The 72,089-nt window shown below is 41.7% G+C and overlaps 2 protein-coding genes across 6 annotated transcripts; one reads left to right on the top strand and one right to left on the bottom strand.

The window, feature by feature from the left end:
- Positions 1-19,436: 19,436 nt before the first annotated feature.
- On the bottom strand, positions 19,437-48,610 carry LOC147864232 (Transducin family protein / WD-40 repeat family protein). The gene is made up of 20 exons (XM_087320004.1): positions 47,045-48,610; positions 42,907-43,393; positions 42,700-42,787; positions 42,431-42,612; positions 36,983-37,119; positions 36,172-36,238; positions 35,845-36,034; positions 35,624-35,741; positions 35,442-35,517; positions 35,175-35,357; positions 34,535-34,695; positions 22,519-22,630; positions 22,244-22,434; positions 21,868-22,174; positions 21,664-21,788; positions 21,441-21,585; positions 21,247-21,339; positions 21,062-21,135; positions 20,354-20,407; positions 19,437-20,270 (listed from the first exon to the last, which is right to left on the bottom strand). The coding sequence occupies exons 1-20, from the start codon at positions 48,073-48,075 to the stop codon at positions 19,955-19,957; spliced, it is 4,137 nt and encodes a 1,378-aa protein (XP_087176130.1). The 5' UTR covers positions 48,076-48,610; the 3' UTR covers positions 19,437-19,954.
- Positions 48,611-57,658: 9,048 nt separating this feature from the next.
- On the top strand, positions 57,659-68,597 carry LOC147864231 (nicotinate phosphoribosyltransferase 2-like). 5 transcript variants are annotated; one of them, XM_087320000.1, is made up of 15 exons: positions 57,659-57,867; positions 59,554-59,698; positions 59,781-59,900; positions 59,976-60,110; positions 60,184-60,245; positions 61,839-61,914; positions 61,998-62,099; positions 62,187-62,303; positions 63,250-63,308; positions 63,580-63,754; positions 63,962-64,096; positions 64,170-64,268; positions 67,813-67,921; positions 68,007-68,113; positions 68,268-68,597. In XM_087320000.1, the coding sequence occupies exons 1-15, from the start codon at positions 57,698-57,700 to the stop codon at positions 68,343-68,345; spliced, it is 1,689 nt and encodes a 562-aa protein (XP_087176126.1). In that variant the 5' UTR covers positions 57,659-57,697; the 3' UTR covers positions 68,346-68,597. The 5 variants fall into 5 exon arrangements, with proteins under 5 accessions (XP_087176126.1, XP_087176125.1, XP_087176128.1 ...); XM_087319999.1 differs by having other exon boundaries at positions 57,661-57,867; positions 68,001-68,113; XM_087320002.1 differs by having other exon boundaries at positions 57,756-57,867; positions 59,610-59,698; positions 68,001-68,113.
- The last annotated feature ends 3,492 nt before the right edge of the window (positions 68,598-72,089 follow it).

Raw genomic sequence — 72,089 nt, 5'->3', positions numbered from 1 at the left:
TGCGTTGTTTGCTGATAAGAACCGACAACAGATCCATACACATTTCCGCAAATTGCACTCATTACCCCACAAAGGGCCCGGTTGAAAGAACTCTGTTGGCCTTCGAGCTCGTCCAGATCTCCTGGGTGCTGAGATAAGTCGTTCGGATTCTTTGATCAACTCAGTTGGGCGATCTGTATTTGTTGAACCATTTGTGTTAGGAGTCTTATTAGGTGACCTGCCCCAAGTCGGTATTTTGGTGGTGTCATGTTGTCCTCCCCTAGGGACTTTCTCGACTTGATTATGTTTCCTACTCGCATCTTGTTGATATTGCCTGCTTCGACTCTTGTCGAATCGGCTCTGTCGTTGATGGCTTTGTCTTCGAGTTCGACTAATGGACTTCCTACCGATTCGGAGTCGGTAGGTATGTTGTTTGCTTGTTCGAGTTCGACTGTTTGTCGAATCTCCGAGTTGGCCCGGTGGGTCGGTCCTTCTACGACGTCTTTGTCGCCCTGGAAGGATACCTTTTTACCAACAGTTTTCTATTGGTTCCACTGAGAGAAGATAAAGTCTTCATTGAAGACTACGTCACTACTCCGGATTAGTTTCCGGTTCTCAGGGTCCCATAGCCTATAGCCAAATTCCCCATTGGTTCCATAACCGAGAAATATGCATTTCGTTGCATGGGGTGCCAGATTTGTCCTTTTATCCCTAGGGATGAACGCGTAGGCTTCGCATCCGAATATACAGAGCCTATCGTAGGTCGGTTGTTTGCCTGACCATAGTGCATGTGGCACTACGAGCCTAATTGCTCTTGACAACGCTAGATTTATCAAGTATACTGTTGTCTACAATGCTTCTGCCTAGAATTCCAACTTCATTCCGGCTTGCTGAAGCATTGTCGTCACCCTCTCGTGGATTTGTTCTGTTGATCCGTTCTGCCACTCCATTTTGCATTAGTGTGTAGGGAACGGTTTTTTGATGTCAGATCCCTTTGTTCGACATGTATTGTTTGAAGGCTCTGGAGGTGTAGTCACCTCCGTTGTCGGATCTGAGTGTCTTCACTCTGTGTCCCAACCGGTTCTCCACTTTAGATATCCACCGAGTGAAGACCTCGAGTGCTTCATCTTTGGACCTGATCAAGTAGGCCCAAACCTTCCGTGTACATTCATCTACAAAGGTGATGAAGTACCGGGAACTTCCTAGTGATCTCTCTGGCATGGGCCCACATATATCTGTGTGCACGAGCTCTAGGGGTTGTCGTACCGTCTCGTAGTGGAGAGTGTGCGGACTTTGGGTCTGTTTCCCATATTGACAGTGCTGACAGAAGTCCGTCTTTGCTTGGAGTTTCGGGATGTAGCCTACCGCCAGCAGCCGATCAAGTCCGGCTTCAAACATGTGACCGAGTCGGTCATGCCATAAGTTTGGATCGGTCTTTTCAGCTACCTTCACGGCCCCTTCGGGATTGATCGCCATTAATGGGTATAGGTTGTTGTACTTGTGCCCGCCTCCTATCTTCAAGTTTCCTCGGTTCATCATCCATACTAACTCACTTAGAGTCGTTTTGTACCCGTTTTCGGCTAACATTCCGATGGAGACCAGACTCCTTTTCAGATTAGGTACAGCCGAACTCGGTGCAGGGTTATTGTGTTGCCATATGGAAATCGGATGGGAACCTCTCCAGTCCTTGCAATTCTGCACTCTTGCCTGTTGCCTAGATGGAATGTGTTGCTGGCGTCAGATAAATAGTCCAAAAACCATTCAATGTTGGGGATCACATGGAATGTGGCACCGGAATCCAGTAGCCACGTGTGTGCATCATGTACATTGTAGAGGACTTCTCCGATCACTGAATTCTATAAGGAGAGAACTTCTCCTGATCGAGTGTCAGCAACGTTGATTTGATTGCCGACTGAGAGTGGTCCGAGTTGGGTCTTCCTCGATTCCGCTCAGATCGCCAACCACTATCTTTCCTCTTGATTGACCAACAGTCGGAAACTTTTTTGCAGTGTGTGCAAAATTCGCCTGATCGGCCTGTTCTCGACTTCGACCGATGTCGGTCAAACGACTTGGTCGAGTGATGGGTTTCTACCAATTCATCGATGGTAAGTCCCATCGATTTTCTCTAAATGTCCTTGGTGAGGACTTGACCGATTGTCTCATCCATATTTAGGATCGGTTAACTATTGGCGTATGTCATGCAGAATACCTCCCAATTCGCCGGCAAGCTCGATAAGAGGGCAAGGGCTTTCACATCTTCTTCGAAATTGATCCCTTGTGAGCAGAGTTCTGACAACACCCATTTGAAGGTGTTGATGTGGGAGGTAGCCGGATCGGTTTCTCTCATCTTTATGTTAAAAAGTTATTTGATCAAAATCAGTTTCGAAGATGAGGACTTCTTCTCATAAACGGCTTGTAACTTTTCCCATAGTGAGAACGTTGTCGTCTCTTTTGCCATGTTCAAGTAGACGTTTTCAGCTAGATGCATTCAGATGGTGGAGTGTGCAATTTCCTCCATCGATTTCCACTCTTCGGATGTCATTGAAGCAGGTCTTTCGCTGTGTTGAATAGCTTCAACTTGTCTTCTGATGATGAGAACATCCTGCATCATCTCCTTCCAAAGTGCACAATTTTTGCCATCGAACTTTTTGATTTCAACTCCTGTTCCGGATGTTGAAACCATATTCTTCTATGAAAAGTGAGATTTTTACTGACCTCGTCTTTTTCTTTTGAGCTTCTTTTGTGTTCTATTGCCGCCGAACAACAAGGTTGCTCTAATACCAGTTGTGGAAAGTTGGTAGGTGTGTGTGTATGCAGAAGCGTATTAGAACCTGTTTGTTGAACGGAAAACAACACAGAAAGGGAGAAAGGTAGAGACTTACATAGAAACGAGCTTTAATGGAAAACTTTATTAAGTTTTCTCTCTCTCTCTCACTCAGAGACTTGATACAATTTGTTTCATTCGCCTTTACAACGTTAGGTTATTGATTATATACTAAGCCCTAACTATGTGGACGAGTTCACACTCGGACGGATACACGTTGGAAGGAGTCGGCCTTTTATGCCAACAGTGTACATGGTACAACCACCCGGTTTCAAGTCAGGCACACACCCGCAAACGGTTTGCCGACTCAAGAAGCACCTCTACGGCCTCAAGCAACCACCTAGAGCTTGACATTCAAAGATCACACAGTATCTTCATCGATTTAACGCCTCGAAAGGAGAACTTTTTATCATAATATATGTGGATGACTTGGTCATTGGAGTAGAATACATTGTCGATATCAATCATATCAAAAAGCTTCTCTCTAGTCGATTTGAAATGAAAGATATGAAGGAGCTCCATTACTTTCTAGGTATAGAAGTAATTCATGTTGAATATGGGTTCGGCCACAACCGATTACCAAGCATAAACGAGAAAGACAGAAAAAACTAAAATAACGTAAGATGATGCATGAACACAGAGACACAAGGTATTAAAGTGGAAACCCTGAAATGGGAAAAAACACAGTAGCCCACAGACTTTGAACAATATCACTATATCGAGAGGAAAACAATAAGAGACTCTGAGGCAACAACCTCAAGTTCTTCTTTGTCTACAGACGGTTACAGAGTTACAACTCTCTCACTCTAGTTATAAAGGCAACCACACACAATAACATTTTACAATAAAGATTTTTTTCATAACTACTTGCCCTAACTATATTTACACTCATATACATATATGACTATTTACAAATATAGCTCAGTTGGATTCGGCCGATTTGGCTATTAGCCGAAATCGATTATCGATCGGTTATGGGTTAGTCAATTTTTCCGCCTCGCCCGAGTTACCTATCCACTCCATCTGATCCGGCTCGTGCTCTTCCCATTCGGATGGACCTGTTTCCCAAAAAACTCCCCCTTCACTCCGGTATGGGGTACTTCACTACTCAAACACTTTTTCGGCATGCATTCAACTTCTCTGCTAGTATCACCTTCGTCAGCATATCCGATATGTAGTCATTCGTGTGGATCTTCACTAAAGCAAACTCGTTTTTTTCCACTCGCTCCCGGAGCCAATGGTATCTCCTCTGGATGGGCTTGGTCCTCGAGTGGTAGGCGGCATTCTTCGCAAGGTGGATGGCACTTTGGTTGTTGCAGTAGAGTCAGAATTCCTCATATCGAATGCTTACTAGCTTCTACAACAACCATGTACTCGGCTTCCATGGTTGACAACGCCATGGCCTTTTGCAACCTCAATTGCCACAAGTCGTATTTGCATCAACTGACATGTCTGAATCCGTGAAACCATCCAACATGGGGTTTTTTGAGCTAAATTGAAGACACACACTGCAGGTGCCTTTCAGATATCGAAATATCCATTTTATCGCAGCCCAATGCTCTTTTTCGGGATTACTCATAAATCGAATAATGACTCTAACTGATGAGAATAGCACGGAATATTGCTCGGCCACAACCGAGTCTTGAATCACTTCAATGAGAATGAAACACAGAAATGGGAAGTAGAGAGTACACAAAGGAAATACACAGGATGTTTACGTGGAAAACCCAAATAGGGAAAAACCACGGGAGCTGACGGACTCCAAACTATCATTATATGAGAAAGGTACAATCAGAGACTCAGAGGCAAGGACCTCGAGCTCTGTATCTTCACCAGCCAGTGGTTACAACAGAGTATCGTTCTGTATCTCTCTCTCTCGATCGCTCTCTGTACAACAGTTATGCACATACAACAATATGACCACAACATTCAAAGTGATTGCCCTAAGTCATATTTATACTTATATGAACTTTGGACTATTTACAAATATAGCCTCAATAGGCTTACTCAAAACATATTTACAAATATGTCTTCACTTCCGGTTCTCACCGGGTCCATCCGATCCGGTTTCCGGATCTCTTCCGGTTCTCACCGGGTCCTCTTCATTCATAACCGGATCCCATCCAGAGGGACTGATTTCCCAACAATCTCCCCCAGGGATGTCTCGTTAGCCCGATCCGCTTTCACCACGCGTTCAGCTTGTCGGTCGTCAACACCTTGGTCAACATATCCAACCCGTTCTCCTCCGGGTGGATCTTCGTCAACACGAACTCTTGATCTTTTACTCTCTCATGGATCCAATGGTACCTCCGCTGGATATGTTTCATCCAGGAATCGTAGGCCGCATTCTTTGCAAAGTGGATGACACTTTGACTGTCGCAGTAGAGTCAGTATTCCTCATGTTGGATCCCTAGCTCTCCGATGAAGTCCTTCATCCAGAATATCTCCTTGCCGGCTTCCACAACTGCCATGTACTCCGCCTCCGTGGTTGACAATGCAACCGTCTTCTGCAACCTTGATTCCCATGAAACAACTCCCCTTGCATAAGTCATGACATATCCAGATGTAGACCGGCTAGTATCTGCATCAGCCAACATATCCGAATCTGTCAATCCATCAAGTTGGGGATTACCGGAGCCGAACTGGAGGCACATACTTGAGGTGCCTTTCAAATACCGGAGTAACCACTTGACCGCGTTCCAATGTTGTCTTTCGGGATTGCTCATGAACCGGCTTACCACTCCGACTACATATACGATATCCGGTCGGGTACATACCATTGCGTACATCAAGCTTACGACGGTCGACGCATATGGTATCTTCATCATATCCGTCTTCTCCGCCTTTGTCCTCAGACTTTGTTTTCCGGATAGCTTGCAGTTTGACAGAAGTGTCGATCGTACCGGCTTCACCTCCGACATGTTGAATCGTTGAAGCACCTTTGTCACGTACTTCTCCTGTGACAACCACAACAGCTTCTTCGACCGGTCATGGATGATGTGCATTCCCAATATCTGTCTTACCGGACCCAAGTCTTTCATTGAGAAGTTCTGGTTCAGAGCCTTCTTCAGCATCCAAATCTTGCCTTGGTCTCGTCCGACGATCAACATATCATCCACTTATGGGAGGAGTATCAGGAAATCTCCTCCGTCAAATTTTTTCACAAACACGCAATGATCGTCCTGCGTCTTCTGGTACCCTTAGTCAGTCATGAAGGAGTCAAACTTCCGATACCATTGTCGGGGAGCTTGCTTCAATCTGTATAGGTTCTTCTTCAACCGGCACACCAGGTGCTCCTTCCCTTTCCTCTCAAATCCTTCCAGTTGCTGCATGTAGATTTCTTCTTCGAGGTCGCCATGTAGGAATGTCTTCTTGATGTCCAGTTGCTCTACCTCGAGGTCCATGCTTGCCGCTATGCCCAATACCGTCCGGATGGATGTCATCTTTACTACCGGGGTAAAGATCTCATCGAAATCCACTCCTTTCTTCAGTTGGAAGACCTTCACCATGATTCAGCCCTTATACCTTGGTGGATTTCCGGCATCTCTCGGTTTGAGTTTGTACACCCGCTTGTTCCGGAGTGCTCTCTTCCCTATCAGCAACTCCGCCAGTTCATATGTGTGGTTCTCATGTAGGGAATCCATCTCGTCCTACATGGCACTCAACCACTTGCGGTTGTGGGTGTCTCTCTTTGCTTCTTCGAAGCTTTCCAGCTCCCCCTCATCAGTTAACAAAAAAAGCTTTGCATCCGGAAATCTTTGGGGGGCTCTTCTCTCTCGGAGAGGATATCTCTATCCTTGGTTTCTCACTACTAGTTCCTCCATTTGTTCCTCATCTGAATCTGATACGGGATCTTGTCTGTATTCGGTGTCTTCTTCTTCTTCGTTCGATTCGGTTTCTTGTCCGTATCCGGCTAGTTCGTCAAGTGTCATCCGGTTACCGGCTAACATCCGGTTTTCAACCGGGTATATCCTTGTGTCCTCAGGCTGGTTTTCATTGGATGATCCGGAGTTCATCACCTTCTTCTCCGACTCCCAGTCGGCAATGGTCCTGTCTTCTATGAAGACTATGTCCCGACTCTGGAACACCTTCTTGTTGACCAGATCCCACACCCGGTAACCGAACTCATCATCGCCATATCCAAGGAATATGCATGGTCGGAACTTCCGATACATCTTTGTTCTCTTGTCCATCGCCACATGCACGTAAGCGAGACATCCGAACACCTTTACATGCCGGTAGGACACGTCCTTACCGGTCCATACTCTTTGCGGTGTGTCTCTGTCCAAGGGTACTGAGGGTGATTTGTTTATCACATAGGTCGCCGTCGTCAGCGCCTCAGCCCAAAATGTCTTGGGTAACTTGGCATGTGCAACCATGCTCCGGAATCTCTCCATTATGGTTTGTTTCATCATTTCGGCTAGCCCGTTTAGTTCCGGCCTCTTCAGCACGGTAAATTCGAGCCGGATTCCCTTCAACCGGCACTACTCCTCGAACTGGCCCCGGTATTTTCCTCCGTTGTCCACTCAAACCGGCTTCAGCTTCCGGCCGGTTTCTCTTTCCACTCTCGCGTGGAGCTCCTTGAAGACGGGTAATACTTGATCCGTCGTCTTCAGTGGTGAGACCCACAACTTTCAGATGTGGTCATCTATGAACGTCATGAAGTACTATGATCCGGCATGTGACTTCGTGTCCACTTGACACGTCGGCATGCACAAGCTCCAGTGGTGTATTCCGTCTCATCGGTGGTCTTGACCAGAAAGAGGTTTGGTTTTGCTTGCCGGCGAAGCAATCGGTGCACTTCTCAAGTTGCATGTCCTTCACCGAAGTGAGGTTGTCTTCGGCAAGCCTCTTCATCCCCTTCTCACTCATGTGACACAGTCTTTTGTGCCACAACTCACCGGCAGTGTCGAATGCGACGTTCAATTCTTCCCGGCATATCGGGGCATGCATCAAGTACAGTGTGTTGACCTTCCAGGCTTGAGCCACTATTAGGCTCCCTTTGCTGAACTTCATAACTCCGTTCCAGATGCTACCCGTGTAGCCTTCATCATCCAGCCGACCAACTGATATCAGGTTCAGTCGAACCTCCGGAACATGTCAGACATCCTTCAGCAGCAACTTGCATCTGGTTGATGTCGTCAACAACACATCTCATGTGCCAATAATTTGGCATGTACCTTCATTCCCCATCCGGACACAACCATGATCACCGACTGTGTAGGCTGAGAAGCATTTCCAGACCTATGACAGGTGGAACGATGCTCTGTGTTGGGAACAAGGCCGTCAATGCGGAAGATCAAATACCATTCGATTAGGGTTGAATACCTGCGTATGACAGTTTCCAAGATCGCGCACAGAGAGAGAGAGAGAGACACACACACACACACAAAGAGTCTTTTCTTATTCCATAAGACAATAATACAACCAACCTTACAAAAAGGTTACAAGGTCACTTTATATAGGGACTGACTTAGGGCAACTACCATTTATGCTAATTACACAAATGGCCCAAACTTGATCTATACAAAGAGATAGTGTGAATACGTCCATTATACACTTGTATTCGACACTCCCCCGTAATGGGCGTATACATGGGTTATCTAAGATTACAGGTATAAACCTAGGTTCTCAGACATATCAGTTTTGTTCGAGTCGGCAGGGTCCGAAGGCAGAAGACCGGACTGGTCGGGTCGGAAGAGTTGAAGCCGATCATTAAGGAACTGATGTCGGTTGTCGGAAACCATCCTGCGCTGTGTCTGGCTCTAGCCGGACTGGTTCGTCGTTACGCCCATCTGATGCCGAAGGGACCGAAAGCGGTCTGCCGAAAGACACTTGGTCATTCCATCTGCGACATTGTCGGTTGTGGATATTTTCTCTAGACCGATTTTCCCTGAAATGACGCAGTCCCGAACAAAGTGATATCGAACGTTGATATGTTTGGAGGCGTTGTGGTGAACCGGATTTTTCGACAAGGCAACAGCACCTTGACTGTCGCTATAGACAACTGGGGCCGAGTCATGGTCGACTTGTCGAAACGTGTGCGCCAGCCGGCCGAGCCACAAAGCTTCTTTTGCAGCGTCGGACGCAGCTACATATTCTGCTTCGGTCGTTGAGGTCGCTGTGCACTCCTGAAGTTTCGACTTCCACGAGATTGCTCCATTGCCGAATTTGAAGCAGTATCCAGTTGTTGATTTCCGACTGTCTATACAGCCGGCGAAGTCCGAGTCGGTGTAACCGACTACGCCTGCGGTTGAGTTCGGACTGAAAAGAATGCCGTGGTCTTTTGTGCCAGCCAGATATTTGAACACATGCTTGACTGCGTTCCAATGCGATCGGCCGGGATTGTGCATAAATCTGCTAACGACTCCTACGGCATGAGAAATATCAGGCCGTGTCGCGACCATCAGGTACATAAGGGAGCCGACTGCTGGTGCATACGGTACCGACTTCATATCTTCCCCCTCCGGACCGGATGTCGGGCAGTCTCGCTGAGAGAGCCGAAGATTCATGGGGAGCGGGGTTGAAGCAGATTTGGCTGATTGCATGTTGAAGCGTTCCAAGACACGTCTGATATAGTCGGTCTGAGACAAAAAAAGATGTCGTTTATCGCGATGCCGACTAATCTTCATGCCGAGTATGTGTCGAGCCGGACCGAGGTCCTTCATGGCAAACTTCAACCGCAGTTGCCGAATGAGATCGGCAAGTTCGCCCGCGTGGCGTCCAGAAATTAGCATGTCGTCCACGTAAATGATGAGGAAGATGGGTGATCCATCTTGAGCTATGTTGGTAAAAAGACAATGGTCCTCATCGCTTTTTGAGAAGCCGATCGATTGGATGAAGTCATCGAACTTCTTGTACCATTGTCGCGGTGCCTGTTTGAGGCCGTATAGACTCTTCCTGAGTCGGCAGACTAGATGTTCTTGGCCAGTTGCCACGAAGCCTTTTGGCTGCTCCATATAAATTTCCTCTTCAAGATCACCATGGAGGAAGGCTGTTTTGACATCTAGCTGAATCAGCTCCAGGTTGTCGGCTGCCACTACGCCGAGTAGAAAACGAAGGGTTGTCATTTTCACCACTGGTGAAAAAATCTCGTCGAAGTCGACGCCATATTCTTGTCGGAAGCCCTTCGCAACTAATCTGGCCTTGTACTTTGGGGTGGTCGAATCAGACGTCTCTTTTAGTCGATAAACCCACTTGCAAGGAAGAGCACGTCGATTCTTAGGTAGTTCGACCAGATCCCAAGTCTTGTTTGCCCGAATGGAGTGCATTTCCGACTCCATCGCCAGATGCCAGGTGGCTGAATCGACAGATGTCGATGCTTCTTCGTAAGACGTCGGTTCGCCGGCGTCGGTGAAGAAAATTCCAGGAGAATACCTCTCCGGTGGTTGCGACAGTCTCTCGGATCGTCGAGGTATGATTGGACTGGTCGCATCGGGTATCGAGGTCGGATGGTCCGAAAGCAAATCATTCGGCTGTACCGAGTCAGAGTTGTCCGAGTCGGTAGTGTAAGGTTCAGCTACCCGTGAAGCTGACCGTGTGTTAAGAGCGGGGCCTTCTTGAAGGGTCGGCACATCGGAAAATGTTACCCTTCGGACTTCGATCGGTTTTTCGACTGATGGATTCATAGCCGACTCGTTGAACACAACGTCCGAACTTCGAACGATTTGTCTGCGTTCGGGGTCCCAGAGTCAGTATCCCATTTCGCCGTCTGATCCATATCCAAGAAAAATGCATTTCCTGGACCGAGGTGCAAGTTTTCGGCGATCATCTTTCGGAATAAGGGCGTACGCCTCGCATCCGAAGATCCTCAGCTTGTCGTAATTCGGCTTACTGCCGATCCATAGTTCCTGAGGAATTTGAAGTCCTAGAGGTCTGCTTGGCGACATATTGATTATGTGTACTGCCGTGAGTAGAGCCTCTGCCCAGAAGCCATCCGACAGTCCGGAGTGTTGGAGCATGGAAACTATCCGTTCTTGGATTGTCCGATTCATGCGTTCTGCAATCCCGTTTTGCTCCGGACTGTGTGGTGCCGTAAATTCACGTCGGATGCCGCGTTGTTGGCAGAATTTGACGAATTCTTTTGATTTGAACTCTCCCCCATTGTCGGTCCGAAAGCATTTCAGTTTTCGGTCAGTTTGATTTTCTACCATAGCGAGCCAATCGGAGAAGATCGAGAAGACACGATCTTTGGTGCGAATTGGTTAAGCCCACACCTTGCGAGTCGAATCGTCAATAAAAATGACGAAGTAAGAGGCACCGCCGAGAGACTGATGCGGCATTGGGCCACAGACGTCCGAGTGGACTAAATCGAGAGGTCTCGTTTCTCTTGGTGCTGATGTCGGGTGTGATGCGGCTGCTTGTTTGCCATACTGGCAATGTTCGCAGAATTGATGGTTCGAGAAGGAGAGTTTAGGGATGTATCCGGCTCTAGATAGGTGCGTAATGCCGGCCTTGCTGAGGTGTCCTAATCTTCTGTGCCATAGTGATGACACAGGTATATCCACCAAAAACAAGTTACCCTCTCTGAGCGTAACATGTAACGGATACAGTGAGTGTATCTTGGGTCCTCTAGCAAGCAGGAGGTTCCCCCTGTGGAGTGTCCACCCTCCCGAAGAAAAACCGGCACGAATGCCGTCTTCATCTAGTTGTCCGACTGAGATCAATGGCCTTGAGAGCTCGGGTACATGTCGGACATTGTGAAGTACAAGTGTAGAGCCACCTGCAAGGTTGAGCTCTACTGTGCCGATTCCAATGATGTCACAGTGTTGCGAGTTGCCGACTCGAACTGAGTCGGAGTGACGGATCGTATATTGCCGAAATTGGGATCGATGAGGAGTCACGTGAAATGACGCGCCCGAATCTAAGAGCCATGTGCTCGATTCTTCAGTCGTGAGCAGAACTTCTAATCCGACTGGATTTTCGATTGATAGTATATTCGGGTCGTTTGGTAGTACATCGGCTGAGAAGCTGACGTAATTGATCTCCTCATGCCGGCCACTCTTCTTGTCTGATTTCTGAGACTTGTCGTTCTTGTTCTTGAGTGCGCGGCAGTCGGCTTTGATGTGTCCGGGTTTCTTGCAATAGTTGCAGATTCGATTATCCCGTGACTGGCTCCGTCTTCGCTGATTGTTCGGCTACCGTGAGGAATCTCTTCCTCGTATGTTCGATCGGTCTATCGAACCTTGTACTACATAAGCGTCGTCTGTTGAGTCTTTGGCGAAAGACTTTCTCCGAGCTGCTTCGGTCAGGATTGCGCTCGTGACTTCGGAGTATTTAACAGCCGTGGTTGACGCGTTGCACACGGTTGTGACGAAAGTTTCCCATGATGAGGGAAGGCTGGTCATGAGTATCATTGCTCTGAGTTCATCCTCGATTGCCGTCCCCTGAGATGAGATTTGGGAGCTTATGCTTTCGTACTCATTGAGATGTGCTTGAACCGAATTGGATTCTTTCATCCGCAAGTTGTAGAGGCGCCGGATCAGAAACATCTTTGTTGCAGCGACCTTCTTTTCGTAAGTGTCCGACAGTGTTTTCCACAGTTCGAATGCTGTCGTACACGATTGCACCGTAAAGTATACCGATTCCGATAGGTGCATCCGAATCGTGGCGCAGACGATTCTGTCCAGCTTCTGCCACTCAATTGGTTTGTATCCTTCTGGAGGTTCTTCATTTTCGATGGGATCGATTTGCCCCTTGACTATGAGATAGTCCTGCATTTGCTCCTTCCAGAAGTTGAAGTTCGATCCATCGAACTTTCGTAGACTCATTTCTAACGAGCCGGATGTGGATGCCATCAAATTTGGTTTCGGTTGACGAAGCTCAGTTCGGAGTCGACTATGAACCTCGTTGGAGTGCAGCCGATTGGCTCACCCGATATCGTTCTAGTCGGATTTGAACCCGAGTCGGTTCGGCTTCGGATATATGTATTGTTGAACTTGCTCGAATTGACTCCGGTATCTTGAGGGACAGAACCGACTGGTCTTCCCGAATGTTGCCGAGTCGGAGTGAGCCCGGTTCGCTTCCGAATATATATGCCAAATATCGATTATTGAAACCAATTGTCTGGACCGATTCTGCTTCGGGTGACTACAGCGACGAGAGAGACGGATCCAACTGATCCTCCCGAATGTCGATCAGCCAGATGAAGCACGAATTGGGGTTGTTGTCTTGAGACCGATCTGCACCGAGTGGTTACAATGAGCGGCGAGCAGCGTTTGATGACCTCTTCGGATGCCGTTTAACCGAGTGGAGCACGATCGTGTCAGTGTTGCACAAGGGGATTTCACCTCGAGCGGTTACGATCACAGGGAACAGAGTACAGCCGGTTGGCTTACTCCAAGCGAAGATGATCTAACGCGATGAGATGCAAGCCTCGTTTTTCTTCTTCTCTCTTCTTCGAATGACGTAGGAAACCGAATGCTGTGCAGGCTGAGACGACGGCCGACGGCGGATTGAAGGACCGAATACTGTGCAGGCTCTGATACCAGATGTTGGGAACAAGGCCGTCAATGCGGAAGATCAAATACCATTCGATTAGGGTTGAATACCTGCGTATGACAGTTTCCAAGATCGCGCACAGAGAGAGAGAGAGAGAGACACACACACACACACAAAGAGTCTTTTCTTATTCCATAAGACAATAATACAACCAACCTTACAAAAAGGTTACAAGGTCACTTTATATAGGGACCGACTTAGGGCAACTACCATTTATGCTAATTACACAAATGGCCCAAACTTGATCTATACAAAGAGATAGTGTGAATACGTCCATTATACACTTGTATTCGACACTCTGGAATCGACAACCCATGTTGTCTTATCGCCGACAAGGTTTAACTCATTCTCTTCAATAATGACCATCAGTTTCTTCTTCACTTGTCGTGATCGCCGACGTTCCTTTTCGATCCGGTCCGAACCATTTCGATCTGAATTCTTCTTCGAATCGGTAGTGTCGGTTTCTTTCTCTTTCTAGAAATGCCGACAGTTCTTCTAGAAGTGCCCCGGCTTCCCACAATAGAAGCAAGTAGGCCTCCCCCTTGACTTCGACCTCGTCCCCGATTAGTCCCGGTTTTGGGAACTCCGATACCGTCCTCTTCCCCGATTGTGGTCATCTTCTGTGACTAAGGCCTTCACTCCCGGTCCTACCAACGAGCTTCTTCATCTAGCAAGCTTGATTTTACCCTTGCTAGGGAAAACTGCTTTCCTTCCGGCCTGGCATTGCCCAACGTGACAACTAACGTCTCCCAGCTGTCCGGGAGGGAACCAAGCAGGAGTAATGTGAATACCTCATCGGCGAGAGGTACTTCCAACGAGGTTGCCTGGTGAATCAGTCCCTAGAAGGAATGCATGTGCTCTATCATACTTGAGTCGTCCTGGTACCGGAGCCTCACTAACTTCCGGAATACCAAAACCCGATTAACAGCATTCTTGTTCTGGAACATGATGTCGATCTTCTCCTAGAGTTCATGAGCCTTGCTCTCTTCATTAAAGTTGTTGTACAGGCTCATGTCGATGAAGCGCCAGATATATGCCATAGTCTTCATGTGCATCACCTCCCACACCATGGCGTCGATCTTGTCCGGTCTCTTGTCCCGAACTGAACCGACAACCAAAGGTCTTTAACCACCAGCATATCCCTCATCTTTGACTTCCACACTGAGTAGTTGGAGCCGGTGAGCTTGAACATGCCGCCGAACGATTCTTCCATTTCATGTGTTGTTCGCTCTAATACTAGTTTGATGAGAATAGCATGGAATATTGCTCGGCCATAACCGAGTCTTGAATCACTTCAATGAGAATGAAACACAGAAATGGGAAGTAGAGAGTACACAAAGGAAATACACAGGATGTTTACGTGGAAAACCCAAATAGGGAAAAACCACGGGAGCTGACGGACTCCAAACTATCATTATATGAGAAAGGTACAATCAGAGACTCAGAGGCAATGACCTCGAGCTCTGTATCTTCGCCAGCCGGCGGTTACAACAAAGTATCACTCTGTTTCTCTCTCTCTCTCTCTCTCTCTCTCTCTCTCTCTCTCTCTCTCTCTCTCTCTCTCTCTCTCTCTCTCTCTCTCTCTCTCTCTCTCTCTCTCTCTCTCTCTCTCTCTCTCTGTCAATCGCTCTCTGTACAGCAGTTATGCACATACAACAATATGACCACAACATTCAAAGTGATTGCCCTAAGTCATATTTATACTTATATGAACTTTGGGCTATTTACAAATATAGCCTCAATAGGCTTACTCAAAACATATTTACAAATATGTCTTCACTTCCGGTTCTCACAGGGTCCATTCGATCCGGTTTCCAGATCTCTTCCGGTTCTCATCGGGTCCTCTTCATTCATAACCGGATCCTATCTAGAGGGACCGATTTCCCAACATCTAACTACATATGCGATGTCTGGCTTGGTGCAGACCATTGTGTACATCAAGCTTCCTACGGTTAAGGCATACGATACTTTGTTCATCTCATCTTTCTCCTTCTCCGATTTCGGACATTGGCCTCCGTTCAACTTGCAGTTTGTCAGCAGTGTCAAGCCGATCGGCCTTGCGCCTTGCATGTTGAATCTCTGGAGCACCTTCGTCACATATTTCTCCTGTGACAATCACAACAACTTATTTGTCCGATCGCGAACAATGTACATCCCAGAATATGCTTTGCCGAACCCATATCCTTCATAAGAAAATATTTGTTCAAAGCCTTTTTCAAGCTTTCGATTTTCTTTAGGTCTTCTCCGACAATTAGCATGTCATCAACATACAATAGGAGGATGAGAAAGTCTCCTCCATCATATTTCTTCAGAAAGACACAGATATTGGCTTGTGTCTTGTTGAAACTGTGATCCACCATGAAGGATTTGAATTTCGGTACCATTGTCGGGGTGCTTGCTTCAACCCGTACAATCTTTTCTTCAACCGGCAAACCAGGTTCTCCTTTCTTTTCTCCACGAATCCCTCTGGTTGGTGCATGTAGATTTCTTCATCTAAATCTCCATGCAAAAAGGAAGTCTTGACATCAAACTGCTCAACTTCCAAATCCATGATGGTTGTTATGCTCAACATTGTTCGTATCAATGTCATCTTTACTACCAAGGAAAATATTTCGTCGAAATCCGAACCCTTCTTCTACTCTAAACCTTTCACAACAATTCAAGCTTTGTATCTAGGTGGATTCCACCTTTCTCCTGGCTTCAATTTGTATTACCCACTTGTTACGGAATGCCTTGTTTCCTTTCGGCAACTCGGTCAATTCGTACATGTGGTCAACTAGACGAGGAGCACGAGCAAGGCGTGAAGACGCCAAGAGGAGCCGGAAGCAAGAACTAACGGATGTTGACATAGGGAACCGACCGCAAGCTGAGCTTGAGGGGGAGTGTTGAGTGGACAAGCTCAACATGGGCCGGTCGGATGGACAAGCCGCAAGCTGAGTCCGATACGATCCGTCCAGATAGGCTCACTTAGGCTAAGTTCAACATGGGCCGGTCGGCTAGACAAGCCGCAAGCCGGATCCGATACGATACGTCCGGATAACCCTAAGTTCCGGATAGGGTTCCAGACCAGATGCCAGATCGGCCAAACAACCTGGATGCCAGATCTAGATGGTAGACTGGATGATGGAACAACTAAGTAAGTCGATTTGGAACGTCACTAGCCCATAGGCCTATTCTAGTAAATAGGCCTAATATAGGTGAGTTAGTGTCACATCCTCTTCCAAGAGCATTGAAGTACTTGCCATTACTTCATGTCAGCCTTGTCAAAGGGCTTCTAAAAAAGTGCTTTGTGACTCGTGAGCACATTTGTATGTACTTAGTCGTTCTATAATAGAAGTTGTTGTCTACTTTCTCGGTCTCTCTCTCTCTCTCCTACTCTGTGTATTCGTAATTGTATGTTTTCTGTTGTTTGACAGAGCCGGCTGTGTTCACACACAACGCTTTTGCACATAATATTTTAAAGTATGTAACCAAAGTAGTCCTTTTACGGGGGAGTTTGTTGGGCTTAAAGTCTCACTCTTCCCATATTGTATCTCTAGTGTAAACACACAATTTACCTAACTATTTAAGTAGGTAACGGATCTTGTAAAGTGAGTTCAATGGTTAATGTAAAGTTGTATCTCTTTGAGCACAACTGTCTCTCTCTCTCTATGTAACTGTAGACTTCATCTTGTTCATCTCTGTCTATTTTGTAACAGTGCACAAATCTTCTCTCCTGTTGCTTCTTGTAGTTTGCTTAACTCAATAACAGATCCTACTCGCTTCCCTGCAACTAGTTGGCTCACCAACAGACATAGCCGGCTAAGACAACCTTATTGTCTTCATGTGTGTCTTATTCTAGTTAATATTAAAGGTTCTATTAAGTTTTAATTAACCTACTATTAATGTTGTCAATGAGAGAGAGGGATAGATAGATGTATTGATTTTATTATCATCTTCGAAGGTCAAATATAACCTACAAGACCAAAAATATAACATTTTCATAGAGTACTTTGTGAAAGTGTGTACCAACTCTCGATATTCAAGAACTAACGGGTGTCGCAATCAAGAGTGCACATCGTGATTGTGAGAGAAATTTTTGCAAAGATTGGTTTTGGTCAAAGATGTGTGGAAGGCATAGACATATGTGATTGAAAGCAAAGCATTGTATCAAAATGCGATACTCAAATTCCCAAACTTGTGTAGGGGCAAAGTGTGGATAGTCGATTACTCTCATTACATCTGTCCCAATGCATTGTCTTACATCATAGTAAGTGTGAGCTAAGTTGCATGGAAGTTATGGTTCAGATGGCAGATAATGAATGGGCTCTAACAAGTATTGTGTGCAGTTTCTCCATTCAACAAGTAAACTTGAATCTACAATGTACATCACATTATTTGAATATCAAATATGAATATTTTACATGAGTTGTTCGCCACAAGATTAGATGAAAAGTGTTGGAGAGGACAAAGAACATAAGACATTATTCTAAATTGTAATCTTGACTCCATTGTTTTTAGGACAGAATGAGAAATTCTAGCAAAAGTTCACATCATATCATGTAGTTCCACTCATCCTAAATAATCCTACAAAATGCGAAACTTCTTCTTAATCAAGAATGAAGATGATTATTTACTACTATTCATCAAGGACAAAATATTTCTTACTTTAATAAATTGGATGCTTTGGAGACTATAAACATGCTTTCAACCATTATAAAGGCCAACCATTAAAAACTTTATGATCCTCGTAATTGTTAATAACTATGAGGTGATTGTAGGAGTGATGTTAGATATTAAAATAGTCAAAATCTCCAAGAATATATTGCACTATTTATGAGCAAGTTGAACTAATGGATTGATTTTCCAGTTGGTATTCATTCTTATTCTAGGGAATAATAACATCCCCCAATAATTTTACCATGTCATAAGACACTCCCCAATCCAAATGGAACCACATGAAAGTCCACAATGCAAGTTTGTGGAGAATGAGTCATTACTCCCATTGTGCCTACCCCTTATGGTTTGATGAGTCTAATCTCAAGCAACAATGAATTATCATTTTGTTCAGACAATTCATGTGCCAACTCAAGTCCTTGAGATTTCAAGGGCTAAAAGTAAGAACTTGATAAAATGTTCTTCATGATATTTCATGCTGATTTTGGCACTCCTAATGAATAGGAAACCCTAACATGGAACATGTAGAACCTATACACCAAAGTGTGATGTGAAGAGGAGCGCACATATGTTACCTAGGATAGTCATCAAAGAAAACGGAACACATTTAAAGAAAGTAAATATTGCCTCAATCTACATTATTCACACTAGTAAAACACAAACTTTAGATCTTGAGAAGTGTGACAATCTACAATATCACACCAAGTTATTACACATTGTGGAATTAGATATGGATGAGCTATGAGAAGATGTATATATATATATTATATATCAACACAAAGCCCTTGACCCACCCCAAGAAACCTCGTGGCGCACTACCCCCTAATTCTACATAGTGTAATAACTTGGTATACTATCGTAAATTGTCACATCTCCTATCATCCAAACATTAATTACTTATATATTTCATGTGTGTGTGTATGTGAAACTCATGATTATGTCACAAGGGGCCAGGGACATGCCTGTGTTTGCATAGTCTACTTATGTTAGCCTTAACATGTGTCTTGACGTTCCATGTGATGCAAGACTTGGATTTTCAATTGTACACACTACAGCAATAACCTAACGCTGAAAAACACATTAAAACGATTTTGGATAAAGGAGAGATGAGCCCCAAACTATTAAGCACCACCAATATATCAAAAATGAGAGAAGAAAATGCAGCTTAAAAATTACTAATCGAAAAGAATTACAGAAGAATTTAGCGCAGGGTGAGTGAGATTGAGAGTGAAATATGAAAGATATTGAAAAGGGGAAGGTGTAAAAGGTCAAATAGCAGAAAGAAATATATCATCAATTGGATACTGAAGATATTTGTGCACCATCCTTTGTGCTTATCAAATCATTCAGAAAGTCATACTGTAACAATACAAGGAATGCAATATACAGTAGTGCCTCACAGGGTTTGCAAATTACAAACCTTAAAATTTTATTCAAGCATCTCTATGATAACCCTTCGCTACATAAAAACACATCAAAGGTAAAAAAAATCTGGTTGCTTAAAGTAACGGTGGTTACACACCCTGATCAATATGGGATCCCTTTTTGCAGTAGTTACACTGCTCAGGGATCAAAGGTATTTAACTTTTTGTACAATGAAAAATGTTACCTGAGACGTAGACATCAAGGAAAAAATTTCACAGAGGTGGTTAAGTGGAAAAGAATTGAATTGAATATAGGTATGGGGTTCAAGATCTTCATCCAAATTATAATGACACCTGCAACAACGATGAACTGTTCTGACAAGCTTGCAGGAACGAAGAGGATTGTTGTTCTCTCTATATATTCTTTTAAGGTTGGAAAATAAATTCCTCAAACACCAAAGCTGTCAGAAGTTGCCTCATTAAAACTTTTTGGTGGTGTCGAAGACCTTTCTGATTGTTACTGTCACTGACTTCAAAACTATTTATAAAATCGCCAAAAAGGAACTCGAACGATATATTAACTCCCCAAAACGAAGTGTTTGACTTTAGACATGACAAACATTCTGATATTTCAGGTAAGTACAGGTGCAACTCCAGTACATAGATGTGCCAACGCTATCTGATATTGTCCATAATATTCACACACTGCACGTATTTCTTCTTTTTTCTTATTCAAATCCCCAGGCAGGTTCAGCTCATTTACGACAATATTTTCTGTGATTGATGGAGGTTCCTCTTCAAGATTTAGTGTAGCATCTGATAAGGCTACCTTCATTGACTCATGGCAAGCCAATAAAAACATGGCAGCGGTATCAGGTTGTTTGGCATCTCTCAATGCAGCAAGTGCATCGGTTAAAGCACCAGCAGCCACATATAATATCATTGCTCTGTAATAAAATTTGATCTTTCAGACATTAATAGAAACTCAAGACTAGTATAAAATCTACAAACGTTATGCCTCAACATTCACCTCCATAGGTTGTTTTCATTATGAAGCACATGGTCTGCCCATCGTTGCAAAACTCTGAATTATCACGCAGACATCAATAACATAAATTATCATCTCAAGGGTTGTTGAATATATATATATAAGTAGCCGTTCATTAAATGATTATGTAAAGAAGGATAACTCAAACTCCCATGGGTAAAACAAAGAGTGAAATATGTACACATGCAGAATGCAAAGAATCAACCAGTATAAAAGGAAGTAAATAGTGACAGTAATGCTGAATCAAGAATCAAACTTAATATTTCCAGGAATACCGCAAGAATATATTCATTAAGAAGCATAGAGAAGAGCTTTTTACAAACAGATATAATAACTCAAATGTAGATAAAAGATTTTAAAGATAATACGCAATATATGAACAGATGATCATCTTTCAATGCTGAGACTTTCATGTACATACTTCATATATAAAATGTACAGAACCAAGAAGGATAGTTTTTACATAAAGAAATAAAGAACTATTCTCTTTCACATGACCTGTCAATTTTTTCTGAAGGTGATTGGTGATTGAAGAATGGTTTAATGAAGTACATAATAATTTATTAGATGCAATACTATTTTATGGTGCAAGTTGATGACAATGATAAGAATCCAATTAATTCCTTTATTGAAGAAAATCATTATAGCATTTCTGAGATCTAGTTAATACTGTGGATAATAAATTCAAACCTTGAATAATCAGCTCCTTGCAGGTGAACAGCTGCTAATGTAGCAGCATCAAGCCATCGACCAGTATCTTGTAGCTGTAAACATTTTCAATTCAGAAAAAACATTTCAAATTATAAAAGAAGAGAAATATGAGAGGAAATGGATCTCTCTAATTGAGTTTACACTTAATTCAGATAAGTATTAACCTGCGTGCAGGCCTCTGGATAGCATCCAACAGCACACAGAAGATGTGTTCCTGACAGAGAATTATCGGTGGCAACAAGGTTGGCAGCTATAACCTACATAACATGTCCAGTTAAGCTTTACAGTTATATTGATTGCTCAGATGGCAAGCATGATCTACACGAAACACTTAAGATGAATATATCTCTTACAATACCTTCACTGCAAGTTCGTGTAATGCAGGAGAAACAGCAGATGCCAAGGAAATTGCGCGGAGGGCATCAACATAGAAGTTTGCACTTCCAGGTGGAGTTGAAAGCAACAATGTTACAGCAGCCTCAAAATCACCTAAAGAAATATACCTACTTGTACAAAAACGAGGATCAGAAATCCAACACTAACACATATTTCAAAAAATAATTCCAAATACATGAACATACTCATGGACACGCTTTTGAACAGCTTCAGGGCCTTGCAGTTTATCATGCCATTTTATGCGTTCCATGGCAACTGCATATACCAGTGCTTGGTCGTTTGGAATTACTTCCAGAGCTTTCTGAACAGGCTGTTTCATAACACATGTAGCTGTGAGCAAAAGTTCCAACATGAAATAAATTAGAACTACCCAATCTTTGTAAACTTACCAAGACTTGATCCAGATCTAATGCTCGAAGTGTTGAAGTAGAATTGGATAAAACCACACGTTGATTTAGAGACATTGCATTACTAACAGAGGCTTGCCTATTTCCCAAAGATGTGGCAGTTATGTTGTTCAAAAATGTCGTTGAGCAACTTGACCCTCTATTCAGAATACCTAGAGCATGTGGCAACTGCAACCAGAACAGCGCTTCACTATAATCCCCAAAATGAGCAGCTGCAAATGCAAATCTTAACGTGGAGCCTTTTGAAGCCAAAGTAGCATACGTCTGTGATCTTTGGAGATCCAACAATCTTCCTGCGATGGAATTTCTTAAAAATAGTCTAGAAAGTTACATTTTAAACCACGAAAAATCTACTAACATGCCTGCTTTCCGGTAAGGCTCTAACGACTTCAGCAACAGTTCAGAAACCACGACTTCCCCTAATTCTGGAAGTGAAGTTTCCAACATGAAGCTCCGAAGGTCTCCATCATCGGAATTTTCAGAAATTCGTGCAAACTTCTCATTCAGCCATGAAGGCTGAACTCCGAGTTGCAGAAGCATCCGCAATGCCTACAAAGAAAATAATTTGAACGCTGCAGGTTAATCCAATATTTTCTTTCACAGATGTGCTTCAATCAAAGGAATCAACATTACCAGAGCATGTGGTAATGGAAGTAGGGCAGGAGAGCAAAATGGGATAGGCTGGAAGTGTTCATATGCACTTGCTTTGGTCACAGATCCATGACGGGACTTTGATCCAGCAGAACTATTTGTCATGAACAATAAAACCCAACCAATTTAAGAATATAAAAAGTATATTTCCTTCTCTTGATAAAACTTACAAGATTCTTTGTAACATGTTAAAACCTCGATTCTTGTTTTCCCCAACGAGAATACTAATTTATGAAATAAGAGTTTCTTTCGCCCTTAAGCAGTGAGACCATAATGCTCCTTGGTACTTTACTATTTTCCACCTTGAGCATCCAATAAAGACGATGGTGGCCCTTAGAAAGGTTCCTAATACAGATTCTCTTGAAGGTAGATTATCAACAGTGATTGTCATAATAAACACCATTGAAAATAGTGGTTCTTTTCTTACCTGCATTAATATTGTAAGATTTGGGTTTCTATATACTACATAATGAAGCATTCCACTTTGATCGTAGTCTCAGGTGCGTAGGCAATGATCCACCACTTGGCAATTCCTCAACGAAACTGGCACATCTCTCTTTAAACTTGGAAATTTTTAATGAGAATTTTCCCCAGCTCTAGAGAGGATCTATCATAGCTCCTAAGCCCAACAATATAAATGAACAAGCATATTGCTCAGGTTGATTGTATCTGGATCCACAAAGTGAAGAATTCACATTTTTCTTCATAAAATGAATTTCCCCTTCTTTCAAATAAAAATGAACCTTTCATTGAGATAAATATTTTGAAAATTTACGCTTCAAATTGCACTACAAATTCTATGAATTGTCTTTATCCTGTTTGTAACTATTGGAAGAATGTATTACATAAGATAGGTGATTTTTAAAACTTTGATAGGTGATTTTTAAAACTTTTTCCGAGAAGGGGAAGACTGTTGAGAATGATTAAAGGTTATAACGGCTAGCCCAACAGCAAGTCAGCCCCAACAGCTAGTTAGCCCAACAGCCAGATCTTGGCCTGTATAAAGAGGAACTTTCTCCTCACGTAAATATGAGCGATCGCTGTATTTTCTCCCTCCTGTTGTGACATACCGATGTATATTATTGAACAAATGTGATTTCTCATTTTTCTATTTGGTATCAGAGCATAGATCCGCCCCTCTGCAAAACCCTAGATCCGCCCTCTGCAAAGCCCTAGATCCACCCCTCTGCCGGTACGACAGCGATCGGAACAGCATTGTCCTAGCATCCAAGAGAGGAAAGGGGGCTTCTCCTTTTAGGATGACATTGCTATGTGATTGAGAGGCGACTTAAGAAAAGAAGTCAGAAGAGGAGAGCAGAGATAGGCTAAGTTGAGAAGATGGATGAGGTGTTCTCAAAATTGAACGAGGATGAGGTGAAAACATTGGTGAAATACATGACGCAAGCTGAGATTGTAGCATCTAGAGTGTGACAGGAACACAACCACCACCTCGACTTGAACTCCTCCCAGTTGAGTTCAAACTCGATGGACCAGCCAAATACTTGAGCTAGTCATGTCAGATTACGGGTGCCTTGGCAGGGAGAAGCCTTGACGGTGTTGGGATTACGGTCCCTCCGGATGGGATGGTCGGATGTCCGGGAATCGGATGATGAAGACCCCGGCTACGGAGCCGGATGATGAAGACCCCGGTTACGGAGCCGGATGACGAATGTACCCCGAGAGAGATCCGGATGCGGGGACATATTTGTGAATATGTTTGCCAAGGGCCCTTGAGGCTATATTTGTAAATAGCCCGAAAGTCATATGTGTATAAATATGACTTAGGGCAAACAGTTTTGTAGCTGTTACTTATTTTTTCTGGTTTTCCACTTAGAGGGAGCTAAGTGTGCAGCCGAGAGAGAGAGAGTGAGAGAGAGAGAGAAACGAAGAGGTCGTTGCCTCTGTGTATTACCGCCGCCTGTGGCGAAGACAGTGAGCTCAAGGTTGTTGCCTTGTAGCTTCACCATTGTACATCTCTGTTTATAGTGATAGTTGGAGTTTGAGGACTCCCGTGGTTTTTTCCCATTTAGGGTTTTCCACGTAAAACATCCTGTGTACTCTTCTCTCTATTGTCTTCGTGCATTTTGTATTTCCTGTTTTCTGTGAGTTGATCCTATTCCTCGGTTGTGGCCGAGCACTGTGTTTGACAAGTGGTATCAGAGCGACGGTAACACAGAAAATGGAAGGTGGCGGTAGTGGGCCTCCGGGCATGATGGTGTTGAACTCACAGAACTACGCCGACTGGAAGATAAAGATGGAAGACCTTCTCATCGTCCGAGACCTGTACGAACCGATCGACAATGCCGAGATACCCAAGGGGGTAATAGAGTCGGAGTGGAAGCTCCTGAACCGGAAAGCCGTAGCGACGATCCGGCAATATGTCGATGTAAGTGTCCTGCAACATGTGGCGAACGATACGAACGCCTATGAGATGTGGCAGAAGCTGTCCGGACTGTATGAGAGGAAGAATGCTCTGACCCGGACCTCCCTGATGAGGAAGATAGTGAATCTTAAGTACCGGGACGGCGAGAGCATGGTCGAACACGTCAGCACGTTCATGGGATTCGTGAACCAGCTTGCGGCGATCAAGTTCCCGTTGGATGACGCAATGCAAGCCATCATGCTGATGTGTACCCTTCCGGAGAGCTGGGAGAACTTGGTAGTTACTCTCAGCACCTCCTGTAAGGAAGAGAACTTGTCTTTACTAACGGTAAAGACAAGTATTCTAAATGAAGAAGCGCGTCAGAGAGATAAAGAACCGGCCTCCGACTCGAAGGCGCTGCTTACCGAATCGGAACGGGGAAGACAACGGAACCGGAGTCCGCAAAGACGGGAGAAGTCGGGGACACGGTCGCAGTCGAGGGGAAGACCTACATGCTTCTACTGTGGGAAGCCGGGGCACTTCCAGAAGAACTGTCGGCATTTCCGGAAAGACAACGGAACCGACGGTGCCGATTCGAAGAAGTCACCGGAGCGAAACGGTGCATACCGGGGAGCCACGGACCGGAGAGGTCCGGATCGGCGAGGGCAGGACCGGAAAGGAACGACGGCACTCGCGGCAAGTGAAGAAGAGATAATGCTCATTACCGAAGAGAGGGAGCTGAACCTTGCCGGTGAAGAGATGACCTGGGTGGTCGATTCCGGAGCGTCGTTCCACCTGACCCCGGAGAAGAAATACTTCTCATCCTACACAGCCGGTGAGCACGGCTGTGTCCGGATGGGAAATGAAGGTACATGCCGGATTTCCGGCATAGGAGACGTGTGGCTGATGACATCAACCGGATGCAAGATGCTGCTGAAGGATGTCCGACACGTTCCGGAGGTTCGATTGAACCTGATTTCGGCCGGGAGGCTAGACGATGAAGGCTACACGGGTAGCATCCGGAACGGTGTCATGAAGTTCAGCAAAGGGAGCCTGATAGTGGCTCGGGCCCGGAAGGTCAACACATTGTACCTGATGAATTCCCGGCTATGTCCGGAGGAGCTGAACGTGGCAGCTGACACTGCCGGTGAGCTGTGGCACAAGAGACTGTGCCACATGAGTGAGAAGGGGACGAAGAGGCTTGCAAAAGACAACCTTATTCCAGTGAAGCATGTGCACCTGGAGAAGTGCACCGATTGCCTGGCCGGTAAGCAGAACCGAACCTCCTTCCACTCAAGGCCACCGACGAGACGTAGCGCACCACTGGAGTTGGTGCACACTGATGTGTGTCAGGTAGAAACGAAGTCACATGGCGGAGCCCAGTACTTCGTAACATTCATAGATGACCATAGCCAGAAGCTGTGGACGGCACCGTTGAAGACAAAGGACCAAGTGTTGTGCGTCTTCAAAGAACTCCACGCAAGAGTGGAAAGGGAATCCGGCAAGAAGCTGAAAGCACTACGAGCGGATAACGGAGGAGAATACCGAGGGCAATTTGAGGAGTATTGTCGCTCGAAGGGAATCCGGCTCGAGTTTACTGTGCCGAAGACGCCGGAACTGAACGGGCTGGCCGAGAGGATGAACCGAACCATAATGGAGAGGGTCCGGAGTATGCTGGCGCATGCGAAATTACCCAAGGGGTTTTGGGCTGAGGCAATGTCGACGGCGACATACGTGATAAACAGATCACCCTCAGTACCTTTGGACGGAGACACGCCGCAGAGAGTGTGGACCGGTAGGGAAGTATCATACCGGCATCTGAAGGTGTTCGGGTGTCTCGCATATGTGCATGTGGCAAAGGACCGGAGAGGAAAGCTAGATCCAAAGACCCGGCCATGCATATTCCTCGGTTACGGCGATGACGAGTTCGGCTACCGAGTATGGGACCCGGTCGACAAAAAGATATTCCGGAGTCGTGATATCATCTTCATGGAGGACAAAACACTCGCCGACTGGGAGTCGGAGAAGAAGATGAAGAGCTCCAAGTCGACCGGTGAGGATCAACTCTACGAGGAGCAGTCCCGACCGGCAAGGGACCGGTTAGCACTCGAGGATCCGGCCGAAGACGGTGAAGAAACAGAACCGGCCGAGGAAGATGAAACTGATACCGGAACCGGCCCCGATCCCGAAATGGATTCGGATGAAGAGGAAACGGAGGAGCCGGTTACCGAAGCTCCGGAACGGAGATATCCTCTAAGAGAGAGAAGGGCCCCCCGGAGATTTCCGGAACCAGAGCACGTGCTGCTAACCGACGAGGGGGAGCCGGAGAGTTTTGAAGAAGCAAAGCTTGACGCCCATAGCCGCAGGTGGTTAAGTGCCATGCAGGAGGAGATGGATTCCCTGCATGAGAACCACACATATGAACTTGTGGAGTTGCCGAAAGGAAAGCGGGCACTTCGAAACAAGTGGGTGTTCAAGCTGAAACCGGGAGATGCCGAAAACCCCCCGAGATACAAAGCCAGGATCGTGGTGAAGGGGTTCCAGCAGAAGAAGGGCGTCGACTTCGACGAGATATTTGCCCCGGTAGTGAAGATGACCTCCATCCGGACGGTGCTGAGCATAGCGGCAAGCATGGACCTCGAGGTAGAACAGATGGACGTGAAGACGGCATTCCTTCACGGTGACCTCGAAGAAGAGATCTACATGCAGCAACCGGAAGGATTCGAGAAGAAAGGGAAGGAGCACCTGGTATGCCGGTTGAAGAAGAGCCTTTACGGACTAAAGCAGGCTCCCCGGCAGTGGTACCGGAAGTTCGACTCTTTCATGACCGACGAAGGGTACCACAAAACGCAGTCCGATCACTGCGTGTTTGTGAAGAAGTTCGAAGGAGGAGACTTTCTAATACTCCTCCTGTACGTGGACGGCATGTTGATCGTCGAACGGGACCAGGTCAAGATACAGATGCTGAAGAAAGCGCTTCACCGAACCTTCTCAATGAAGGACCTGGGTCCGGCAAGGCAAATACTAGGGATGCACATCATCCGGGACCGGAAGAAGAAGCAGTTGTGGCTGTCACAGGAGAAGTACGTGACAAAGGTGCTTCACCGGTTCAACATGTCGGAAGCAAGACCGGTCGGGTCAACCCTCCCGGCAAACTACAAGTTGTCCAGCAAGCAAAGCCCCAAGACAAAGGCTGAGAAGGAGGACATGATGAAAGTACCATATGCCTCTGCCGTCGGAAGCTTGATGTACGCAATGGTGTGTACAAGACCGGACATAGGATATGCAGTCGGAGTGGTGAGCCGGTACATGAGCAATCCCGACAAAGAGCACTGGAACGCGGCCAAGTGGATACTCCGATACCTGAAGGGCACGGCAAACGTGTGCCTCCGATTCGGCTCCGGTAAGCCCGAACTCGACGGCTTTACCGATTCGGATATGTCGGCTGATGCAGATACCAGCCGGTCCACATCAGGGTATGTGATGACGTATGCAGGGGGAGCTGTTTCGTGGCAGTCGAGGCTGCAGAAGACGGTTGCGTTGTCAACCACGGAGGCGGAGTACATGGCGGCTGTTGAAGCCGGCAAGGAAATAATATGGATGAAGGACTTCATTAGAGAGCTCGGTATCCGGCAGGAGGAGTACCGACTCTACTGCGACAGTCAGAGTGCCATCCACCTTGCGAAGAACGCGGCCTATCACTCCCGGACGAAGCACATCCAGCGAAGATATCACTGGATCCGGGAAAGGATAGAAGACCAGGAGTTCGTGCTGACGAAGATCCTCACGGATGAGAACGGGTCAGATATGTTGACCAAAGTGCTCACACCCGACAAGCTGGAAGCGTGCCGGAAGAGGGTCGGACTGGAAAGACATCCCATGCCGAAGTGAAGGGGGAGTTTGTTGGGATTACGGTCCCTCCGGATGGGATGGTCGGATGTCCGAGAATCGGATGATGAAGACCCCGGCTACGGAGCCGGATGATGAAGACCCCGGTTACGGAGCCGGATGACGAATGTACCCCGAGAGAGATCCGGATGCGGGGACATATTTGTGAATATGTTTGCCAAGGGCCCTTGAGGCTATATTTGTAAATAGCCCGAAAGTCATATGTGTATAAATATGACTTAGGGCAAACAGTTTTGTAGCTGTTACTTATTTTTTCTGGTTTTCCACTTAGAGGAAGCTAAGTGTGCAGCCGAGAGAGAGAGTGAGAGAGAGAGAGAGAGATGAAGAGGTCGTTGCCTCTGTGTATTACCGCCGCCTGTGGCGAAGACAGTGAGCTCAAGGTTGTTGCCTTGTAGCTTCACCATTGTACATCTCTGTTTATAGTGATAGTTGGAGTTTGAGGACTCCCGTGGTTTTTTCCCATTTAGGGTTTTCCACGTAAAACATCCTGTGTACTCTTCTCTCTATTGTCTTCGTGCATTTTGTATTTCCTGTTTTCTGTGAGTTGATCCTATTCCTCGGTTGTGGCCGAGCACTGTGTTCGACAGACGGCTACCTAACGGGAGAAGAGAAAGAACCTCTTGTTAAAACGAGTAGTGAATGAAAACATGGAGAGCTACCCCAATGTCTTTGTATACGTGGCTTCTCAATTCCATGGTTCCATCAATCGCCACAACTGTTGATGGAATTTTAAGTGTGAAGGAGATTTGGGAGAAATTGCAAAGACGTATGCTAGGAGGGGAAATAACATCAGAGTATTTCCAATCAGCAGGAAATAGATGCCGTCTGGCATGGAGATAGGACGATTCAGGAATATGCCATAGAACTGGAGCGTTTATGGGCAGAATATGATCATTTCTCGCCTATGACAGTGTGCAATGATCCTCAATGTAAGAGCAAGGAGGTTTCTGCTAAAAGAAGAACCATGCAATTTTTGAAACATCTCAACCCGTCGTTTGATCATAGAAGGGCAGTTCTTCTAGCCAAGGTTGAAATTCCCGCACTTGATGAGGCAATTGTGACTATGATACAAGAGGAGAGTAGAATGAAGTTGCTCTTTGACACCACCGGACTTCCAGGGGTACGATCGGCACTAATGGTGTCAAATTCAAGCGGAAGTGAAAATCAAAAATGCTACAATTGTGGTGAAGCTGGTCATTTAAAGAATGCTTGCCCTAAACCATCTAAGGAGAGAGAATATGGAGGACGTGGAGAAACTAGACGTCGTGATCGAGGGGGCCGAAGAGGTAGAAGAGGACGTCACCAGGCAAACTTGATGGTAGTAGAAGAAGAGGAAGGAACTAAGGTGGTCTTCACCGAAGAGGATCAAGCTCTCTTAGAAATACTTAGGAGAAAGCAAAGAGCCGCAGATGATACTTCATTCATGTAAGGAGGTAATGTTGCCACCTATGCTTATTCGGCCACAAGTACTAGCGACACAAATACTCTATGTGACGGGTAATGCTAGTGCATTCAAAATGTTGACGGTACAACACAACCTATAGTTTGTATAGGTACAGTGAAATGTACGGACTCCGTGACATTGTCTAATGTGTTGCATGCTCCTTTCGCAATAAACCTATTATCCATAAGTTCTATCATACTCCAACTAAAATATGTTGTTTATTTTGATATTCCCAAGGTGTTATTCCAGGAGAAAGGGACACGTCGGAGACTTGGGACTGGCACATGGCATAGTGGACTATGGTATTTGGACCGTGAAGGGCTGGATTCAGCATTAGCATCTATGGTAGAGGGAACAGATGTAGGGAACAGATGTAAGGGGATCTAAAATGAGTTATGAGGACTTGTTGATACTTTACCACCAACATATGGGACATACCTCTTATGGCGTTTTGAGTTGGGTGTATCCACACCTTTTTGAAAAGGCTAATAAAACAAAACTTGTTTGTGATACATGTGAATTTGGTAAGCTTACTAAAAGCTCATATGTTAGTTCAGGTCATAGGAGTTCCCATGCATTTGATGTAATACACTCCGATGTTTGGGGACTGTGTTCCACAAGTTCTATTAATGGATATAGATATTTTGTCTCTTTCATTTACTGCTTCTCTCGTGTGACTTGGTTATATTTTATGAGAAAAAAGAATGAAATATTTGCTTGGTTTAAAGATTTTCATAGAGCAATTCAAACTCAATATGGTGCAGTAGTAATAGTGTTGAGGTCTGATAATGGAACAAAGTATGTCAACATTACGTTTAGGGCATACCTCTCAGATCAAGGAATACAACATCAAACTACATGCCCATATACACCAGCACAAAATGGAGTAGCAGAGAGGAAGAATAGACATCTTCTAGAGGTGACAAGAAGCATGATAATTTCTATGAATGTCCCAAAGCAGCTATGGGGACAAGCAGTTTTGGCGGTTGCCGCATTGATCAATAGAATGCCCTCTAGAGTATTGGAGTGGAGTTGTTGCAAGGGAATAACTCTGGAATCCTTCCTTTGAAGGTGTTTGGATGTGTGTGTTTTGTAAAGGACAGTAGACCATCTGTAGGAAAACTTGATCCTAAGTTGTGAAATTTGTATTGGTGGGATACTCTTCCACACAAAAAGGCTATATTTGTTAAAGTCCAGTAGAGAAGAGATTATTTGTGAGCATGGATGTGCATATCAGAGAGTCGGAGCCATATTATAAACAAGAGGTAACTTCACCCTTTGATGACTTAATTGAGACTGAAAATACGAGGGAAGGAGATAATGGTGAGAGGTTGCTAAAAATAGGATCAATTCCTGTGTTGATCCCTCATCAGCTGAGAAACAAGTGAGCGTAGGAGATAAGGAAGAAGAAGGAAAAGAAGACAAGGAACCTATATGTGTTGGGAATCAAGCTGAGGGGGAGCTAAAGGTGTATAAGCTGAAGAGGAGGTAGAAGGAAGGAAATATGAACATGTATTCAGTGCCACTTGTGCCATCAAGTTCCATGTCCCGACCTGCCTCGACTTCTGAAATACCTATAGAACTCCCAAACCCAGAAATCACAGGTGATATGATTTCCTCTCCTTCTCCTGTACAGGTTAGGAGGACCTCTCACAGCAATGCAGGAGTCCCTCCTGATCGTTATGGGTTTCCTCATGATATTGTTCAGTTTATCTCTTATTCTAACATATTAGCTACACATAGAGCATTCATTGCATCATTAGACTCTGTCACTTTACCCAAGTGTTGGCAGGTTGCTAAAGAAGATCCAAAGTGTAAAGCAGCCATTCAAGAAGAACTCGGAGCTCTTGAGAAGAACAAAACTTGGGAGATTGTGTCACTACCACCAGGAAAGAAAGCGGTTGGGTGCAAATGGGTGTTTACAATAAAACAGATCCCAAAGGGAAAAATAGATCGATACAAAGCACGATTAGTGGCTAAGGCATATAGTCAGACATATGGCATTGATTACGATGAGACTTTTGCACCTGTAGCGAAGATGAGCACTATTAGAATACTTATTTCCTTAGCAATGAATCAGGATTGGAAATTACATCAATTAGATGTAAAAAATGCATTCCTTCATGGAGAGTTGATGGAGGAAGTGTACCTGGATATCCCCCTAGGTTTTGGTACAATTCAAACAATAGGTAAGGTCTGCAAACTAAGAAATTCGCTTTATGGACTAAAACAATCTCCTCGAGCCTGGTTTGACAAGTTAAGAAGGGCTATGGTGGGTATGGGGTACCAACAGACCAATGCAGACCATACAGTGTTTTTCCGACAACACAAGGAGCATACTACATTACTTGTTGTGTATGTGGATGATATAATTATCATGCATAACGATGAAGGAGAAATTACCCAACTGAAGGTGCAATTGGGTAAAGAGTTTGAGGTGAAGGATCTAGGATTGCTGCAATACTTTCTTGGAATTGAGGTAGCTCGTGGAGCAGCAGCAGTTGTTCTATCTCAGGGAAAATATATATTAGATCTTCTCACAGAAACTGGAATGTTGGGTTGTAGGCCCATAGCTTCTCCAATCAACCAAAAGATCAACCTAACTGAACTTGCATGAGAGAAAGTTGATCGTGAAAGGTATCAAAGATTGGTAGGTCGGCTGATTTATTTGACTCACATCCGTCCAGATATTTCATTTGCAGTAAGTGTGGTACGTCTCTACATGCATGATCCGAGGAAAGATCATATGGATGCAGTGTACCATATTCTGAGATATCTCAAAGGTGCCCCTGGGAAAGGATTTATCTTTAGAAAACATGGCCATTTTAACATTGAGGGCTATTGAGATTCTGATTGGGCCAGTTGTGCTGATGATAGGAAATCCACATCAGGATATTGCATGTTTGTTGGGGGCAATCTGGTCTCTTGGAAGAGTAAGAAATAGTCAGTAGTAGCAAGGTCAACAGCAGAAGCAGAGTATAGAGCTATTGCTGTAGAAGTTGCGGAGATGTTTTGGCTAAGAACTCTCCTAGTAAAATTAAAGGTGAATCAAGAAAATCAGATGATGTTGTGGTGTCACAATAAGTCAGCAATCAGCATTGCCAACAATCTGGTACAGCATGATAGGACCAAGCACATCGAAATTGACAGATTCTTTATCAAGGAGAAGCTTGATAATGGAAATTAAAATTGAGTCATGTTTCTACTGAACATAAAGTAGCAGATTGCCTTACAAAGGGACTTGGGCCAGTAAGTCTTACTAGACTGTGTGACAAGATGGGCTTAGTGGATATTTTTCACCCATCTTGAGGGGGAGTGTTGAGAATGATTAAAGGTTATAACGGCTATCCCAACAGCTAGTTAGCCCAACGGCCAGATCTTGGCCTGTATAAAGAGGAAGTTTCTCCTCATGTAAATATGAGCGATCTCTGTATTTTCTCCCTCCTGTTGTGACATACCAATGTATATTATTGAACAAATGTGCTTTCTCATTTTTCTATTAAGACCTATCACGAAGGGAGTTATTGGTTCTACAATTTACAGTAAAATAGACATGTGTAGTAATATATGAGTCAGCACAATCAACTCCATGCTGGCAGCATGGGCAGGGCATGGATGCCCATACAAGGGGCACTGTAAATAGCATGGCAGGGTTCTCACAGAGAAAGTTAAATTTATTTGCAACAAAATCTAGACTGTATACAACAACGTGAATACGGCTGAACACCATGCTTTCAACACCCACTGACACCACCAACCCTGCGGAACTCTGCTCTTAACCGATGGCTATTTCATGTGAAAGAGGGCCTAATACCCAGAAGCAGTGTGTGCATGCCGAACATTCTAGAAGCAATTTCTGAATAGTTCTTGACGGAAATTTATCCATTTCATCTTTTTGTACAACACCAATCAAAGAATGCTTTATTGTACCACCAATGATTTTCAAAATAAATTCTTGGGCACTTGGTGAAAGTTGAGATTAAAAGAATTTATTACAGCTTTCAACATTCTAGAATAATTGTTCAGATGATGAGTTAAGGATATCCCCTCCCCCCCAAATAAGGTATTATGCCTTTTGGCGTAGCGATCCTTTCTTATCTTTAGAAAATGTAGTTGGAAATTTACAACACCACATTCTGAAGTTTAATGTTGTTTATTGATTCATGTACAGTTTGTAAGCTCCTAACTATAAACTAGTATATGAATATGTGTGGCAGTAAAAGTGTTGTAGATATCTAACCAAGAAAATGCTAATTACGAGCTAAAGAAATATGAAACCATACATATTGACCTCAAGTAGTCGGAAACTTCCATCGGCGCCTGCAATGCATAGTAGCATGATGTCACTATCAGCAAAGCGTAAAGGGAACCAATCAAGTTCAGAAACCAAGATTCCACCAATTTGAGATTGAACAATTGCATTTTTTAGGGGATCTTGAGTATTCTGCAAACCAGAACTGTAGATAGTAAGGAACTAACGGACATACAGCCATGACACAAATATAACTATGGCATCCCTTAGATTAAACATCTTGACTACACTGAAACAGAAGTGGCTGATACCCACTGGTAGATCTCATAATGATGAATAGTACATCTTAACCAGTTGAGATTATTATTTCAATTTTAGATTGATGTTTACAACTTTGTCATTTATAGAACTCTGATACAATTTGCATCAAAGTCACTAGGAATGTGAACAGGAAAGAGAACCCTGTGATGGCATCACTTAACATCATACAACCAGGTTCTTATACTCTATATAATAATTAATAATTTGAATTTACTTCATTTCTTTCTTCTGAATGAGACATAACATGTTACATTGCTATTTTAGGTTCATTCTGAAAACATTTGGAAAAGGGTTATTTTCTTTTATCACACATACTCACAAGAGTTATCTTCACATAACAATTAACTTACAAGGTCATATATAGCAAAGGTATGATCATTGAACAAAACTGCAACACGACCTCTTGTTTGATCCCCTGGAGCAACTGGAGCAAACTTTATTCTCCTCACCCCACCACGATGACTATTAAAAGTTGAAGACATCCCACTGGTCACATCCCACCATCTTATATTTCCTGACCTATCACCCATCACCTATAAAACATCAACCATCCAAGATTGTATTTGTCAACCAGAAACATTTTGACATTTTGATGTTAAGCAGGAAAACTAGTATACCACATGCGGTGTCCTGTATGCCATGGCTGTCACTAGGACATCTGCTGAGACAAAAGATGCTGAGGGCCATTTGGGTCTGGTGCCAAAAAACAAGAATTAAAATTCTGACACAGTACTTAATCTCAAGTAAACACATTTTCCACAAGCAGATCCAGCTGACATCTGAAGATATAGGGGAAAACCTGAAATCACGAACCCTTCTGCCTCGTAATTCAAATACTCCAAGTGATCCATTTACGAGAGCAAATGCAAAACTTTCTGCTGATTCATCTTGTGAATTGTCTATGTTAAGTCCAGGACCTTTACAAATAACAAATACAAAAATGAATCAATTGAACCTCATGATTGATGACATCCTGTGGTGGTCCTCAGTCATGACCAGAATGAATATATGGTACTGTACCTGGGTCAGACAACCGTGGAGATGCAAGAGAAGGTACATTGACAGAAGCAGTTGTTGAAGTTATTACAGACTTGTCTTTGTAAAAAGGAGAAGGTTTCCAAGTGGAAGAATGTTGTGAAGATGTGTTAACCTTGGGTGCCGGAGGCAAAGCCCATTCCATCACTGTGAAAGGAAGGGCCAAAGAACGAAGCTGTATCCAGAAGCAGGAAGATCATTCAAGAAATCTTTATATAAAGAAAATCAAAAGCAGCATTCAATAAAAATACGAAAATCCATCACAGAGTATATAAAGGTCCAATTAATGGTGCAAACCAGAGGGAATCTCACCATTTGAGGATTTTTGGTCATTGCCCACACCTCTGCAGGAGCTTCACGAAATAAAATCAGTAAGTACCTAAGAAAATAAACAGATAGAAATCTTTGCTACAGAATCCTTATCATTAATTTTGATTCTTTGAAACAAACAGTAATATCGCCATATAATACCACTTTAAGATTTAAAGTGACTTCAAATAAGATTGTCCAATTTAAATTTTGCAAATTTGAACTACTATTCATGGAAAACAAAGTTCATCCTAGATCGTCTATAAATCCACAGCCAGAACAGAACTGCAAATAATCTCCTAGAATCAGACAACTGTCAGAGGTATTGTTCCTTCGAAATAGCGTAGCATACATGCAGTGTTAAGATGTTCCACGAAGGATGAGTACACATGTGACCTTGAGAATGCTTGGGCTTGATGGATGCTTAACATCTTCTCAGTGCATGCTTAATGACAAAAAATGTAAAGTTATGCCAGGATGCCAACACAACAGATTGTTCATCCCCACATTTCATGCTAAGCAGTTTCCAAGTGTGGATGAGAGAGCTAACCGATTCTTTCCACAACCAATACTTTTTCAAATTCAATGACTCATTGAATCCCTAATCTGTCATTTTTTTAGAGTAATCAACATTATTATCTTCATGCCCCTGGTCTGCTATATCTGCAATCAGACTACTTTTAACATTTTGAATTTGTTCGTTCATTTTTAGAATTTTACTTTAGAGTTTGAATTGAAGTACTGAACTCAATAGCAGCATTAAAAACTAGAATGTGAAAGTCCAAGCACATATTATAGGACATATGAGATAAACCTGCCAGAAGGAGATGTTCGAAGAAACCTAACTGGAGCCCTTTCAGGCTTTTGTAAAACTCGAAAGGCTTTGCTTTGTCCACTTCGAACACATGTCACTGCAAGATTATTTACATAACCCCCACCTTTTCCTTTAATCTGTAAAAGTTAGAAGTAAAATTTTGTAAATGTAAAAGAATTGCATAACCGACTGCATTATTATATAGGAAAAACTTGCATCATATCATATTTTTATATTTACACATTTGTGTCCACACATCAATTTACTTATAACAATTTATGGTCTAGAATATTCTGGTCTTACAAATTAACTGCATACAGGAATGCCTTCAAGGAGTAAATTGTACGAGACAAAAAGTTATATATTGCCAACATGCACGAAAACATTATTATTGCATGATCTCTCGTAACCCAGCCTGAACGATGTGGATGAAACTCTATTTGTGCTTCATTTATTGACTTATAAGATAGCACAGAGAGGTGATGGTACTGAAGAAGGTTGTGAGGGTTCTTGACTGATGTGGTTTTGTAGCCTCTTTGGTGTCTTTGATAACAAGAACAGTCCCAACCATCATTGGTTTTTAGAGTCTATCATATTGTGAAAGAGGCAATGGTATCCTACCTACCTCATGATCAATACGTCGAAGCACCCGGGTTATGAATTAGGAGAGTTTGTAAAAGAAAGGGAGAGAGACAAGCACAAACAACAGATGCAGATAGTATAGGATTAAAGAAGAATTGAAATACTATATGATAAAAATAGCTTTATTAAATTACAAATACAAGATTTTATTTACCAAAGTTACAGTATTCCACCATAAGGATGACACTAAGAAAAGTTGTTAATAGCAGCCGCAGAATAGTTGATAGAAAAAATAGACACAGCCAAGCTGTGAGAAGGCTGTTACATAGTAGTAGCAAAAATAGTTGCAAAGAGTAGAGTCTGTTTTCAACTAGCAGCAAAAAATAAAGTCTTTACAAAAGAGGCTCTTCGACTCATTAGTGACCCCTTCCCTCATGTATGCATCAGTAGTATGGGCTCCAGGTCTACCATCTTTCATGTGGACGCAATTAGAGAGACCTTTGTGACGATGTTATCACGTCAACTCCGAAGCAAATCAACAGTACCACATGACATTATTAGAGCAGAGTTCAATCTGCCCCCGATGTTAGTAAAAGCACTATTTCAAGTGGTAGTTTTTATTCATCGGATACATAGCCAACCACAAGATAGGATATCCCATCGAGCCTTTGAGGCATCTCGATCCCTACATGCGTCTGGAGACACTAGCTCTTGGTATAACACTGTGGTGAGTTAGTTACTTGCAAACGACATAGACATTAATAACCTACCCCCCCTTAAGTACAACCATGGGACTGACCAAACTCTAATATCTCATGAAGACCGTAATAAAGTGATACGCCAAGAAATATGGCAAATTTACACTCGATATAAATGGATCACCCCACGAGAGTCACTCCCATCTAAAATGTTGTACTATAAGGAACACTTCTTGCACTTCTCTCAATTAGGTTTTATTACACGACCAAGATATCTAGATACATTCTTATCAAATGCACTAAGGGTGGCCATTGGACAACTTAGGATATCATCTCACCAACTTGAGATTGAGAATGGTCAGGCTATTAGAGTCCCTAGGGAGGAAAGGCTATGTAGGTTGTGCCACATAGAGATAGAGGATGAGTATCACTTCACATGCAAGTGCCCAACTTATGCCGAGATATGAGTGGAATACCAAGACATATTAGGAACCTCTCCCACCCTCTCCAAACTATTAGATAGCCCGGATGTAAAGAGACTAGGTAGGTATATCTTAGAGCTAAAACAACATAGGGAGAATAAATTACGAAGTGTTAACCATAACCCTTTTACTATTCATCAACTTGTAACTAGTGTAATTTTTCAGGAACAAGGGGAGACGATGAATGTGGATACACTTACGCCGCTCGGCCTCTCTCTTGAGGAAGCCGAAACGCAAAGAACAACCAAACGCCCTTGGATGTTGGGCTTCAAAACAAGTCGACACGGAGTAGAAAGGATTAAGAAGATAAGGGAACATGAGCTACGCCGACTAGAGGCTATGGTTGGGGTACCTTTTACATTGGGGCCACGGGCCATATCCACATCGAAACCCTTTGACCTCCCGCTTCTCTTTGAGAGACTTGGATGGAAATGAAATTAGGCCTAGTATAACATCATTTTCATTGTAGAACATGTTTGTTATTTTATTTTACTAGAACTATTGAGCTTAAAACTCTATTTTTTTTATTTTATTTTTTTTACTTTCGATGAATGGGTAAATATCCCATTTTTTGTTGTAAACCATTTGTCTCATGGGCCAATTTTGGCCTTAGAAGACGTTAATATATCTTTCTTTCTTTCTTTCTTTCTTTCTTCTTCCATAAGAGGCATTGAAAGGTTGCTCTCGCTTGTTTGTGTGTATAAGTGCCTCAAGTTACTTCACACTGCAAGCATTTCCTAGTATCGCGACATTCCTCATCATACCAACTATTTTGTATTACTCTACTAAGTTTGGGGGGGATTGGCCGTTGTGAGGAAAGGCATTTGTGGCTGCTTTATGCAATGATTTTGACAGTCCGTGGGTAAGTTCCTCAAAGGGTGCGAAAGGATCTAAATCTAGTATGCCATTGTATACTCCAAAACTACACACATCAATTGTCTCGCAAGTAAATTGATACTCAGCCAGCTCACTCTCCTTAGCATATACATCCCTTGTGCATCCATCCTTTATCTCGAAGCGTAGATATGCATGATCTGCTGCCAAGCCAATAGGTCGACTAGATAGAGTGAACTCTTTTATTTCAGGTATGAGAGATGGAGATCCCATTAGATAATCGATTGTGCTTGCACCTCCTTTTCGGTTCCAACATGTTAAAGCATCTGACCCTGGCCATTGTGACAATCCATTATATATCACAAATCCATGCACACTTCCCAAGGCTAGAAAATGTTTGCCATATTCAATTATAGCACTCATATCTTGAGGTTGGCGCTTTAGACCAACCTCTTTTGCCATAACTTCTCCATAAACAGCCTCGTTGGCGTCAAACATTGTTGTTAGTTCATCCTTGGTTTGTGCATGAAAGTCTCCTAATAGTATTATGTCCCCCATAGTAGCAAATCTCATGATATCATCATATAATAGTAGATATGGTGATTCACCAATAGGTGGAAACCTTGAGTAGGCAAGCAGAAAGTAGCAAATTGCAATATATATACCTCCCTAAGATCCCCTCTTTTGATTTGTATCCACATGTAACGTGCATCTACATTCTTATGTACAACATGCACTCTATCATGGAGCTCCTTTTTGTATAACACAGCCACTCCTCCCGAACCTCTAGTGCTCCCAGTGTCCGAGGTTGGGGACGACATATTGACTCCCGTATATATCCTTGTTCATCAAGGAGTTTGCTAGCCATGCATTAATGGGTCTCTGTATACATAGCAATATCTGTGTTTTTGAAGGTCTCTTCAAAATATCTAACATCTATCCATACAGATCCGTTGCAATTCCATATGGTCATGCGTAGGGTCTCATAGACCATATATTGTCATGTGGTTCTCTTCTCTGTAATAATGACCTTACCATTTGCCTTCCTTTCTTGCATCAAGCACTTGTGGCATGTTTTCTTTGCGGTGTGCCACTTGGGCTGGAGTGAGATTGTCATCTAAGTATATTTTCTCACCCTTGAGTGCCCTTCTTTTAGATAGGAAAGCTTTTTTCTTGTCGATATCCATGAAGCATATAATAAGGGCTTTAGCTCTAGACTCATCTCTTCCCACCCTCCATGTTGGAGCAAATGGAATATCTAATGCCCCAATCTTTGTTCCGAGATTCTTGGCATCTTCTTGTGGGCTTCCTTTTTCCGTCCAACCAACCACTCGTACATGCAACACACGGGCTTTCCTCTTGGCTTCTTCTTCTAATGTAGCATTCATCATTTCCATCCTATTCACTGATGTTCCTTTTTGTTTTCTCACTACATCTATCCAAGGTGCATTTGCTTTAATTTCTTTTTGGGCATGCTCAGCCTGAGCTTTGGCCTCTTTGGCCATGTCTGCCATGTTTGCATTTCCTTAGTGACACTAGCTTTAACGATAGAGATGCACTTTTCCACAGCTTCTTGTTCTTTTTCTAAATCAGCCTTTATAGATACTAATTCAACCTTATTTGAGGATATTTCATCCTTCAGGTATTGTGTCATGTCATCCTTGAGCTCTAAGTTTGATTTCTTGACATAGCTTGTTATGTCTTTCCACATCTCTTCTAATAACTCAATCTTGAGAGAGGCATACAACTCTATTTTTTGTTTTTCTATCTCCTTTTTCATTTCTTCTTTTAGTGCTCTTTGTATCTCTTGTTTTGTCTTATATGCCATTTTGGCCTCTTAAACGACGTTAATATATCCTTCTTTCTTTCTTTCTTTCTTTCTCTCTCCTATCTGATAAGACTGATCTCTTGCGTAATCAAATGGCGTAATAGATCATGTTTCCCCTTTTCAACATCAATGGGTATGTCGAATGAAGCTTGCATTTTGGGTATCTTGTGCACCCTTTTAGAGAGAGAAGGCATTTCGGAAGAGAGAGAGTGTAGAAGAGAGATAATAAAGATGAAAGAGAGTGCAGGTCTAGAGCTGCCACCCTCCAACAGGAATCTTGTTCAAGGATCCTATTCAGTGTACAAAATATTTTTTTAGAAGTTGTAATGTAGTTCTGAAAACGAGATTGTACAACTCTAACAAAAATCAGAAAATATTAAATTGTATAAAATCGTTTTCCTAGATTAATAGGAGTAACCTAAGGGCCTTTAATCCCAACTGTGGGGTCTTGACCAAGAGACTCAAAAGGAGTTATACAACCAGTAGCAATGTGCCATTCAAGTTGACGACCATCTGAACCACAGCCTTATAACCTTTGTCACGAACAAATAAAACCCAAACCCTCGCTTCAAAGATCTCATCATCTTGGTGTCATCAATGTTGGAGATTTTCAAAGGCAGGAGCTTTAATCTATCTAAGCTCAAATTTTTAATTCTTAGATATTTAGATTCTTTATTATTCAATGTCTACTTATATTAATTTTTGTTAGTTATTCTCAATGTCAAGAAAACATTGTAAGATGTAATATCCTTTTTGGTCTTATAGGCAATTTCGGCCTCTGAAAAGATGTTAATATCACTTTCTTTCTTTAAAATGCTCAATTTTGTGTTGACAAGGCAGAAGCACCATACTTCAGTCACCTTGAAGGTGAAAAGTGTTCTGTCATTTCAATCCCGGAAACACGTTTCACATTGATGGATATGACCAACACAAAACAAAGACCTTCTGCAATACATATACATACAGAAACACATTTTCTATAGGTGAAGATTATTTGCTTTCACTTCTGATGTATTTCATATACCTCTGTGAATGAGAATGAAACAAGCCGAGAATTCCCTAGCCAGCGTAGTCCACGAACTGGACCAGAATGAACTAGGAATGAGCTGGTGACAGCATTGGACAAGGCATCAACAACCTCAATAGTTCCACCTTGTGTGGCCAAAGCTACCAATGGAGTCGATACTGCTGGACCATTCCCCCCACCTGACAAAACGAAGAGTAACCACAGGTTTCTATAAGCACTTATGTAGATGGATGAGATTTTACATATGAAAACACTCCAGCTCTTACCAGGCACAGTGGCTAAAAGAGATGGCACAGGGACAGCCAATGTAGTTATTGTTGATGGAAGAAGACTCAACTGATCTGTTAACATAACCTAACACAAAAAATAATAGCTCAAGGCACTCTGCACAAGCAAAGTTCCGTTGTACCAATCCAAATATTTTTAATGTGAAAAACAAACTAGAAAACAGAGTGTGTGTATTCATCCCATACCTTGAATATTGGGTTGATAAGGCTTGATTCAAGTTTCCCTGATAAGAATTCTTGCCTTCCTGACTCACCATTCCCTACACTTTCGTTGATTTTATTATCAAAAATTGACTCTTCAGTTGCAATTACAGATTTCGTTTCTGAAGAGCCTCCAGATATTATAGACCAATGCAACAGCCTCCCATCATCAGAAATAGATATAATTGTGGTTTCAACAGGCATTTTATCTTTATACTTCACTCTTGACAATAAAGGGTTGCTATTGCCAGCTACTGGAGCCGTTAATACTACTGCTGGAAGAGATTCCAGCTTGGACGGCGATTTCATCTGCTCGGCAGTGAAAGATGCACTTTCCATAATGTTTTCAGAGTTCTCCACAAAAATCTGATATGAACAGTTCACAACAGCAAGAACAGCTGGAGCAGGAACAGATGTACCCAATTGAGGCAAAAGAGCATCCATGAAAGACAAGGAATATGCCTGTTGATTCCTGCAAAGGTTCAGAGTGAAGACCTCAGGTATAACACATTTCACATGGCACACTTCAGTTTCAAGTTTTCATCTTTCCTCTTCTATAAACAAAAGCAATATCACTTAGAAGCTGGAGCATCTCTGTCCAAAGATAGTGAATGTTCAGAAATGGCATTAATAGACATCTTCCTATTACCACTGACCATATTGTACCATCTCAGAAGGCAGAGACAGTTCACCCAATGTTCACTAACCTTAGTCCCAATCAGACATATATCTAGATGTCTCTACCCGTGATATGTAGAGGGAGACAAATGCTAGAGAATTTTCAAAAGACAAAAATAACAATATATCTGACTTGAGAATCTTACAAGTATAGATGACGAGTTCTTTGGTCATGGCTTAATTCTATTTCTATTTACTTTTTTACTTAGTTATGTTTACTTTGGTTTTATTGTTCTCAAAGACAAGACAACATTTTAAGATGTGATCTCTTGTTTGGTCTTATAGACCATTTTAGCCTCTTAAACGACATTAGTATATTGTGGTGTGCATGTGTTCCTTTGTGCCACCCTTTTAGCACACCCTTTTTAGCTAAGCCAACCCAAATGGGTACCTTTGTATCAACTATAAATTGAGTAAGAAGTAAGAAGCTAACTAGGCTGGTTTTGATCTCTTATGTGCATCTCACATATTGGTGGATATGCGGCGTACCAGTCCCCCACGTCCAAGCATCCACCTCTTCCCCCTCACCTTAGGTTGCGCACTATCTTCTTGTCCCACGAGTTTCCCCGATCCCCCGCCTACATGATAGCCCTCCTATCCCCCACTTCAGCCAAGTCCAAGTGGCCCTCAGTCCACGGGCGATTGATCTCTATCCGCCTATAGCCCTCCTGTCCCCCACCTCAACCAAGTCCAGGTGGCCCTCAGTCTACAGGAGGGATTGATCTTTCCCCAATCCCCCTCCGACACGATAGCCCTCCTGTCCCCCACCTCAGCCAAGTCCAGGTAGCCCTCAGTCCACAGGAGGGATTCATCTCTATCCGCCAATTTCTAGCTCGTTTTTTGTCACTAGCCCCGTCCAACTATTATCTTATCAGGGCCGCCAGTTCCACGGGGATGTCCTCAACGTCGTTGCAGCTCAACTAGGTGTCCAACAGGTGCTTAAGTCCCCATACCATCCTCAGACAAATGGCCTCACCGGACGCCTCAACAAGACCCTCAAGAAGGAGATTGCCGCTTACATCGATCCATGCAACAAAACCTGGGATCTCCACCAATATGTGAAATGCACATTAGAGATCAAAACTAGCCTAGTTAGTTTTTTACTTCTTACTCAATTTATAGTTGATACAAAGGTACCCATTTGGGTTGGCTTAGCTAAAAAGGGTGTGCTAAAAGGGTGGGTCGGCTTAGGTACATGCATCCTAAAAAGGGTGTGCTAAAAGGGTGGCACAAAGGAACACATGCACACCACAATATCTTTCTTTCTTTCATTCATTATTTCCTCCCATGATGCACCATTTAGTTTTGACTTTGCGACTAGCTTACAATATTCAAGTTGTATGAGTGCTGAGTGGACTAGCATCTAAAATTGTTTACATGAATTAGTTAAATTTTAGATTATTCTGCACAATTTCCAACAATAATTTGAAGAAACATGAGATTATACATCCTGACTGTACCAGATATGTGTTATAGAGAATTCTTGCGTAAAAAGGTCATTTCATAATTATAATATATGTGCATACCCATTGCATATACCATCTGTAGATGCATGATATTGTTTATGCCTAGAGTGGACCATCCATGGAAATATACATTGCTGAAGGTATAGATGTTGCAGTTTTAGAACATGTAAATGCAGGATGGTAGGAGTTTAGGTTATCATAACATTGTAAAATGGCTGTAAGGACTAATCTATATTTTCAAATAACCCTAATTTCAGGCAGATGGATGATAAGCAATAGAGACCAAGGAGAGTGTACTATGTCAAACCCTCCTAACACTAAAAGTACATACTACATACATACGGGCAATGAGGAGCAGATTATATGACAAATGGCAAAAGATTGAGGCTCTAACAGATTGAACTTTTAAACATATGTACACATTCAGGGGCGCTGATCAATATGCCAAAGAGAGCCAAGAGAGCCAGTGGCTATTCCAATTTTAAAATTTATTGAAGCTTGGGTCCACACATGAGAGAAAAAGTTTATAGAAAATAAGGTGTTGGCATGAAACATAATAAAACACATGAAAACACATAATAAGGGAAACTGAAAAACAGGAAATGGGACAAAGACAATAGAGGGAGACTAAGTTCAGAAGACTAAGATTATGTTTTATTCTTGTCCAATTGGAAGATTAAATTTTAAACAAATATTTCACCATTCTTTTGTAAGTTTGAACACATTTTGACTCAATGCAAATGTTACCATTTGAACATGGCAATATATGAAAATGGCCATCTCAACTAAAATTCTAGCTTTGAGGTAAAAATGTGGAAAAAAAGAGCTCAAACCTAGTAGTCTATTAACAATACAGAGGTGTGCTGTGGAAGCACATGAAATTAATGCAAATATACTACTTTCCACAGTTGGGCATAAAACTTTTGATGAAGGGGTGGGGATGGGGTCAATTTCTAAAAACCACATGCCCAACAAACATCATAAGTTTTCCCTGTTCCGTTTTCATAATTGCGGCAATTTATTTTCTCATCTAAATATTTTCCAAGTCTATTGAACCAATCCTTTTAAGGGAGTTGTGTGTTGCAATGAAGGACGTGACCTTGACAAGAATTCTTAGATCATTTTCAAGAACCTCTACTGCCAGCTTCAAACCATATCCTCTGTTCAAAGTGAGGGATACCATACCAGGGCCAGAACAAATGAATTGAAGTATATGACTGGCATCAAAAATCTAATGAATCCAGGTAGCAACACATCAGAAACATCTACCAGTACTCAAGAAAAAACTGCATCTAGCTCGGTCATCATGACAAAAACATTACCCATAGAGCTCCTTGTGGTAGTATTTATTATATAACCTCTATCATAAAAGAATCTAACTAAACATATCCTACTTAGATGGTGACATCACTCTCATCATAATAGACCGAGACAGCTCTCAAGCATTGATGGCCTCATCTGTGACCACATCAGCACTGAATAAGCTAGTATTATAATTTGTGACCACGGCTAGTATAATATCAGGATCTTTCTGCATAATCTTCATCTCATCCCTCGAGAGCTACATAGAAGTATACATGTCTCATACAGTGCGTTGAGAAAAGAGCTTTGAGCATTCAATCAGCCCTTGTATTCGAGTTAAAAGATTGTACTGTGCCTCTCTCCTATAAAGATCATGCAGGTCTTGTGTAAGTTTCAAGTCTCTATCAAGATAACGGTAACACATAACGACTGTTCCAGCATCCATACCAGCTATCAAATAAACCTGACACATTCAGGATGGCACATGCACGCTTATGTGTGTGATGGTTCAATGATCTCTTTCACAATCTATCCTGGTAAATTCATGATGCAAACAATGCATGTCTATTTCAAAATATTTGTATACCTAAAATTTATGCAAGAGGAGAACTATCAAAATGTAAACTTTGCAAATAAAAAACACATATAAACTGAACAGTTTAGAGAGGAGGACCCACTGTTTTCTCAACCATGCTGTGAGCTTGCCATCGACGTGAGCACAGTATACAACATCTCCATCTGCATTTGCTATAAGATCAAGGAATCTACTGCAGCCCCTGGGCAAGGTGGAGTTTGAAAGCACAGTTCCAAACTGTAGATCAAACACAAAAAGTTCTCTGGGAAAGGTAATGTACAATATTCCTCTGCTTGATGTGGAAAACAAGCACCTGCCATTGTTTCCTGCTAGAAGTGTTTGACTAACAGCAGCAGAAGTTGCCAAATAAGATATACTCGACACACTTCCCCCATCTTTTCCTACATCCCTCTCACTTACAGCTGTCCCATTGCCTTTCCCTGCACCAGCAATGGCATTGCTGCTCCGTTCTTCCAGAATGTTAAGTTGGTGCTTTTTCACAGAGATATCTAGTTCCAAGAGTCCCCCAATGTAAACCGATAATAAGAGACCTTTTGAACTAACAATGCAAATCTGTCTGGCATCAAATGGATCACGTTTGACACAGGTAAGGATTTCAGGAGATGCATCAAGCCTCCAGATTGAGCGTCCAGTTGTTGTGTCCCAAACAGAAATCAGGGATGTACCATGTATAGAAAGCAATAGCCATGGTTTTCCATAAACCCAGCAAATATCTTGTATACCCAACCTCCCTTTATCTGCTTCAAGACTGAGCCACATGATGACTTCACCACATCTGACGTTCCAGATAGCAATTCGACCTTGTCTATCTCCTACAGCAAGATGCAGATTACTTGTAAGTGATTCATCAGCAAGATCACGCTGCAGACCCTCGGGTGTCCATTGAAGTGCTGTGACAAAAGGAGCTGCCTGAGCGGCTGTTGTTCCAGGGCATGGCATAGGCAAAACCGTCACAATCTGCATAGATCTCACATCCACAATGACAATACTGCTGCCAGCTCCATAAGCAAGAAGACCATGAGAACTACAATGTGATGAGCCATTGTTTTCCTTTACAGCAGGACCAACCAGCATTCCAGCAACTCCAGGGAGTCCAAATTTTGATGTAGCCATAGTGGGACCCTGTCTGACGTCACTCACTCGTTTTGGATTACCAAGTCAAATGTGTAAAGCATAGCCATATTGCTTTGCTGCTTCTTTCACAAATATCTTTCCAATAGTTTCAGTGCTGGGATATATGGAGTAGTTCAGCTGCCAGAGCCTTTCACTTCTGGTGAAGGCCAGAAAGTGGTGAGCTATGCCTGATACATTAAGAAAACTGATCACCTATGAAGAAACTAGTTGACTCTGGCACATTCCAGGCAGAGTATTCTAAATCATCAACTGGATCTCTCTTTCCTAGAATTTTCAACGGTTACAGAAACAGAAAAAAATATCACGATCTTTCTCTGATAATATGCGAACAGACAAGTTTATCTCCAAAGCACATCCAAGAGCATGCCTTAAAAAAATGAATAGCTCAGCTGCGTGGAGAAAAATACCCGAATTACATACAACATCGGCATTAAAGCTCCAATATGCAATGGATGAAAAGGGCTGATCTGCCGCTTTAATCGGCTATGAAGGAACAATCTTTCTCATTTTCTCGCTCTGACGGACGGACGGGAGGGGGTGATGAGGATCTACGAACGGGCAAGAGGCTCTGCCTGCATTCAAGCGCGAGAGATCATAGAGGCATGGCTGCGCGGGCTGTTTTGCAGAGAAACTGAGGAGGCGCTTCGTAAAATGAGGAGTCAAAGCAAGCAAACGGAGAAGCCCGACTCAGAATGTCAAAATATGTATGTATGTAACAGCCACCTTCACAAACAAGTACATACATACATGATACATACATACATACATACATACATACATAAGTAAGTGCCACATAAAACATCCATCATCATCATCATCATCGGTTAACAAAGAAAATTAACACGAGAAAGTAGAAGAGTATAGCATGTAAGTACATAGACTTTATGTAGAGTCCATTCCAGTTAAGTCAAAGTCAAGACATGAAAGGGAAGGAAAAGGGGGACTCGTGTTCGTTTCTATTTGCGACCAAAACATAAAGAGGCCTCTGCCTGGTGAGGGAATCAATCGTAGTCACGGACGATGCAAGGCCATCAGGGGTCTCGGCAATCCCCCCCTACAATCTGCACCGTCAGATCATTGTCCTAAAAAATTAACCCATCTCGGACCTGCCTCTGTGTCACCTCTGACCCGGCTTTACCCCTACATTTGTCTCGTCTAACCCGGCTCTGTCATGCCTAACCTAGCTCAAAGTTGTTAACCCGGTTGTCTCATTTCTAACCCAGCTACTTGCACCCAACCCGGTTGAACATTCAGAAGATACCATTTTATTTCAAAAACTTCTAAGATCACCAAAAAAAAAAATCAAAAACATTTTCAGAGATCAAAATCTCTAAGTTTTAGATATAAAAAAAACTCCACCCACCAAAAACTTGGGCCATCACATAATGTAAAATGAAAGTTAATGATCATTTTAAACACCCAACCTTCTTGAATTTTATCCACAATTTAAAGTTTCGCCAACCATTTTTTTGGGAAGAGACTAGAAACTTCAAAGATCACAAAATTTCAATCACGAAAAGTTTCAAAGATCACACATATCCAGGCAAACCCAATAACTTCAAATATCATGAGAAACCAAATCATTACAGCCCTAAAAAGTTTAGCCATCATAAAAAAGTTTAGCCATACATATTCACATATCAAAATATCATAGTTTTACATATACAAACTCCAAACACCAAAAACCTAAAAATCACATGATCTAAAGTTTAAACAAAAGTTAGAGATTATGGTTTTTGTTCAAAGGATGGCAAGATACACCCACAATTTTTCCAACAATTAGCATTAGATTCCCTTGAAGTCAATGTCAAGCCATCACAATGCAAACACTAAACCTTCTCAGTCTCACATATTAGCAACGACCGCATTTCAGTAGTCTTCTAGTGTGTTACCTATAAGTTCTTGCAAAATTTTGAGCATGTTTTCTCTTTTCGCACTGATTTGTTACTTCCGGCTTATTGAACCTCTTTTGGCATATTGATTGTTGACAATGCACCTAACCCATACAAAATTTTCTAAAATTTGCCAATTGTTGCAGACAATCCTCAACAATAACCCTGTTGAAGGATCCTAATCCATGCGCAAGCCACTAAATAGCTTCCATAGTCTGATATATTTGAGGCTTCCATGATGCTACCGTTGAGAATCAAGCTCAACCTAGTTTAGTGTGTGAACACACATTTGAGCATCTATGAGCACTCAAAGGTCATAAGTCGCCACTACTCTCGACACATTAATTATGTGTCATAGAATCATATTCTATCACACATAGCTAATGAGTTCCATATTCCCCATGAATAATGAGTCTCCACATTCCCCAAAGTTCTAGAGAGAGTGTGTCGGCGTTATAGTGAGTTAATACTTCATAAAGTGTCAGTTATCCTCCCTTGTAATGCTACATTTCTGTACTTGATATTCTCCTTGTTAATATACATCTTATTGAGTACTTCATTACTTTTATCTATCTTGTGTTTCTGTCCTGTCCTCTCCTTTTCACGCACACACACACACACACACACACACCTCTTCCGTTGCACATAATCATATCTGATTCTTTACATGGTATCAGAGTGATTTGGTAGCTCGATCTAGCCCATCCGCATGTGTCGTGTCCTATACCGACGTTCGAGAAGAATTGGCTTATCGTTATCATAGTGCCACTACATAGCTTGTGTTCGAGAGAAAAGGAAAAGAAGAAGGAAATCTACATCGACATAATGAATACTCAAATGGGGAGCACTCTCCCTAGCAAGAAGTTGGACGACAAAAACAATTTTGCATCTTGGGAGTACAAGATGCACCAATACCTTGTCGGCCAAGCCCATTGAGGCTACATTCAAGGAGCACAAGAAAACAAACCCAACCCAAAGGACGCCGACTACTCAACATGGGAGAAAGCGACAAGCTGAGTGATGTATTGTTTGGCAAAATGTGTCCATGATCACATGCTTGGCTACATTCGAGAAGCCAAGACGCCAAAGGAAGCTTGAGAGAATCTGGAAGATCTTCGTGGCCAACACAACTGCAATAAAGCCTCAACTCCGCCAAGAGTTGAACAACATCCAACAAAGAGACATGTCCATCACAAGCTACACCTTGAAGATCAAGGAGCTTTGTGACTCACTCAGCTCGATAAGCGTCAACGTGGAGGATGATGAGATGGTGCAAATATGCCTAGGTAGCCTCGCACCACGGTTTGGCGCGATGAGAACCACCATCTAGCAAGGGAGAATCCTCCCTCCTTCGATCTTCAATTAATGTTGTTGGTTGAAGAAAACCATGTTCGAACAAGGAGCAATGCCTCAGAAGGCCACATGCTCTACGCACACTCGAATGGAAGAAGAGGACACGGCCGATTCGGCCAAGGACGAGGCAAACGAGGTTCGACCTATGAAAACAACTCCCAATTTCGGCAAGAAAGTGGAAACAATCGAGGAACGTTCGGAAGAAGGGGGACCTTCCATACCAGTCCAAGCTGACAAAACTCAATTGAATGCGAATATTGTGGCAAAATCGGCCACCACGAAGAAGAGTGTCGAAAGAAGAAGCGTGATTCGGCTTCCACAAGCCGACAACTAACCAATTATGCCACCAATTCCGACTATGATGACCATGGCGGAATGTTCGTGACGAGACATAGAGCCAAATCTATGTTGGCATCTACTTCAACTAGTGCCTCCGGTCCGGAAGATGTATGGTTCGTCGACTTTGATGCTTCGAACCATATGACGTCTCGTCAAGAATGGGTTTGAGACCTTCGAGAGCCGGATCAACCCGGCTATGTTGAGATTGGAGATGATACCACTCATCCAATATGACACATCGACAATGTCCCATTCGGGAACGAAGGCGAACAAACTTGCATCAATAACGTCTTGCATGTACCAACCATAATGAAAAATTTGGTCTCGATCGGCCAAATTGGGGAGCAAGGCATGCAGTCCGATTAAACTAAGATGGTTGTTTCATCAAGAAGGCTGACTCATCACTCACGGTCGAAGGGAAGAACAAATGTTTATCCTTGAGTTGAACGAGGTAAAATCAGCCATGTTTGCAAAGGGCCTCAAAGCCGACAGAAACATAGAGTTGTGGCACAAGAGAATTGACCACATCAATCTCAATAAACTCAAGGCAATGCAATCTAAAGGAGTCGTCATCAAGCTCCCGACCTTCAAAGAGAAAGAGATTGAAGGCGTATGTGCAGCCTGCCAATTCGGCAAGCAACACTGGCACCTGTTCCCGAAAGAGAGGAACGTGAGCAAAGACATACTGGATGTAATTCATTTTGACGTATGGGGACCGACTCAGACAACTACATTTGGCGAATGCAGATATTACGTAACCTTTATTGATGACTTCGCTAGGTACACCTGAATCTTCCCCGTGCGACAAAGAGCAAAGTGTTCAAACACTTCCAAAAATTTAAGAATGAAGTTGAGAAAACCACAGATCGGCATGTCCGATGTCTTCAGTCAGATGGAGGCAAGGAATACTTCTCTAATGCATTCACGACATACCTTTGACAAGAAGGAATCAAGCGAGAATTTTCTTGCTGACATACACCTCAACAAAATGAGGTAGTCGAATGCAAGAATCGGCACATATTAGAGGTAGCCATGGCGATGATGAACGAAAAGAACCTGCCAAAGTTGTATTGAGCAAAAGCCGCCAACACAATCGTCTACCTCATGAACATGTGTACAGCCTTCGCGGTGCACGACGTAACGCCCCACAAGAAGTTTAATGGAAAGTAGCCAGATTTATCCCATGTTAGGATATTTGGCTAAATTGTGTATGTACATATTCTTGATGAGAAACGAGAGAAGCTCGATCCTAAGTCGGAGAAATGTATCCTTGTAGGGTACTCACTCAAACAAAAGGGGTACAAGTGTTATAACCCATCTACCCAGAAAGTTGAGTGAGTCAAGACGTCATTTTCGATGAGTCAACATCTTGGTACAAACTAGAGACGACTCCAACTCCAACCCCAGTCGACCCGAACATGGCCAACCAAGAGATAGAAGATGAAGATCAAATGCGACATATGTTAGAAGAAAGTTTGATCATGACCATGCTTAGTGGGCCACAAGAGCTCCCGAGCGATCTCGACCAAGTCCGAATATGGACAAAGGCAAGGCCAAAATGCCGGAATATTTCTAATCGATCATTCGATGGGGCTTCATTGTGGGCATCATCCGTCTCCTTGAGTATTCTAGTTGTCTCTTCTCGTGACCCTTGCCCTTCTACTTCCAACGCTTCATGGAGAGATCTGAATTTGATTCCTGCAATTTCTTCCATTCTCCTTCTATTATTCAACATATTTGCAAAAATTTATTACTCAAGGGTGTGGCCGGTCGACTAGGAATGTTGTTGGTAAACTCTTCTTAGCCAATTAGCCGTATTTCTTGTGGCTATGATAGGATGTTCACCTCAGTTGTAGCAGGTGGTTGCTTCCTCTATTGCTTGAGACACTAAAAAATTGAAAAAAAAATCAGCCACCAATGTAGCCTTCCACTCGATTTCTAGCCACCACTTCCACTATTGGTTGCCACGATTTGAGTTGTTGTTTGCTTCTCTCTTGTGCTGGTTTCCACACTTCTACACCTTCTCGGTGATGTGTAGAACCCACTCTTACACCTTCTCGAAAACGAATCAAGTCACTCACTCGAGAGTGAGCTTAGTGGCTTCGATGTACCCATCATGAGGACACCTGGTGTAAAGAAAGCCATTGCCATCGCAAATGAGAAACTCCATTGCTCCACCCGATAGAAGAATCTGGTTAGCCGATTCGGCTACAAGACTATATGGCATATCACTATGCCTTTATGATGAAGGTGGCAACAGTTTGAGAACCAGAAATTTTTTCCAAGGTAGCCAAGGATCCACGATGGGTTGAAGCGATGAACAAGGAGATGCAAGCTCTCTCTAAGAACAAGACATGGGATCTCGTTCCGCACTCACCACACAAGAAGGCAGTCGGTTGCAGATGGAAATTCAAGGCGAAGTATAATATCAACGACTCTGTCAATCGTTACAAAGCCCGACTTGTAGCGAAAGGATACGTACAAACACATGGAGTCAGCTATGAAGAGACCTTTGCCGCGTTGGCAAAGATGATAATTGTGCGAACCCTGATTGCACTTATAGCGGAGAAAGCGCGGCACCTCCATCAAATGGGCGTCAAGAACGCATTTCTTCAAGGCAAATTAGAAGAGGAGGTTTACATGGTAGAACCACCCGGCTTCGAATCGAGCACTCATCCAACAACAATGTATTGACTAAAGAAGCGACTCTATGACCTTAAGCAAGCGCCACGGGCTTGGCACTCCAAGATCACTCGGTATCTTCATTGAATCGGTTTTAGAATGTCAAAATCCGACAACTCCCTCTACATAAGAAGCAATTATGGAAGCTCGATTGTGATAATCTTATACGTAGATGATCTGGTCATTCGAGGTTATCTTATATGTAGATGACCATGGAAGTTGAGAATGAGCGGCCACTACGCTTGCAGTGTCCTGTTCGGCTCGACTGTCGGAGTGCTTTATTGAGCACACAGGCTCAGAGGTCCTGTATCCGATCCAATTCAGACACTGGATTCCGGAAGATGAGCACACGGGCTCTAAATCGCCACGGATGAACGCATGGCAAGGGAGGGGAGAAGTGACACCTTCCTGAACACAAACACAGAGATGTAGATGTTAAGGCAACACACATAGAGAGACCTTATATAGGAGTGCCAAATAATCAACTAGTAAATCAAAGACAAAAAGAATACAAGCGGCCTCAGGCCGGAGACGGAGCTTTGAGCTCTTCAAACACAAACTAGTGAGTCCCTGGTCGGGACCACACGGGCTTCCTACGCGAATAGAGGCCTCACCCAAGCTATCCGAATTAGCACAAAATAGAAAACTGACTGACTCCTCAAACCGACAACACCTTCCCCTCCCAAAATGATGGATCCCTAAAACCGTCTTCCTCCCCTCCTTTTATAACTAAAGGAGGATCAGTTACATCGACAGTTATGACAACTGTTTATGTTAGTGATTCTCCCACGATTAAGTTGAGCTTGAGGGGGAGTGTTGAGTGACAAGCTCCACATGGGCCGGATCGGCTAAAGAAGTCAAGAGTCAGATCGGATCGATGGGGAGTCGGCAGGCCGTTAGGACCGATATTCCTAGCCATAGTAATAGGAAAATATTTTTGGGAGTCAGTGTGAAATGCTCAATTATGAGCATTATGTTGGGAAAGCTAGTCCCTCCAGATGGGAAGAGCAAGAGTCGAATCGGATGGACTCAATGGGTAACTCGGCGGAGGCCGAAAATCAATTGACCAAAAAATTGACAAATTGAATCATCAATTTGGCTAGTAGCCGAGTTGGCCAAAGCCGAGTCGAGGATAGATTTGTAAATAGCCTCAATGTGCCCTTAGTGGGCTATATTTGTAAATAGCTCATATAGTGTATGAGTATAAATATAGTTAGGGCAAGTAGTTATATGAGGGGTGAATCATTATTATTCTTGTTGAACAAGCTGTAGTTGGTTGTTGCCACTGTAACTAGAGAGAGAGAGAGAGAGAGAGAGAGAGAGAGAGTGTGTCTCTCTCTATGACGAAGAAGAGCTTCAAGGTCGTTGCCTCGAAGCTTCTTAGTGATTATGTTCTGAGTTTGTGGACTCCCCGTGGTTTTTTCCCTTTTCATATTTTCCATGTTAAAGCGTGTGTCTCTGGACTTGTGGTTTCTGTCTTGTCTGTTTTCTGTCATTCTTGATTTTTCTGCACCCACTTAAGCACACGTGACAACCGGTTGTGGCAGGTCGATTCTCAATACATTCAAGTACTTGTAAGCCCAATGTCATAGCTTGTATAAAAAGTGCTCTATCATCACATTTTGCGTATAGAGTTATTTTTTAGTGATAGAGATTATTGTCTACTCACTCTGTCTCTCCCACTCTACCTCTGTGTTTACCTATCTGTTTTGTTTTCGGATAGCTGACTTTGTACTATGTGTTTCGCATAATGCTTCCGCACATATCTTTTTTCACAAATGAAGTCCATAACATGGCAAGAAGGTTAAAATTTGGGAGTGCCATGTCATAGGTTGATTGGTCTTTGATGATGCAAGATGCCTATGCACTCTCAAAACTTGGTAAGGTGGCTTATATCTTTAAATGTTCAACGTCATATAATGCCATGAGTAATGTGGTTGCAACAGATCGTCGATCTTGGATAGTTGTAAATGGGCAACGATCGCAAACATGTTGTGGACTTTTGTTGTGTCACTTCCACACCAAAAAATCATGAGTGGACATACAACTTGTTGCCAAAAGTAAGTGCAACTGAGAAAAACCATCTTTATCACCGAATGTGCCAACTCATGCAATGCATTATGGAATCTGCATTCAATGGGATGTGTGGGGAGTTAAAAGTAGAATATGCAAATCTATATAATTCCTCAAGATATTATATCTTAAAATGTGATGTGTGAGGAGTTAAAAGTAGAATATGCAAACAAGCTCGGTGTTTGGCAATATATAGAAGGAGGATGGTGTGGTTTGACATGTGTGTGGAGGAAACTGTGGCCCAGGTTTGGTAGAAAGTTCAACTAAGAACATGTTGACACTACTGATCAATATTGTGGAGAGACATTGGTAGTTTATCAAATATACTGCCTTGCGAGGAAGAATAAACTAATCAAATACCAACCTTGTGCATGTCTTAATCAGGAACAGTGAAATTGACACTTGCATTGGAGGGACCGTTGTTGAATGGTACAAGCAACGACAAGAAATATGTGAGAGTGATAGATTTGCATCCTGAGCAGATTGTAGGGATCAAAGGTCAAGACTTAAAGAGGTTGAGAGGATACTCGAAAGGTATGAAACTAATATTGTCACAATGCATATTGTGGGTGAGGCGGGATATTGCCACATAGACAGAGACAGAAACAAGAGATACTAATGATAGATCATAGAGATATACATATACACTTGGGGTTGGGTGACTATATTTGGTTAGGCGACCGAGCTGGTGATAGTTGGGCGACTCACAAGTAGTCAGGTTTATTCACGCGTTTCGTTTTGATCCAGATCGGACGGTGTAGATCACACGCACCCTCAGCTAAGTTGAGCGACCTGCACTCTCTATCTATGTGCTCGCAATTCTGTCGCCAACCCTCTGTCATGATTTAGGTGCAAATAGACACACGTCACTAAGTACATTGTGTCATGATTCTGTTTGTCTATCTGTCTATGTGCTCGCAATTCTGTCGCCAACCTTCTGTCATGATTTAGGTGCAAATAGACACACGTCAGTAAGTACATTGTGTCATTCTCTTCTTCTTCTTCTTCTTCTTCTTAGTGAGCCGCCTGCCATTTATAGCATAAGCAGCTACAAGTACATACAATACATACATTATTACATTAACATACATACATGTCTTTGTCTGTCTATTCGTCTCCGTCTCCGTCTCTGCGTCTGTAGTACACCTCACCGTCTCCTTTCGTCTCCATCGCTCGCTGCCCTCTCTCTCTCTCTCTCTCTCTCTCTCTCTCTCTCTCTCTCTTTCTTTCTCTGATTGTTATCCCACCCCTCTCACCCCGTGATGGTGGCCATGGAAGCTTCTTCTTCTTCTTCTCCCCCTCCTCCTCCTCCTGCTTCCGATCACGTGGACTCCCCATCGAACCCCATGGTCACGCCCCTCCTCACAGACCTCTACCAGTTCACCATGGCCTACGCTTACTGGAAATCAGGGAAGCACCTCGACCACGCCGTGTAAGCTCTCTCTCTCTCTCTCTCTCTCTCTCCTTTTATTCCCATCACTCTTGTGTAATAAGGAACTTTCTATTTTCTCTGATTTCTTGTTTTCGTCTTGACTTTGAAGAATTAGGTGAATAGGTCCTTGTTCTATTTGCTTCTTTTGGCTTTCACCCGATCACAGTCATTCTCTTTAGTAGTAATTGGCCATGTTTTTCCTCGTCAATTGGCTCATGAATTCTGCATCTATTCCCTCTCTGCACTTTGAATAAGCCAGTCAGGAAGCATCATATATAATAATTTGGGAACCAGCAAGTTCAGAAAATCCTATAGGCATTTTATTGAATGAGGGGGAGATGCCAGAAGATATCACAAATTTATAGGAATTTGATAGAAGAAAAGTGTATTCCTTATCAGATTTTGTTCCCATACAAATGTTCCTCACTGGTAAGCTCATGAATTTTAACAAAAATAAATGTTCCTTTCTCTTTGTTGCTTATTTTGTTTTCTTATAAATCAGCTGTACTGAAATAACACTGCAGAACCTACTTGTTTTAATGTTTGTTGTTTCCTTTAAACTCCACCTTAAACGCTGAAAAGATATCAGATGGAGTAATCAAACATCCGACCCGACCCAACAATCCAACTTAAATTCTGAAGAGAATATGATATGGAGAAATCAAAACACCGTAATTTCTGATGGTGGAGTAATCAAACATCAGACCCAATGCTCCACATGTACATGTAAGAAAAATTACATAGTCAAGAAATAATGAATATATGTAACGTGCATTGCGATCATGAACATTCTCATGTGCTGAAATATTTCACCATGTATTGTGAAGCAACATATATGTGTACATATTTCCAGCATTATCCCCTACTTCTAAAATGGATATCAGTAGTAGAATATTAGATGTTAAAGTCCAAATTTTTGTAGTTGGTTAGCTGTTTTGAATCACATTTTTCTTCTTTCCCACTGTTGTATACATCTAACGAGCCTTGAGTGTACTTCCCAATTTTGCATAACTTTTGAGATGTTATTTATATCAACCACTTTGGGCAATTGAGTTTCATCAGTTTTAGACACCCTATTTTAGCCCACTTTAGATGTTGGACTTTTGAGATATATTATTTGAAACAATATATGTAGAGCTAGTGTATGATGATGCAATGAAATTTCTTTTCATGATTTTTCCCATTCTCATTAAGAATACTAAAACTCATGCACATGGTGCTTGCAACCAACCAACCAACCAACAATATGACTGATGAAAGGTAGCATCTATTCCATGCAATAAATACAGTAGATTGTAATGGGTGTCAATGTTTCCTAAAACTTCGGAGTTATTGTCTTGGGTACATTCTCTTGTAATACACTTTCCATGTTACAATGTTTGGGCTCTTTTTATTTTTGAATCTGATCTGATTTACTGTTTCCTAAATGGAATTTGTAAATGTTTCTCTCTCTCTCTCTCTCTTTTTATTTTATTTTGATTTGTTCTCAAAGACGAGAAACCACTCAAGATGTAATCTCTTATTTGGTCTTATAGGCCATTTTGGCCTCTTAAAAGACGTTAATATATCTTTCTTTCTTTCTTCTCCATCTAGATTCAATATATACATATATATGTATATATATCCATCTATTTGTGTTTGTGTGTTATTCTGTATTATAAAATAAGTTGGAATGTTTTTTATCAGGTTTGATCTCTTGCACCGAAAGAATCCGTTTGGTGGTGAATACACTATATTTGCAGGCCTGGAAGAATGTATTCGTTTCGTGGCTACTTTCCATTTTGAAGACTCAGAGATAGATTTTCTACAGACAATCATGCCATCATGTGAGGTATGCTTCATATATTAATGCTTAGGTGCACAATATCTAAGAATACACAATCTAAAATATTTCCCTCAATTTTGAGTTTCAGAAATCTTTCTTTGGGTATTTGAAATCAATAGATTGCTCGGACGTAGAAATACATGCTATACCTGAAGGTTCAGTTATTTTCCCAAGGATTCCTGTAATGAGGGTGGAGGGACCACTACTGGTGTGCTTGCTAGCTACATTCTGTGTGTTTGAAAATTTTGATAATTATGAATAGCTGGAGTCATCGTCTGTGTAGATCGTACAATTGTTAGAGACTGTATTTCTGAACCTTGTAAATTTTGCGTCTTTGGTCACAACAAATGCTGCAAGACATCGACAAGTAGCTGGAAACAACAAATTCCTTATTGAATTTGGATTAAGACGGGCTCAGGTATAATCATAAATATTGTACTTTCGATTCATTTGGGCCTTTTTTGTTGGCTAATAAATCTTATTGAATAAAGGGCCCAGATGGAGGTATAAGTGCTTCCAAATATTGTTATATGGGAGGGTTTGATGCCACAAGGTGAACTCTTTTATGAGAAATTTAGTTTGAATCTCATTACTTTCATAACATGCATTTGTCAATATCATGTAAGTTTGTTTCATAAAGTACATTTATGCTCCTTTTTTTGTTTGGATCTATCTGGATTTATCATCATGAACAATCTGTGAACCATTAATACATGACCAAAAGTTTCTTTCTCTTTTATGAGAATTGTGTTTCCAAACTTTTAGGGTATTGAAAACAATGTCGAAATATCTCTTTAGACGCCAGATTCCCATTATACTTTTGCAAAAGTATGATGTGATGAAACCAAATCAATGCCATTGAGCTAAATCCTTCTCATCAGGAACCAACGATTCCGTTTGCAATCAGAAGATGTGATATCTTCTTTGTTAGGAATCCTCCACTATACACTTAATATCTCGAGGAGGAGAGCTTCTTTGTCTCAAGAGTTTCTTCTATGAACAGACACTACAGTCCATGTGATGGAGTATGGTCACTATAGTAGTCATGAAGTAACAGTAAGATGGGGTGATTTGTTTGTTGTGATACTAATGTACTGGATAAAACATTATTCCCCATGGCAAGTAGATAAAATGGAAGGTACTTGGGATTTGAGTTTCCAGTAACACTTGCATAGAAAACATTTCTGATCATATATGAGTCAAGCCCTGTAGGACAGTTCAACATGTGCATGCCTGCAAACACCCATTTGCAATATAAATTTCATTTTTTGGGAGCTAATTAGTTATGCATAATGAAGTCAATGATTATCCTCTTCTTGAATTAGTCATTTGAGTTGTAGATTAGTTACTGCTCTGATAGTTAGTGTGCTTTATGATTTTGTTTTATTTTATTGTTGTTTCAAATTCTCTTTTTGGCATTCCTTTTCCCTTTCTATTTCGATGATCTGTTTATTACTTCTTTAACCTTATTTTTTAAGTTCAGATTGCCATTTTTCTTCTTCCTTTTTTTTGCTTTGTCTGGTCAGTTTTTTAATTCTTTCGCCTTTTTATTGATTGGGGTTTTGTGATCCAACTAAGGTCGCAAGTTGATTGCTGATTTTGTGTATAGTGCCTCTTCACTGAACGTACAAAACTTGCAACAAAGTAGGATTTAAGGTTGTATTCTAAAGGAGTGTGGTCATGCAATCTTGATTATCCTTGTGCAATTGCAGCTTTAAACTTGATATTGCCATTATTTTGTACACCAATTTTTTCTGACGACGTGTCTTTATTTTTTCTTGTGTGATTGCAGCTGTAAACTTGACACTACCATTATTTGTTACACCAATGTTTTCCTAAGATATGTCTTGATTATCCTTGTGTTATTGCAGCTTTAAAATTGTCATTGCCATTATTTGCTACACCTATGTTTTTCTAAGATGTGTATTGATTATCCTTGTGCGATTGCAGATTTAAATTTGACATTGCCATTATTTGGTACAATAATGTTTTCCTACGACGTGTCTTATTACCCTTGCATGATTGCAGATTTAAACTTGACATAAAACTTGACACTGCCATTATTTGGTACATCAATGTTTTCCTACTATGTGGGAAAATCTATTCAATAAGTTTTAAATATATGGAGTTGTAATTTCACTTTCAGTAATGTTGATGCAAGTAAGAGATTTGGTATACCAGTTCGTGGAACTCATTCTCATGCTTTTGTGAGCTCATTTATGGTAAATCTTTCAATATAAAAAATTAATCTAAATATTGTAGTAGCAGTTTTTATGCAAATAATACCTTTCTATGACTCTCGTAGGGTGTTAATGAAATAACAGAAAGGTCTCTCCTATACAGCAGCGGAGATCGAAAGTGTGATGACTTTGTAAGTTTAGCTGAGCGATGGTTGGGCAAGTTGCAGGTAATAAAAAGTTTGTTAGTGAGGACTCTCGTTTGCAAGGTATGAGATTGAGAATGTAGATGTTTCTGAAATGTTCTGCCATTCCAGGAAATACAATCTTTTCAGGGCATGTTTTCAGATCCTAATCATAGTGAGCTGGCAGCTTTTTCTTCGTATGCACTAGCTTTTCCAACTGAGTTCCAGGCCCTGGTAGACACCTATGATGTAAGTTTTTGAAGGCGACAAGTGTGCATTGTTTCCGCCATGAGTTCATATTAATGGCTCAACATTGTGAAAGAATTAGGAATTTCTCATTGGTTATAATTATATGCTTGGTGGCAAAAACTATGGAAAACTTTAAGAATTGTAATTTCACCAATTATACAAGGAAACTTGTTTTTATTGGCGGGGGTAAGGAATTTTCCTGTATTTACATTAAGGACACTAGATATTAACGTGTATACAAGAACGTGCAAATTAAAGCTGGCAAGACTCGAGGAATAAGAAGATTTTTCTCAGGAGAGAAACCTCGCAATGTGATGGTAAATAGTTACCGAGGTTATCTAAGAGAGAACCCAATAAAAAACTATTCACTCGGTGATATTCATCTAATTTGTAATCCCAAACTATGCTAATCTTACAATGTCATATGTGTGTATATGTATATATGTATTGTCTATTTGTATTATGGACTTTATAGATGATCACATCAGTGAAGTCTCACAATAATTTGTCATTTGTCAAAACTGCAAATGGAAATGCATATGAATTTTTTTGAATAAAGAGTCACCCAAAGTGAAGTCAATTTATATAAGCCCAAACTTTTGAATTGTTATTATGTGTCTATATCTATCTATATATATTATAATCATATATGTATTACTGACAGCATAGATAATCATATCATCAAAGTCTCCAACCAATATATTGTTTGTCAAAACTACAAAGCGGAATGCCTATGAAATGTTTTGAGCTTTCTAATTATTATGATGATGCTTGTATGTGTACACACACGCATATGATACTTTAGGTTAATGCGCAGTCGATAGTATAGGTGACCAACTTCGTTGGGAGTTTGACAATTGTATGTTAATATCATTGAGCTTTAGAGCATCAGTTCCGGCATATTTTAGGCTAAAATAACACTAGGCACAATTTGTTTTTCTTCCAGGTTCTGCGGAGTGGAGTTCCAAACTTTTGCGCTGTTGCACTTGCATTAAATGAACTTGGGTAAACTTTTCCAACATAAAATGCAGAGGAAAGCTTGTAATAGTTTTTGGCTTTTATGTGGTTAAACCATTGTCACTTTTGATCTAGAATCATACTGCACTAGAAGAACCCATGTAATTCATGCCAATAGTAAAATAGTTTTTCTAGTTTAACCACATGCCTTTCTGTTTCATAGCTCCGCTTTCCAATTTTTTTACAGAGTTTTCTTTAACAACTCTTTATTGAATTTGGAAGATTAAATTATAAACTCCCCTTCCCCTCCGGAAAACAGATATAGGGCGTTAGGCATCAGATTGGACTCTGGGGATCTGGCATACCTCTCTAAAGAAACACGTAAAATCTTCATGATTGTGGAGAAGGAATTTGGAGCTGTAGGCTTCACACATGTTATGATTATAGCAAGCAATGACCTAAATGAAGAGACAATTGAGGCATTGAATAAACAGGTGAACTTAATCTTCAGCCTATCAAAATGCAGTTTGTGAATAGGCTATTCTTTTAACATAAAACATTTGCTGCTTGATTATTACAACATTATCTATAGAGAAATCAATGGAATTGATTGATTCTTTTCAATATTCTGGTTTGTGTGTTGCTTGTTCAATGATTTGCTGTGTCTATCAGTGACTGAGCAGCTGACACTACCAAAACAGGGCCATGAGATTGATGCGTTTGGAATTGGGACTCATTTAGTCACCTGCTCAAAACAGCCAGCGCTTGGTTGTGTTTACAAACTTGTCGAGATCAACAATCAGCCACGCATGAAACTATCTGAGGATATTGAAAAGGTTAATATTTCTTCATGTTTCACATGGTAAATGTTGTAGTTAACATTCAAGGCTATCAATTTCCATGATCAAGGTAACAATACCATCCAAGAAAGAAGCATACAGGCTCTATGGCATGGAAGGTTATGCTTTGGTTGATATTATGAGGGGGAAAGACGAATCTTCACCAAAGGCAAGTCTTCATAATTGTTACATATTAATATATTCTTACATGTGATTTGACTAGATTGCTTATGTCTGAAGCATCTGTTATAGAGATTTTGTTTAGCTCCCAAGTTTTTTTCAGTAAAAATACATTTAAGAGCTGTAGAAAAATTGATGGAGAATCAGAGAGAAGGCATAGATGATTATTTGAATGCCATGATAACAGAGTAATTGAGATGTGCATTGGACTGAAAAAACAATTGAGCATATACATGATGTGCTTGTGATACAAATCACACCAATTCTATTAAAACTCATTAGCAAATTATTCATAAATCTGATAGGTTTTTCATTTATCTATCCGTGCTATAGAAAAAGATTGAAAAAGAGTTGAAATCATTGTAAGTGTTTTGTGAATTCTTTCGTAGCTGAGAACAGCTGAAAGTAATTTTATACTCGTTCTCTTAAGAGTAATTGAATGATGTGGAGTTGTATGAGTTGGGAATCTCACGTATGAGTTGGTTCTGTATAGGGACATTGAAACTGACTCATTGGTCAACTATTCCCCAACGACACCAAAAAAACCTAACTCTGCCCTACGTAAAGTCGCCAGAGTTCAGTTACCAACTCTTTTGAGAAACCTCTGTGATGATTAGTTTTTTATAACCATATCTATTCTTTAAAGGAGCTTTAATAAAAAGAAACCTCAAAAAAGAAAAAAAGGATTTGAACAGGCCTTTGATCATCCAATCAAGATTGTCAGATTAGACTTGTTTTTACCAAGCCTGATTGAAGGATTAAGTGATTAATCCTGGAAGAGAGATGTCAGATCGAATGAAGCGATTATGAAATTCATCTTTGCTACTGTATGGGTTTTCCTTATCGTACAGCCTCTTTGGTGGAGAGATTCAGCCCAATAAAATAGTTGATGGGGTGGGGATGGCTTTTAAGCTCTCTCTCATTCCATTTCATCAATGGACTCCCGCAGTATATGAAGGAGTGTGATTTACTTGAAAAAAGTTCAGTCTCTATAGGCATAATCCCAAATAGATTGAATTGTTATTTGCTACATCTAACAGGTATCGGGAAGACATAAAAACCTTTCTGAACCTTTATTTGTATTGTTAACGAGCCCCTGCCATGCATTCCATGACAATCTACCGGAATTTCGTTTGTCCATCTGATTTCTGATATACCTTTGGTATAATAGCGACAACCTTTTTGGGTTGATTCCGGTTTGATGAGGTGCGTGGCGGATCCCTGACCCTTCAGTGTATCTACTTTAAAAAAAATGCTTTCGATTTGAGTATCACGAGATAGAAATACGGAGCTAAACATTTCTGGTGTACAGGAGAACGTCCCTTTGCCGACATCATTACTAGTACTTTATACCGGGTCATCCACAGCATCACTATACCCTCCCTGTTTATACCCTCCATCGTCATTCTAAAGATAATTGAAAAAAGCAAAAACGTTTAGGGATGGAAGAAATAATGCATATCAGTTATCTTACTGAAAATGTCCGCGGGTTTATTGATCCAATTACCGAACGTTCACAAAACAAAAATTCCACCGAATCTCTGTAATCATAGTCTGAACCTGTTCCAAGAGGAAGAGACATTCTAAGACGAGAAAATTTATAATCTAACCGATAGGATTCTATCCCGGTGGGTGAGGCAGGACCCAGATCATGAGCTTACTTCCTCAGGTCGGAACACCGAGGGATGAATAATGGGGTGAGTTCCCCTGCTCCTGGTGTTGTGGCCTCCGGTCATTAACTCAGTTGGTTGAGCACGCCCCTGATAATTGCGCCGTTGCACCTGGGCTGTGAAGGCTTTCATACACACAGGTAGTCTGATATGCCCATCGGCGCCTGACCCGAAGATGCGTATCATCCGAGGAACGTTAGCATAGCGTACTCCTTCTGTTAATGACTAGATCGGGTCTCAAGACCCAACTACGCTGTAGGAGGAGATAGATGAGGCAATTCAGGTGAGATCTACCGGAGATTCAACCTCCCATTCATTCGTGGAATTCGGGCAATCCTGGGAGGACTGATCACTGCTGACGGACCCCACCTTCAGGAATCTATACATTCCTTATCAATGTGTGGATGGCTATCTCTCGAGCACAACTGATGAATTTCGGGCCAGATGTGAGAGACGGAGCACCTGATAATGCATATGCACGGAACGGGAACTAAGTTTTTTCGTTGTTGTCTCAAAGAAGTTGGATATCGCTGGCATGAAAACAAAAGAACGATAATTTATTTGCTCGAGCACACCCATTCCATTCTACATAGTTCTGAGTTGGAGGAGAAAAAGACAACATCAAAAACAATTTAAATATATATGTATATATGTTCGTAGAGTTTTCATGTGAGTATGCCTGGATAATTCCCGCAATATTGAACAGAAAGCTAACGTGAATTCTGTATTTGAGGACAATACCCTAGCATTCTGGAATTTCAGGCTTCATATGCAATTACAAAGTTGTAGGGATAGAAAATGTACTAAAACATGCAAAGAGCATCTGATTGAGAAAATATTGAGCTAATTAGAAACCTATTAAAAAAGGAGTTCCCATATGCTTTACTGGAGCTGATTATTTACAAAATAAAGGAACCAGGAGAACTCTGAGATTTCCTAAACTGAATGTGTATCAGAAGGGAACTGTCCACTACGACGAGGTTTAGTAATATTTAACTGAAACTTCAATGCACTAACAACAGCAGAAGACTGCAGTCTGAGTTATAATTAACAGCAATGATATGTTTCAAGGTATTTCTATAGAGGATATGGATGTGCAGTATATCTCTAGTGTTGATTTATTTTTCAGTGGGGATTGTTCTGTGGCATATCATATTATGTATGATCTGTGAAAGGGACTGAGATCATATTCTCGACATGTTGCAATCATGAAAACAGAGGGCAACTGTTGTAGTAGTGGGACCAAATGATTTAATATATCAATTTGAAAAACCTTTGCTCTTGTCGCCCATTAGTTTGCAGCAGATCATGCATGTTTTCAAGCTTATATTTGTTAGTGGTGCCCTGAAGATATCATGGACAGTAGCCTATAAATCATGGAACCTAGAGAATATAATGTTGGGTGACTTTGGAGTGGTACTAGGGTATTAAGAAGTATAGATCTAAAAGGTATTTCATCAGAGGCGACCTAGCCAACAAGAAGACTTAGGTTGCAGTTCTGATGCATATGGGAGAAATGGAACTCATGTTGCCTGCTCGTCACGAGTCGTTGCTTGTTACTAATCATCAAAAAACAGTTTCTTTTTTAGAATAAAAATCTTTCTGAAGATATGGTTCCGTACCGCCAAAAATCCATCAATGGATTTTGTTTCCGCTCTATCTTCTATACTATCCCTCAATCTGTTTGTTTCTCCTTCCCTTGGGATTCATGATTTTAACATCGTGTCATGTCAATCTTAGAGTTTTGACCCAGCATGCTTTTGGAAAGTTTTGACTGAGTAAGATAGAAGACAACCTTTTTTCCATAAAAAACTCCTTGCTTTTCAGATGTCTTTTATGTTGTGAATTTGGTTGATTATATAGGTGGGAGAACGAATACTATGCAGACATCCTTTCATCGAATCAAAACGAGCGTATGTAATACCTCAGAGAGTGGAAAAGCTTTACAAGTGTTATTGGACTGGAAAATCAGGTATAAAATAAGATCTACTGTCAAGAATTGCTCTAACTGTCAGTATAAATACTAAATCTTGTTACAATGTTTCTGAAAGGAAAAGTTCGGGAGAGATTACCATCATTGGAAGAGACGAGGATTCGTTGTAAAGAACAGTTGGAAGCAATGCGTCCTGATCATCTCCGGGGCCTAAATCCTACACCTTACAAGGTCTGTAGGTCTCATGTGTATATCAATTGTGTTTAAGTTCTGTGCAATCTTTAGTTATTCTACTCTTTGTACCTCTTTACTTTTATTTTTCTCCCTAGTCTATTTTTATTCATGTGCTTGTTACCAATTTGGCTTGTTTTTCTTTTGGAATCAGGTGAGTGTTTCGGCAGAGCTATATCAGTTTATTCATACGCTGTGGCTGAAAGAAGCCCCTGTTGGAGAATTACGCTAATGATATTAATAGATTATATATATATATTAGAAATAATGTATATACAAATATAGAAGAGAAATATCTATATCTATATCTATATCTATATCTATATATATATATATATATATTTATATATGAGAGAGATGCGGCATTCTGTCTTGTTTTAGTACAACTGTATAAATAAGGCAGTCGAATGAACCAGGCAGTAGAAACGCTTTGCCCTGTTGTATGTTGTGTAGCTCTGGTTGAATAAAGGGTTCCATTGTTCCCCTCGATCATGTCCAATTAAATATGAAGGGAAAAACGGATGCTATGGGTTGGTGTGCTTGAAGAGAACAAAATGCATGATGTGAGATATGCATAGGAATCTTATTTCCCTTTATATGGATAGATATTTGGCCCATGTTTGCTTCTTTTGAGGTCTAATGATGAACTGTGCGAGACATATGGGAAAGCAGATGTGGTGGCTAACATATTGGATTGCAGGATAGGAAACTGTCTGATTCTGGGGCATAGAAATAATTTCAGTGAAGGGGAAGTGAGCTTGCAAATACTGTCAATTTATAAATATTCGTGTCAATGAGATGACGAGCAAGGCAAGGAGTACATATGCTTATCAGTGTCGTAACAACATGCTAATGAAGATGGGTTTAGGTTATCATCCAATTCTTAGCGAAATTGTGCTGCTTGCAGTTTTATTTATTGTCTCAACATGAAGAACAATTCATATAGCTGTTGTGGTGCCAGTGATACATTATGTGAGCTCTATAATCACAATAACTGTAGTTTTGGGAACACCCTAGGACGTCCCATGGCATATACACCATGTAGCCACAGGGAATATATGCAGCTTTAATTAACTACTTGAATTTTAAATCAATGGGTATTCATATTTTTGTAAGATGACTTTGATGCAGGATTATTTAATAGTTGAGCATGAGTCAATGTTAGATGTTACTTGGGACTTTCATATTAGTGGAAGTGAATTTTAAATGATGCTCATTGGGATCAATCAAGCAAGACTTTGTATCATGTTTTTTTAATGCTTGGCAAAAACCATTTCTGCCTATTGTAGTGAAGAATGTTCAAGGTCTGGTTTTAGCAAATCCAATATAAAGCATAAAGTTTGGTGGTTCTTTATGAAAATATTTATGTTTGAAAGCAGGCTATGTTCAACTTGGCCCCTTGCTACGTTTCTTGAGAATATATTGTTTACAAGATCAATCCACTTTTGTGCACATGATGGGCACTCAGTTACTTTTTGATTGAAGCTATCAAATTTGATATTTGGAATATGGCTTCTTGGGCAGATGCTTGGTTACACGTTTCGATCAGTGTGTGTTGGTTATGTTATATGTTTGCTAGAAGATTTGAGGTAAAGTATAGATAAAGTAGAATGTATAATGAAGAATTTCAACATCGACTTGTCTTAACATATTTTCATATTATCTCAGACCTCTCATGATAGGTAGTTGTAGGATATTTCTCATATGATGTTTCTTTTATATTTAATGTGAGGTGAGGTGTAAATATACAATTGGCTGCAAGGCTTTGTGCTTTGTATGAATATTGTCAACTTGGACTCCAATTTTGATATATTAAAAATCTACGAATCCAATAATATTTTCACAAATTTAATAGTGGTGGATTCCAACATGTTTGGTCTTAGCATGGGTAGTCTTTTTGCCAATGTAATAGAGCTTGGAATTGGACTCTACAAGGTCTTTGAGGAACTCAATCCACAACTTTGTAGGTTGCAATGATGCACAAAGTTATGCTTAAGCAACAATTGGTTGTTTCTTTGACATCTGCGACACCATTGCATTTGCGTTTCTTCTTTATGCTCTCTCTCACCTGATTTACATCACGATTTAGCTTGCATTTCTTCTTTATGCTTTCTCTCTCATCTGATTTACATCACAATTTAACTGAATGCAATGTTCAATTTTTGATACATAAATAAACAATGTTTGCTCCACATAATGAAAGATGAGTTAACCTATCCACATAGGTTTTCTTACTCTTGATTTGCATAGCTCAAATGTAGTCCCATTATTGATATATGAGCCCTCCTCCTTTTCGTGAATCTTCTTTCATTTATCTTGTACAAGTTTTTCTTGTGGTTGGTGAACTTAAACCTTACAATACTTATGATATCGCAAGCACATCGAATCCCATACTTGTGTTTTCATCAAATTTGATATCACGAGAAACATAGAATTCCTTGCCTTCTAGATCATAATTTTTTTATGTTATCAATCCCCAAAAACATATATTTTAATAATTTTTCATTAAGTTTATTTCAAGCATGACAAAGTATGTGAACATAACAAAATGCATATAACAAACCTGTCAAAAACACTTTTAAACCATCACATCTAGGCTTTGGTCCAAAAGAAAACTATAATGAGCAATATTTTTAATGCTTGTTGTGGAAATTCTATTAATCAATGTTACTACATAATGCCATGCATTTTTTCAAACCACCTATTTGACATTCTTTTCAAAGATCATGATTCATGACTCTAACTCACTCTAATATTATGTATATTCACTACTATCATCACCTTAAAGCTTGATTTTTAGTTTTTGCAAAAAATATTTGGTGATTAAATCAATAGAAATTGATTCATATGGGTGTAAATGTTAGGTTTCCTAAGAAGTCTGAATAAGCAATATGTGAGCCATGTTGTAAGCTAAACCCACAAGAACTATTAGGTTGTTAAGAAACACGTTGACTAAGTATCCTCTAAAGATTGCTTGTGTATAAATGTTTTTGGGACCATCACAACAACCAAAGTATTTTAGGATCCAATTATTTTATTTCCTTGCAATATTTTTGGAACGAGAACAATTGTTGAGAATGTTTAAAAGTTATAACGGCTAGCCCAACGACTAGTTAGTTCCAACAACTAGTTAGCCCAACGGCCAGATCTTGGCCTTTATAAAGAGGAACTTTCTCCTCATGTAAATATGAGCGATCTCTGCATTTTCTCCCTCCAGTTGTGACATACCAATGTATATTACTGAACAGATGTGCCTTCTCAGTTTTCTTTATGGTATCAAACCATAGATCCGCCCCTCTGCAAAACCCTAGATCAGCCCTCTCCAAAACCCTAGATCCACCCTTTTGTTGGTATGACAACAATTGGAACATCACTATCCTAGCATCCAAGAGAGGAAAGGGGCATTTTTTCCATTTGGGATGACATTGCTATGTGATTGAGAGGTGACTTGAGAAAAGAAGTCAGAAGCGGAGAGCAGAGATAGGCCAAGTTGAGAAGATGGATGAGGTGTTCTCAAAATTGAATGAGGATGAGGTGAAAACATTGGTGAAATACATGAAGCAGGCTGAGATTGTAGCATCTGGAGGTGTGACAGGAACACAACCACCAACTTGACTTGAACTCCTCCCAGTTGAGTTCAAACTCAATGGACCAACCACATACTTGAGCTGGTCGCATCGGATTATAGGTGCCTTGGTAGGGAGAAGCCTTGACGGCTACCTAACGGGAGAAGATAAAGAACCTCCTGTCATAACGAGCAATGAATGGAAAGCATGGAGAGCTACCCACATGTCTTTGTACACGTGGCTTCTCAACTCCATGATTCCATCAATCGCCACAATAGTTGATGGAATTTTAAGTGTGAAGGAGATATGGGAGAGATTGCAAAAGACGTATGTTGGGAGGGGAAACACCATGCGAGTATTTCAAATCGAGCAGGTGATAGATGATGTTTAGCAGGGAGATAGGAAGATTC

Source organism: Azolla caroliniana, unplaced genomic scaffold (genome assembly GCF_043228905.1).
Source record: "Azolla caroliniana isolate FFs.n. ecotype wild unplaced genomic scaffold, voAzoCaro1.0.p SCAF_5, whole genome shotgun sequence".
NCBI classification, from domain to species: Eukaryota; Viridiplantae; Streptophyta; class Polypodiopsida; order Salviniales; family Salviniaceae; genus Azolla; species Azolla caroliniana.
The sequence above is the reverse complement of the archived record's forward strand: the minus strand, read 5'-3'. Positions and strand labels throughout refer to the sequence as shown.

Coding starts and splice junctions, on each gene's coding strand:
- LOC147864231 (XM_087319999.1), top strand. CDS start 57,698: ATGGTGGCCATGGAAGCTTCTTCTTCTTCTTCTCCCCCTCCTCCTCCT. Junction 62,100..62,186: donor GATGGTTGGGCAAGTTGCAG/GTAATAAAAAGT, acceptor CTGCCATTCCAG/GAAATACAATCTTTTCAGGG. Junction 62,304..63,249: donor CCCTGGTAGACACCTATGAT/GTAAGTTTTTGA, acceptor TTTTTCTTCCAG/GTTCTGCGGAGTGGAGTTCC.
- LOC147864232 (XM_087320004.1), bottom strand. CDS start 48,075: ATGGCTACATCAAAATTTGGACTCCCTGGAGTTGCTGGAATGCTGGTT. Junction 35,518..35,623: donor AGAAGGGTTCGTGATTTCAG/GTTTTCCCCTAT, acceptor TTTTGGCACCAG/ACCCAAATGGCCCTCAGCAT. Junction 22,175..22,243: donor CCTTACCGGAAAGCAGGCAT/GTTAGTAGATTT, acceptor CATCGCAGGAAG/ATTGTTGGATCTCCAAAGAT.